The sequence below is a fragment of the Sphaeramia orbicularis genome, chromosome 9 (assembly GCF_902148855.1).
Source record: "Sphaeramia orbicularis chromosome 9, fSphaOr1.1, whole genome shotgun sequence".
NCBI classification, from domain to species: Eukaryota; Metazoa; Chordata; class Actinopteri; order Kurtiformes; family Apogonidae; genus Sphaeramia; species Sphaeramia orbicularis.
Genome location: NC_043965.1, coordinates 45099383 through 45160330, shown reverse-complemented (window position 1 = coordinate 45160330; position 60948 = coordinate 45099383). Strand labels below are relative to the sequence as shown.

Here is a 60948-nt window from a genome sequence, read left to right as displayed (position 1 = left end):
ATGAGAAAATATGAATTAAATCATATTTTAAAGTTTATTGCATTTGAGCATGTGGTACTAATAGTGGGACCTAACTTTAGAATTGTGTGTTTTTTTTGTTTTTTTGTATTATTTTGTTGTATTTTATTATATATGTGTATGTATGTATGTGTATGTGAAGATATATGTGTGTGTGTGTGTGTGTGGGGGGGGGGTTATACTTTTTTTGTTTTGTTTTTTAGTTCATTTATTTATTTTATTTTTCATTTTTTATTCTTTGTTCATTTTTTTTGTGTGTGTATATATGTGTATATGTGTGTGTATGTATATGTATGTCTGTATACATGTTTTTTTTTGTTTTTTTTTCCTTTTCCCTCACACCTCCCTCCTTCAGGTCATTAAAGTGATTGTATGAAGGTGTGCAACTCACTAGTGAAAAAAGCCCTGATGAAGACCAGAGGTTGCAGAGTGAGAATCATGTTTGGGTTTAAAAGGAGCATCAACAAAAGGCTCAGTCATTCACAAGCAAAGATGGAGCAGGATTCAGCACTCTGAACAACTACATAAGCAACTGGTCCAAGTTTAAGAACAAGCTTTCCCAATGTCCAATTGTAAGGATTTTAGAGATTTCATCATCTACTGTTAATATCAAAAGATTCACAGAAAATCAGTGCATGAAAGCAGCAAGACTGAAAACCAACACTGACAGAACATGACTGGACTTGGACCTTCTCATCCCACTGCATTAAAAACAGACATGCTGTAAAGGATTTCAGCTCATGGACTAAAACTACTACGCAAAGCACAAACTAAATATGAACAACACCCAGAAACACCACCACCTGAGCTCATCTGAGATGGACTGATGAAATGGAAGTGTGTGCTGTGGTCTGATGAGTCCACATTTCATATTATTTTTGGAAATAATATTTTCCAGGCTAAAGAGAAAAAGGACCATCCAGATTATCAGAAAAGAAATCTACAAAGGTCAAAAGACAGCATCTGTGATGGTATGGCGGGGGGGGGGGGCATGCCAGTGCTTGTGATGTGTGTAACTTTCACATCTGTGAAGCCACTGTGGACTTGGTCCACCAGAGCCACATGAGTCCACCTCCATGTGGAACTGGAGGAAAATAGCCGCACTGTGTCAATGATCAAAGGTTAAAGGTCAGCAGATGTGCTCCAAATGACCTGGATACTGATGGGTTGAATGGCAGTTGAACATGTGGTAATGAGGAGTTGTATGGAGGATCATCAGAGGATGGAACATCTACTCTTGTGTTTCTCCTTCAGGTCATTCAGCTCTTTTTCTTGCTTTATCTTCAGGTCTGCCATTTCTTGTAGTTTAGCTTTTTCAGTTTTCAGCTCTTTTTCTTTCTCTCTCAGTTCTGTTTTTAATCCTCTTTCAGTGTGGCTTGACAGCACCTTCAACAGATCATAGTCTTTACTGTGCACTCCCTGTTTCTCTTGGATTTCTTTGCTGTGTTTCTCCCTCAGATCTTTGAGTTCTTTGTCATGTTTTTCCATCAGAGCTTCGAGGTCTTTGGTGTATTTCTGTCTGAAATCATTAAACTCCTCAGCTTGTTTTCTTGCCTCGTCTTCATATTTGTTCTTCATGTCTTCCATTTTTTTCTTGTAGTTTTCCTCTAATTCTCTTCTCTCTCGTTCTTCCTGTTCTCGTCTCATTTGATCTTCTCTCTGTCTTTCCGTTTCATATTTTTCCTTCTCTTGCTCATATTTTTCTCTGAGTTTTGTGATTTTCGTTTGCTCTTCCTGTTGCCTTTGTTCGTCTTCTTCTTGCCGTTTTTTCCACCAGTCCTTCCTTTTCTTCTCCCATTCTTCCTGTTGTTGTCCCACCTCCTTTCTGCTCTCATCCAGTTTTATGTTGATGTTCTCTTTCTCCTGTGATTCAGATCTGATCTTTTCCTCCATGGCTCTGATCTTCTGCTCCCATTCTTGCCGTTTCGCTTCATCCTCTTGTTTCTTTCTTTTGTCTTCTTCCTCTCTCATTTCCTGTTCTTTCCTCCTCTTCTCATACTCCTTGTTGATGTTTTCCTCCATTTCTCTGAGTTCTTTGTCTTTCTGTTTTCTCTCCTTTTCTGTTTCTTCATTTTGTTCTTCCATTCGTCTTTTCATTTCTTCCATTTTCTCCTCATAGTTTCTTTTTAGCTCTTCCTCCTTCTTCTTCATCTCTTCTTCTTTCTCCTTCAATAGTTTCTCCATCTCCTTCTTTATCGCTGCTTCGGCCTCTTCCAACATCTCGTTGGTGTAGCAGCTGCCTCCACTTTCTTTCACCATGTTGTCGATCTTGTCGATCAGTTCACTGACCTGAGTGCAATTGTTCTTGTTAAAGTTGTTGAACACATGGTATCTTCCTCCACAGTCATAGATCAGCTTCTTGAATGAATCATCACATTCTGTTTCAATGTAATCCTCGATGGACTGCTCGTCATTTTCCAGTTTATCTCCACCTGTGAAAAGGATGATGGTGAATCTTTCTGCATTCTTTCCAAATCCTTCTTTGATGAGTTTCAGTGTGTCCTTCTCTTCAGGCGTGAATCTGCTGATCTGAAGTGTCAACAGGAAAACATGTGGTCCTGGAGCCAAAAGACTGATGCACTTCACCATCTCCTCCTGAACCTCGTCATTGGTCATGGTGTAATCGTAAAGGCCTGGAGTGTCGACCACAGCGACAGGACGACCGTCCACCTGAGCAGTTGCTTTCTGACAAAGTTTGGTGACTGATTTTTGACTTGATTTAGCTTTAAAGTCTTTTCTTCCGAGGATTGTGTTTCCTGAGGAGCTCTTTCCACTGCCGGTTTTTCCAATCAAAACAATCCTCAGACAATCTGGACTCTGTTTATCTTCATCAGCTGCTACAGATGGTTGTTTCTTTTTCAGATTTTCAATCTCAGACTGTTGCTCATTGATACATGCTTGCAATTGGATGATCTTCTCTATTTGGACTTCTACAAATGCTTCTGACGTGAAGCTGATTGGATTGTTTTTGTGGTGAATCAGTTTTTTCACAGTGTCCAACACCTCAGAGACATGCTGTTTGTCTCTGACATTGAGAATGACATATCTTCCTCCATATCTCTGACACAACTCCTGGATGTCATTACTCTTTTTTACAAAGTTCACCACAGCTGGAGCTGTAGGATCTGACTCCACAGTGAACAGAATCACAGTGAAATTCCTGATTCGAGAGCTGAATGTGTTGTGGATGGTCTCAAACTCTACCTTGTCTTCATTGGTGAGTGGACCCACTGGTAGGACCAGGATGAAGGCGTGGACGCCCTCAGGTTCACAGAGGGAGATGGACTGGAATGACTCTTTCATCACTTCTTCCTGAGGTCTTCCATTCAGGACAGGCAGCTCCACCACAGAAACCTGATGTCCACAGACCTCCACCTGATGTTTAACAAACTCTGAAGAACCTGAATGAAGCTCAGTCAGACCTAGAAGGGCCCTGGCTGCTGAAGTCTTCTCTGATCTTCTGCTTCCACACAGAACCAGGTTTAAAGGTGGTTTGATGACTGTGGACAGAGGAGCGAGGCTGTTGTCTTTAGTTTCTTCAATCATCTTCATTAAAAAATTGCGGTCTTCTTTTAACATGTTGTAGTGTCTTCCTACACAGTCTTTCAGGAGCTCATTGACAGAGAAACTCATTTCACTGATGTGATCATGTGTGAAGACAACCATTGAGTGTTTGAAGGCATCTGGACCAAACAAACTCAGGATGGACCTCAGTGTTTGACTGTCCTCCTCAGTGAAATCTGATGGCTTCACCAACAGCAGAAGAACATTTGGTCCAGGGGTCAAGTAGTTCACTACTTTTCCCAGTGATTCCACCGTCAGACTGCAGATGTCTGGAGTTTTCACCACTGTTAGTGGTTTTCCTCTCCACTCTCCATCGACAGTCACACAGTCTTTGGCTGGGAAGGATTTTAAGGAAGGTGAACTTTGCTTCCCAAGGATTAAATGAAGAAGTTTAGTCTTCTTGTCTCCACTTTTCCCAAACAGAACAATCCTGAGATCAGATTCTGTGGAGACAAAGACAATATAATGGAGAGTTTCATTAAAATATAAAGTATCATTAACTCCATTAATAACAGTTAAACTGTATAAACATGGAGGAAAGAGTTAGTTGATTTAATAAAGTGAAGGTTTTATATTAAGGTTTCTCCTATAAATGTTTTTCTGAAGTAGCTGTGGTAGATGGAGCTGCACAATCACAACTGACTCATCCTCCTCTAAACTTTCCTGTTACAACCTTTAATTAGGATTGAATTATACAAGAAAAACAAACTGAGTTTGAGTTTTCTCGAATGAGATGTTTTCCTATCTCACAGGAAGTCAGCACTATTCTCTGCTGTAGTGTGCTGGTGGGGTGGTGGTAGGACTGATGAGGGCAACAGGCTCAACAAGGTGGTGAGGAAAGCCCGTTCTGTGGTGGGACTGGACCTGGACAGTCTGGACACAGTGGCTGAGAGGAGGGTGAAGGACAAAATCTGTGCAATCCTGGACAATCCTTCTCTCTGCATGAGGAGCTGTGGCTGATGTTCAGCTCATTCAGCTGACGGATTATGCCACCCAGGTGCAGGACTGAACGTTTCAGGCGCTCCTTCGTTCCAACCACCATCAGACTGAACAACAGCAGCTTGGCTTGAACTACATCCTGCTCTAAGCAGTCGTTGCATCTGTCAATGTCACTTGCACACTTTTAAAAAGTCACCCACTGAAGACAGTTTTTTTCCTCAGACTACACAGCTGCTGAACAGCAGCTCAGCCAGAAGGAGGTAGCTGGGAACCTGCAGCCTGACTTTCAGTCTTTATAATTGTATTTATTTATTTAGTGTTTTTACATTACAATAAGAGAGCTAGTGCTATTGTTAAGTATTTTTATTGTTGCTGTGATTGTTATTTGTTTGTTTGTTTTTTCAATATTGGGTGGAGAGAGAGCCAGGGCACACTGTGTTTCATTGCCATGGTACTTGTACCCTGTACACACATGGCAAATAAACTTGAAACTTGAACCTACTGCACACTTGCTCCTTTATTATTATTATTATTGCTATTTTAGTCACTTTAAGCCACTATAAAAAACTGTTACATTGTTTATATTTTATCTCTTTATTTTTCTATTGTATTGACACATACTGTCTTGCGCTGCTGTACACACTTGAATTTCCCCTTGAGGGATCAATAAAGTATGCTTTATCTTAAGTAAAAAAAAATTCAGTTTTTTCCCCTCGTTCTAAAGGCTGCGTTTCCTAATCAGCTGTTCTGTGTTTTTACAACAAAGACCCTGACAGTGAAGAGACAGAATAGTCCATCATGACGTTTAGACTCAGAAGGACAGCAATGGAACAGGAGCAGTTCTAAAACAGATGGGTTAGGGTCTTGGTACAGATGCTTCATTCTCTTCAGTAACAGAATCTCTCCAGCTTGTGGAGCAGGTCCAGGAGATGTCAGGTGTTTCTAACCTACACAAGATGGCATCAGATAGGATTGAAGTCATGTGTCAGTTCCAGCAGAGGACAGAAGGACATTTACCTAGAAAAGGCTGAAATGAATTGGACCATAGGGACATGTTAAACTAAGGTTTGTCCTGTAATTAACATCACATTTGTCTTCAAACTTATATTTAGTCAGTCTGACTATTTAAAGGGTGAAAAGTAGTCACTGTTCTTCAGGAGATTAGGAAGACATTTTGATGGGGGGTGCTAGTGAGCAGGCAATGAAGTAGGTCACAACATTGGTGGGCTCTGCACAAAATTGTATTAAAGTCATTTTAAATGAAATTTTGATGGGAAATGTTATACGCCTAAACCATTTAAGACTACATGGCATCATCAAGACGGTTCTCTTTTTTATTTCTACAAATGTAAATGCACACAGCCAATGCAAATTCAAGTACATGGGTAAACCTGCTTCCACTAGCAAGCTAAAATCTGACACAGTTAGCCACATGCCTGACATGCCTGCTAATAGCACCTCAGCCCTTCACTCAGACCTGGATGTAATTAAACCACAGTGTCGGACATGGTAAAGAGGCTCTCTGGCTTTTCAGACGACATCACCACACTACAAAACACTGTTCAAAAACTGGAGAAGAGTGTGTAAACGCTGCAGGAGAAGTGCTTAGACATGGAGGGACAAATGTGGAGTAATAATATCTAATATCTGTATATTAAATGAAGATCCAGGCACACAACTTTGGTTTCAAACTGCTCAAAGAAGCCCTAAACTTGGACAAAGATGTGCTGATTGACAGATCTCATTGCTCTCTACAAGCACAAAAGCTGACAGTAAACCCAGAGCAGTCATTGCAAAGATGCATTACTATGAAGACTGTATGGACATTCTCCGCCGTGCACAGGAGGCTGGAAGGCTCTGTCACAACGGTTCAACTATCTTCATCTTCCCAGACTACCCACTGAGTGTGGCCCACGCCAGATCAGCTTTTAATGAAGTCAAAAACCTCCTACGGGAATGGGAAGGTGTTTGTTGCAGGATTCTCCATCCAGTTTTAATTACCCACAATGGAACGGAAAAATATTTTCAAGATGCAGCGGTGGCTATGACCGATGAGAAAAACAATATTCTGTAAGGAAGTCCATATGCTACAAGTGCAGCTCCATTGCTACGTTCATTTTTTTTTTCCTGTATTTGACTCTTTCTGCATCTCTTGTCTCGTACCATCTCAGCTGGGTGAGTATATTATGACTGAACTCTGATCTGACTTTGCACCACTGAACCTGTGGGAAGTTGTGTAAGTTTAGCTGTTGGAAGTTAACAATGGAACGGCAGGAGTCGTTTGATTCTGCTCTCATCAGTTTGATGATGTGCTAGCTAAGAATGAGCGCTGATATAACTGTCATTTATGTATCTATTTTGTTGGGTTTGTTTGTCATACATCTCACACACACACACATACATATATATATATACACACACACACACACACACACACACACACACACACACACATATATATATATATATATATATATATATATATATATATATATATATATATATATATACCATAAATTCCGGACTATAGACCGCACCTGAATATAAGACCCTAATTTAGAAAGAAAATCTATTTTGTACACGTATAAGCTGCGCCGGTTTATAAGCCGCGGGTGTCCACCAGTGGCGATTTCTCATAGACTGCAAGAGAAGCCCGGCTTCTCCTATCATTACAAAAATTAAATGGTTAAATATGTTCGGTTGTGTTGACATTTCATTGACTACACGTGTTAGAACACGTTCATCTCACAGACGAGTTCGTTCAGAATCAGCTTTATCACAAATCATCAGACTCAATGTTGTTCACTTCTCATACATTCCCGTTGCGCTGTTTCCTCATACGATCTATGGTCAATGCATTTCCCCGTTGAAGCCTGGCTTCTATGGGAGTCTGTGGGACCGAGTGGAACCTTTTTTTTCATTTAGTCAAAACTGAATGGTAATTGGATAAAGGTTTTCTTTGAGTTCAAATGAAATTATTCCCTGTATGTAAATGGGTCTGATATGTGTGAGCTTGCTGTCATATCTATAGGTTGATTCGTTGTTAATATGATGATTAAAAAACAAAAGACAAAAAACAAGGCAATAAAAGGATAGTAATAAAAGCACATTTTCTCTTTCTTTTTTTTTTGTCGGAGGACTTATTGGGGTTTCCTTTGGATTTGTGCCGATATGGGATTGACTTGCTTTTGCGCCGGCTGTGGATTCACAGACTTAAAATGACTTGAAAGACACTTAAAAGTGAACAAATTTTTGTTTTTCGTTCGAGTAGGACTTTTAATTTATTTTTAAAATATAAAGATTAAAAACAAGTAATTATGTCTGTTGTAATGTTTATGTTTACGCATTTGGCAGACGCTTTTTCCAAAGCGACTTACAGGGGAAAACCAATTAAATCACTCAATCAATCAAATTTTATTTATATAGCGCCAGATCACAAAAAAAGTTATCTCTTGACATTTTATATATAGAGTTGGTCAAAACCAGACTCTAAGTCAATTCTACAGAAACCCAACAGAATCCTCCAGGAGCAAACACTTGTGACTGGTGACAGTGGCGAGGAAAAACTTCCCTTTAACAGCAGAAACCTGGAGCAGACCCAGACTCCTGGAGGATGGTCGTCTGCCTGGACCAGTTGGGGTTAAAGAGAGAGAGTAGAGAAGGGGAAAAAGAGAGAGTGATAGAGATAGAGACTGGGGGAGAGGGGGAGAAGGGGGGAGTAGGGGGAGACACATGGAGGCGGTTGAGGATAAGTGAGTGGTGATGATGAGGGCAGGGAAGAGGCCGGACCACCGCAGCAGGTCCAGAGATAATCGTGAAAGAATCTGTGGTTATCCTGGGAAAAACCTTATTAGAATATTTAAAATGGAATGTTTGAAAGTGCTAGGACAGGAGGTGCTCTCGGAAGAGCTGGGTCTTCAGGAGCTTCTTGAAGATAGGCAGGGATGACTCTGTTCTTGTAGCACTTGGTAGAGCGTTCCACCAACGTGGAACGACCCATGAAAAGAGCCTGGATTGTCTTGTACAAGGTCTGGGGACCACCAGACTACGTTCCCCAGACGACCAGAGTGGTCGTGGGGCGACATAAGCTTTTATTAATGCACCTAAGTAGACAGGAGCAGACCCACGGAGAATTTTGTAGGCTAGGATTAAAGATTTGAATTTGATGCGGGCAGCTATGGGTAGCCAGTGTAACTCAATGAGTAAGGGGGTGACATGTGCCCTTTTAGGCTGATTGAAGACCAGACGCGCTGCTGCATTCTGGACCATCTGTAGTGGTTTGACAACACAAGCTGGGAGGCCCGTTAGAAGAGCATTGCAGTAGTCAAGACGGGAGATAACCATAGTCTGCACCAGGAGCTGGGTGGCCTGTTCGGTTAGGTATGGCCTGATCTTTCTTAGGTTGAACAGAGTGAAACGGCATGATCGGGTGACAGAGGCAACATGATCCGTGAAGGTCAACTGATTATCAATCATGACTCCCAAGTTACGTACGACACTGGTAGGAGCCAGAGGTATGGAGTCAATAGTGATGGAGATGTCCTGCTGTATGGTTGGCTTAGCTGGGAAGACCAGCAGTTCAGTTTTGGACAGGTTCAGCTGAAGGTGATGGGCTTTCATCCATGCAGATATGTCAGAGAGACAATCTGAGATCCGCACTGAGACTGTGGAGTCATCAGGTGGGAATGACAGATAGAGCTGGCTATCATCAGCATAGCAATGATATGAGAAGCCGTGTGAGTGGATGAGTGGATGTGAATATCATTTTCATTTAACATTACGCACGACGTGCGCATTAATTCTGAGATGCTTTAAATTTATGACGGTCTCTGGAGAGCTTTATTGGGTGTTTTCATTCAGAGTTTTGTTTTGTATATTTGTGAAACAATTTTAACATTTGAATGTTTACTATTTTTCCTTAAAAGTTCCCCTTTTGTGTGTGTTAATATTAACTTTATAAAGGTTAAGTTGTTAATGTTATCCATTCCTGCATACCTGGTAACAATAGACAGATTCTTCCCTGGGGTGTGGCAGGCAATAAGGTAAAATCGTCATATAAGCCGCGTCGGAGTATAAGCCGCAGTGTTTAAAGCGTGGGAAAAAAGTAGCGGCTTATAGTCCGGAATTTACGATATATACATATATATATATATATATATATATATATATATATATATATATATATATATATATATATATATATGACAGACTTGGATCTGATCTAAAATACACTACGCAGAGTGACCTGGAAAACTGATAAACATGTCATGTGTGGATATTGTTGTAAAGGGTTAGTTTATCACCATGTTCCTGTTGGGATTGGGTCCCTGTTGTTAGCATTACTGTTTCTTGTTTTACTTATTTTCTTGTTAGTGAAGGGATTATCTTTTGTATGTTTGGATTTAATCACATTACCCACTTTATATTCTTCAGTATTATTTTACTCAAAAGCTAATGGCTCATCCACTGAGTTACATTCCATCTAATATCTGCCAGGGTAACTTTTGATAGCTGGAAAGTCAAATCCCTAAATCATCTGGTCCAACAAAGAAAAGTGCTCACTAGAGCCAGCCCGCCCTATAAGCGAACTAAGCAGCTGCTTAGGGCCCCATGGCCACCAGGGGGATCCAAACTTACTCATGTAATTTGATTTGTTGATGATCTGGCAACGCCAGTTATAATGGTGATTGTAATGAAAACCTGGCAACTCAGGATGAAGTGATTAGTCAGTTTGTTGGAGCAGTTTCACCATGTCCAAATGACTATATCCGTCAGGTGCTGATAAATGAAAGACATAAAAAGGTATAGAAAAGAAATGACTCTCTCAAGGTAATGTGAAATACATTTTTCCATGAACACATAATGACAACAAATGCTTCATGGTAACTCAGCGAAGTGTTTGAGCACCGTCTTTTGCACTGTCACTGATGGATTTTGCTTACACTTTTTTGGGGGGCTATTATCATGTTGGAGATTAACTTGTTTAAATAACACCGTGATCTGAAGAGAAAAGTGATTTTTGAGACGCCCTAGCATTGATTAGAAACGGTTCTGCCCACAGTTGTGTCTGATGATCAGACTGGATTCATCAAAAATCACTACTCATTCTACAATGCTCTAAGACTTTTTTTCCTTTTTTTTTTTAAATAAATATATTTTGATTTTAGAAAAAAGAAATAATCGTCCCTCAGTTTGGAGGGATACAATATATCATGGCATTTTTTATGTACAGTGTACAGTCATCCCCAAAGTACAGAGGTCCATTTTTCCTCAGGTGCACTGACACACTGAGTTTTCCATTCCCATCCCACCCAGTGGCCGAAGCTCACTCCTTACCCAATACCCACCTAACATCTGCCCACCCACCCACAGGGTTACACATCATTGGTTATTGGATATATACAGTCGGTGAAAGAATGGGGAGGGTGAAGGAAAAAAAAAAAATACAGTCTACTCTCGTTAAACCGCCCGCCGTTATACCGCCATTTCCGCTTATTGCCATCCGCCAGCCCAGTTCCATGCACAAACAACACTTATACCATTGATTTCCCGACCGTTATACCGCCAGCGGCGCGGCGCGGCACCTCCGAGGTGCGCCACCGTGGCACCTCCGAGGTGCGGCTCCCAGTGTTGTCTTTTCCGTGGAAACCGGGTCGAAATGGCTCTTTGAGTGTTAAAGGTTGCCGATCCCTGCCGTACAACATAACAGAATCAAGATTTATTTAGAAACGTAATTAGAACGGGTTAACGGAGGCAGCATAGACATCATATAGTAAAGACATGCACATTATGGACGCAACCCGTTGTAACGCCATTTTCGCTATACCGCCAATTTGGCCGTGAACGGAAGTTGGCGGTATAACGAGGGTAGACTGTACAATAAGTTTTTCTTTTTTTTTTTTTTTTTTTTGTAAAGGGAGAGAAAAAGATTGCTCACTGCTGTCATAGGTCATGTAGTTTCCACCTCGGTATCAAGAGGTACCTGTAAAGAGTCATAATATTCAAAAAAGGGCCTTCATATCTTGAAGGCAGAGTGAGAAAATCCTTAAAGTGTGTACTTGATTTTTTCTAGCTTTAAAAAATACATAACATCTATAACGGAATGTGAGAAGAATGGAGGGGTCTGTTGTTTCCATTTGAAGAGGATCGAACGCCTCGCTAAGAGTGTAGTGAAAGCTACAACAACACAGGCTTTAGTTGGTAGGACAGTATGAGATTCCTCTGACATTAGGCCAAAGAGACCACAGATCGGATCTGGATCCAGCTGGGTTCCAAACATCTCACTAAAGGCTTTAAAAATACTCGTCCGGAAGGTAGAGAGGTTTGGACACAGCCAGAACATGTGCATTAAGTCTGCTGGTTTTCCTCTGCATCAGGGCACAAGCCCCAACAGTTGGATATATTTTTGCCGACCTAGTGTCAGTAAAATGAGCTCTGTGCTCCAGTTTCAGTTGTATTAAGCCATATTTAGCAGACGCAGACGACATATGTATCGGAGTCCCATTGACTGTCTCTTAAAAACTACACCAAGGTCAGATTCCCAGGCCTTCTTCAGGTTTTCAGTCAGGGGTGATTTCTCATAGACTGCAAGGGAAGCCCGGCTTGTCCTAAAATTACGAAAATTAAATAGTTAAATATGTACGGTTGTGTTGACATTTTATTGACTACAAATGTGTTAGAACACGTTCATCTCACAGACGAGTTCGTTCAGAATCAGCTTTATCACAGATCAATGGACTCGATGTTGTTCACTTCTCATACATTCCCGTTGCGCTGTTTTCTCATTTGATCTCTGCTCAGTGCATTTGCTCGTAGACTGCGGGCGTCTCTGGGCTTCAATGGGACTGAGTGGAACAGTTTTTTTCATTGCCTCAAAACTGGACAGTAATTGGATAAATGCCACAATGTTGTCCCGTCCCCGGACGCTGGGCGTCTCTGGGGGTGAATGGAGCTGTGGGCGGAGCTCGGCCAGGCTGGACGCCAGAATCCCACGTGCTGATTGGAGGATCAGTCGAAAGGCTGAATCCCGTTTGATTGACAGCTATTTTGAGATCTACTCCTTCACTGACACAGTTCAGTTTAATACCGTCGCACATTCTGCTGTGAAATCCAGAGAGAAACCACTACGAAATTACTCGTTCATTTCTTGCACTGTAAATAAAACACACTCACTGGACTTCCTTGTTTCAATTTAACATAATTTCAGTGTTTTCTTGTTTCAGTTACATAATTTAATCATTTCTTGTTCGAGTTTAATATCGTTTTGTAGATAGTTAAATCAATCATACTGTCGGCTGTCGGAGTGAAAGGAGCATCTTTTGTTTAAAAAGGCTGAAGTCTTACACTCACAACACAATGGGCCAAGGCCGTCTAAGCAGCCCAGCTCTGCTGGACATTGAGAGGACACTGGTCCAGTCCCTGGAAAAGACGCCTACTTGGTACGATAAGGTCACTGACCATTTTATAAAAAGGAACGGAGGGCCGAATTTATGTTTAAATAACTTGACAATTTTTATTTATTTATTTATTTTTTTATGTAAGCCGACAATGAGCTTCCCCTGTCTAAAAGATGAGCAGCCACCACTGTCTTCAGTGGAGGGTGGGTTAATGTTCTGAATGAGATCGTATATCTGAGCAATCAGGCCTCTACACTCGGATCTCAATTCAAGAATATTATCCACCTGTGATCTCATGGGCCTATCTGGAGACGAGTTAAATGCCTTTTGTACAAAGCTCCTGATCTGTAAATAGTGGAATAAATGGTTCTTAGGTAACTCACAAGCTTGGGATAATTGGGAGAAGAATGGAAATACATTTACTATATACAAAACCCAAACTGATTTGACTAGCGGCATTGTACCCGCGGTGCCACTGTACGATAGTGCCCTCCGTGGTGCAACAGCGGCATTGCACCTGTATGCCCTCCCGTGCTGCAACATCGGGACATCGATCGGACACGCGTCGTACACAGAACGTCCATTATAGTAGGATTCCTTTGTTGAACCATAGGGTGAGTGCAGGGTCTGTACAAGACCGGATAAACATGCGGTTCGACCTAACCGGGGCAAGGGTAGAAGGGCCTTGCAGCCCAAAATGTTTCCTAAATTGAGCCTGTATTCTTATAGAGTGGTTAACTATCATGCTGAAGTTCAGATTGTTGCTATTAAGGGGCAAGGCTGCACAAATCACTGAGCCTAAACAATGTTGGCAAGACGAAAACTTCAATTGCACCCAGTATGCCCATTCCACAATTGGTTTATCTTCAGACCAGTGGATTAGTTTCTGGATGTTACATGCCCAATTGGTAGGGCCAGACCTCCTGAATAGTTTGATCTTTGGAGGTGGGTCTTGCTGATACAGCTAGGTTTGTTGGAAAGACAAAAAGAAATAATAGCTTTATCAAAATCAAGATTTTATAATTAAGATTAGGACATTTTAAAAAAGATATAAAACTTTAGAAAACACTATCCTTTTAATGAGGTTCACGTGTCCCGCTACTGACAACAGTAAAAATGACCCACCTATTCATATCTTGCTTGCACTTCTTAAGGAAAACAATGAAATATTTTGTAAAAGTGGCAGGAAAAGAGTGGGTGACCTCAGTTCCTAAATATTTAAAACCATTTTGGACATTTTTAAATGGAAAAAGATTAGAGGATAGTATGTCTGCTTTCACATTTAGTAGAAATAATTCACTCTTCTGCAAGTTCAACTTGTATCCCCAAATTTTTCAAAACTGTTTCAAAATATCCAGAATACAAGGCAGTGATGAGGTTAGGTCAGAGACAAAGAGAAGCCTATCATCTGCATAAAAAAAACTTTAAACTCCAGTCTGTCCCACTGTATACCTTTAAAAGTTTTACAGAGTCGCAGCGCTATTGTTAAAAGTTCAATGGTTAGAGCGAATACGAGAGGGGACGGGGGACATCCCTGTCTAGTCCCCCTCTGAAGGGGGAAGTAGCTGGACTGGGTATTATTAGAGATCACTGAAGCCAAGGGAAAGGTGTAAAGCATCTTGATCAAGGTGACAAATTCTTCTTTAAAGTCAAATTTGTCTAGGGTGAAAAATAAATGTTTCCACTTGACCCGGTCAAAGGCCTTTTCAGCATCAAGTGAGGTTACTATCTCAGGGCTCTCCGACCAAGTCGAGTGGACAACATTGAACAGCTTTCTCAAATAAGAGTAAGAGTGCTGGCCTTGAATAAATCCTGTTTGGTCAGGTGAGACAATATCAGGGATCACACTCTCTAGACACTTGGCTAAGACCCTCAACAATATTTTAAAGTTGATGTTTAGCAAACAAACTGGTCAGTATGAAGCACACAAGCGTGTTAATTCAAAGACTTGTAAACATTCTTCACAGCCCCACTCCACCCAGTACTCCAGATGTGATTTTATCACTAGACGCTGAGATAGCATTTGATCGAGTAGAGTGGGACTATCTTTTCAACACTTTAAAAAATATATAAAATTTGGCTTTGGTGTAAAAGTTATATCATGGATTCATATTTGACATGCTTCACCTGTTGCAGCGGTTTGTACAAATAATAATCTTTCATCCTTTATTCCACTTGTGCATGTAACTAGGTAAGGCTGCCCTCTTTCCCCGTTATTGTTTGCATTAGCAATTGAACCTTTGGCACCTACAGTGCATAATGATGTCACAATTAGGGGTATACTAAGCGAAGACTCAGAACATAAAGTGTCACTCTATGCAGACGACACCCTTTCGTATATGTCTGACCCATTAAAAAGTCTGCCACAATTGCTTACTCTTCTGAGCGTTTGTGTATCAGGCTATAAAGTAAATATGCAGAATAGTGAGCTTGTACCCATTAATTTTGCAGCAAAACAAACTGTGCTAAGTCCTTTGCCATTTAAATTAAGTACAGACAAATTCAGATACTTAGGAGTGTGGATCACTAACAATTACAAGCACCTGTATAACACAAATTTCCCTCCATTAGTAGATTCAATAAAACAAGATTTTCAATGTTGGAGCACACTACTAATGTCCTTAGGGGGCAGAATTAATATAATAAAGATTAATATATTACCCAGATTTCTGTATATTTTTCAATCTGTACCCATTTTTTTTAACAAAACAGGTGTTTTCACTTATCATTTGGAACAGAAAAAGCTGCGTGCATCTGGAAGAATATTCTACAGAGGAACAAAGAACACGGGGGACTATCATTACCTAACTTTCAATATTACGACTGGACAGCCAATGCACATGCATTGCTATATTGTCTTAAGGTTCCTCTTAACAGTTGCCCTAAATGGTTGACCCTTGAGAATGTATCATGCCGATCCGGTTCTTTATGCTCTTTGCTATTCTCAAAATAGATTCCATCTTGACCTATATCTGAACTGTCTTTAAACCCATTGATCAAATATTAATTTAAAATATGGGTGCAGTTTAGAAGAAGTCTAGAGCCCTAGAAAGCACCATCAGTGACCAGCTTCTTCACCCACGCTGCACAAAGGAGAGATACCGCAGGTCCTTCCTTCCCTCTGCTGTCAGACTTCACAATCAGTCCTGCTCCCAGTAGATCACCACATATGTGGAGTAATAACAACCCTCCCTCTATCCCATCTATGCTGTATATACTCTGTGTTTATATATATATATATATATATATATATATATATATATATATATATATAATATTCTAACCATTGCACTACATCATACCAAACCATATTTGCACTATCCTTTTTAAACACTTTTTTTATTCAAATTTATATGACTGCTCTTACGTGTATGTGCATGTTGTGTGTATGTTTCATGCTGCTGATAACACTGTGAATTTCCCCATTGTGGGATCAATAAAGGAATATCTTATCTTAAGTTTATCACTGAATGATTTATCAGTTTATTCTCCTATTGTAAAAAATGTTATGTTTATTCCTTCTGTTATTGATCATTCTTTTTATATTTGGGAACACTAAAGCATATCTATGTTGATGGACTTTTTGCCTCATTCCAGTAAGTAAAAGCCAAGTTTCAAATTCCAGACTCTCACTTCTTCAAGTACCTCCAGCTTCACAGTTTTGTGTCTTCTTCGCTCAGCCACTTCTCTTCCCAGCCACCTGACTCACTTCTTGGAACTGTTTTGGACATAAATCTACATTCCAAAGGGACAATTGGTAAAGTATACACTATAATCAAATCCTCTAATTTGGAACCCTTGGTGTGTGCTCAAAGAGAATGGGAGAAAGAATTGGCCACAGAGTTTCCTTAAGATGTATGGTAATCTATACTTCACAACATGCATTCATCCTCAATCTGTTTAAGACATAAAGTAATTCAATTCAAGGTGGTTCACAAACTGCATTGGTCTAAAGTGAAGTTGACAAAAATTAAATCGGACTTGAATCCTACTTGTGATCGTTGTGAAGCTGAACCGGCCACACTGTCTCATATGTTCTGGTTTTGTTCAAAACTGAAAACTTTGACTTTCGGTGACGCGATGACTAAGGCAGCAGCTTGAATTCGGAGCTCCTGAGGAGAGTGCTTATAAACTAGCCAATGATCAGTCCTACTTTTATTTTCCATTTAAAATTAATTGTATAAAGTGGTCATCATGGCGAGTCTCAGAAAAGAGACGGAAAAGAGGATTAATAAACCACTGAAAGCATCAAAGGACCAACAAAATGATTCCGAACAGAGTGCAGTGTGTGAGGACAGCATGGCAGCTATGCTAGCTGAGTTGCGCACATTAAGAAAGGAACATGCTGAAGCCTCGAAAGATACCAAAGAATCTTTAACAAGAGTAGAAACTGCACTCAGTGAAGTAACTGAGAGAACGACACAACTTGAGTCTAGACTGACAGAATATGAAGAGAGGTTGGCTGCTGCGGAGGAAAAGTCACAACGAAGTGAAAGAGCCCTACGCTATTTACTTCATTGAGATGCTAGCATATCCGCGAAATGTGAGGACCTTGAATCCAGAGCAAGAAGGAACAATTTACGCATTTATGGAGTAAAAGAAGACGAAGAAAACAACAGTAACATGATAGATTTCATTAGTGACCTTATCCGAACATCACTTACATTACCAGGAGACTTGAACCTAAACATAGTGAGAGCACACCGCTCCTTAACTATGAAGCCGAAAAACCCAGAGAGTCCACCCAGGTCCATCATTGTTCGATTTCTGGATTACAGAACCAAAGAAAGGGTGATCCAGGAAGCATGGAAACACCGCGGAGGAACGACATATAAAGAGCAGAAAATTTTTTTCGACCAGGACTATACAGTGGATATCCAGAGGAAACGCAAGCGAGAGACGTAATAAAGCGACTGAAAGAGAAGAACATAAAAGCACAATCGCCATTTCCAGCCAAGCTGAAACTTCACCTGGAATCCGGAGTAAAGACCTTCACATCCCTCGCAGAGGCAGCCGAAACACTGGAGGGTTTGGGTGTCCACGTTGAAGTGGATGAACGGGAGACACTGCTCACCAAACTTTCACGGAATAATTGGACCGAGACTTCAAACAGATGGGGCATGATGACCAACGTGGATCTGAAGGGATTTTTCTACAATGGAAAATGACTGTGGACTCATTTAATACCGTGAGTAAACTGCGGTGAAATGTCAATTAATACATAGACAACTGTAAAGCAATATTGATATGTTGTGGCTAGTTTATCCATAGAAAGCTACAGGGAAATATATTGGAAAAATAGACTCTCCTCAACTGAGTTCTCCTTACTTTTTTCCTTTCGTTTTGATATTTTCTGCTTTAAGTTTATTATTTTGGTAAATTTACTATTTACGGGCTATTGTAAAGACATCCGACTTACGTTTAGCCACTCGCACTGTGTGCACACCCGGAGAGACTGTCACTACTCTCTGTCCTTGGTGAGACTGATGGGTTTTAAATCAGTCGGGTTTTTGGAAGTCAGTTCTTTCTTCCTGTTTGATGAATGTTCTTGTTTTCATCTCTGTTCTCTACAATGTTCGATGCTACATGTAAAGGGTGTTATTTTGTGGTCATATGAAGTGCATTATATGTTCTCAGGAAAACTTGCGTTTATCTTTAAAGGATGTATGAAGGGGTACAGCTGTCCAAATGGATAAATTGACTATAGTCAGTTACAATGTCCATGGTTTAAATCATCCTATAAAACGAAAAAAAATAGCAAACCAGTTGAAAAAAATGCATTGTTCTATTGCTCTGTTACAAGAGACTCACTTAAATCAAAATGAACATCTAAAACTAAGAAGAGAATGGGTCAAACTAGTATATAGTGCTTCCAATGGAAAGAAAAAAGGGGTTGCAATTTTAATAAACAGAACTGTGGCTTTTAGTGCAGAAAAGGTGGTACAGGACAAATTAGGAAGATTTGTTATGGTAATAGGAAGAGTGGGGGAATCTGATATCTCAATTTTGAATGTTTATGCTCCAAACGAACACGATCCAACTTTTTTTAAAGAACTGGGGAATGTAATAGCAGATAATGCAAAAGGTATGTTAGTAGTAGGAGGAGACTTTAATGCAGTACAAGATGGAAAGATGGATAGGACCTCAATGGAAAAGGGACCCCCAAGTCCTAAAACACACATGTTAAATAATTTCATTTCTGAATTGGGACTTGTAGATCCATGGAGAGCTAAAAACCCTAAAGGGAAAGATTTCAGTTTCTTCTCTAATGTTCATAATAGCTACTCTAGAATCGATTTTTCTGTCTACCTCTACAATATATTTATAAAGTAATCGATTGCCATATTGAACCTATAACCTTAAGTGACCATGCTCCAGTCATATTACAAATAGATTTAGGAACGCATTCATTCTTTAAGTATTGGAGACTGAATGTCTCGCTACTGAATAATACAGAAATTGTAGATGACTTGAGACAAGTCTTAAAAGAATATTTTGAGATAAATGATAATGGAGAAGTTAATCCTGCAGTCTTATGGGAGGGAGCAAAAGCAGTCATAAGAGGAAAAATCATACAGATATCATCACAACAGAAGAGAAAGCAACTGGAGGACCAGCTGAATCTAGAAAACAAAATAAAACTTTTGGAGACACAACACAAAGATACAAGATCAAATGATATGATTATTACTGAACTCAAGGAAGCAAGAAAAGCTTTAGATAAACTTTTATCACTCAAAGCAGAAGGAGCTTTAAGATTCATTAAACAAAGATATTATGAGAGGGGAAACAGGGCTAGTCGTCTCCTAGCTTTTCAACTCTGCAAAGCTCAAGCTGACCAAACTGTCGCCAAAATAGTCCATCCAACAAGTACTAAAATAGTATCACACCCCAAAGAAATAGCAGAGGCATTTGCGACATTTTACAAAAATTTATACAGAGAACCCAGATTACAATCAACAACTGATAACACCAACATTTTCCTTAAAAAATTAAAGTTACCCACATTAACGAAAGAGGCATCATCACAAATGGTTTCACCCATCACAGAAGCTGAAGTAAGAGATGCAATAAAAAGACTGAAAAATAATAAATCCCCAGGAGTAGATGGACTTCCCGGAGAATTTTACAAATGCTTTATTAATGATCTAGCACCAGTATTAACAAGGGTATTTAGATACGCCCTTTCTAGGGACAACCCTCCTGAAACTTGGTCACAGGCTATCATATCTGTAATTCATAAGGAAGGGAAGGAATTAACATTCTGTGAAGGATATAGACCCATTAGTTTGCTATGTAATGACCAAAAACTGTTGACAAGTATTTTAGCACGAAGAGTTCAAGTATATATTGGATTATTAATTAAGACAGACCAAACAGGGTTCATCCCATGCAGACAGAGTGCTAATAATATAAGGAGAACCTTGAATATTATTAACTATGCGAAGAAAAATAAACAGACATCAATGCTCATAAGTTTTGATGCACAGAAGGCATTCGATACTGTGAATTGGGAGTTTCTGTATAAGACGCTGTCTGCAATGGGATTTCATCAAAAATTTATAAATTGGGTTAAAACTATTTATAAAAAACCAAAAGCAAGGGTCAGAGTAAATGGATGCTGTTCTGATTTCTTTGAATTGAAGCGAGGGGTGAGGCAAGGAGATTGTCTTAGCCCTCTGCTTTTCGCCATTAATATTGAACCCTTAGCAACATATATAAGACAAAATAACAAAATAAAAGGCATAAGGGATATGGGGAATACAGAACATAAAATATCCCTATACGCAGATGACATCTTGACCTACATAAGTGAACCAATTACATCTGTTCCTGCCTTAATGGATACTCTGAAAGAGTATGGTGAACTTTCTGGTTATCAGATCAATCAAACAAAATTGGAAGCTATGATGCTTAAAGGACAATGGCCTATTCAATTAACAGGAAGTTTTAATTTTCGCTGGTCACAAAAATTCAGATACCTAGGGATAATTTTAACGGCAGACATATCAAAATTGTTTAAAAACAATTATGGAAAGTTGATGAATAGTATAAAAGCAGATCTTATAAGATGGGAAATGTTACCACTTTCTTTAATCGGAAGAATAGAAACCATAAGAATGAATATTCTGCCCAGACTGCTCTTTCTTTTCCAGTCTTTACCTATCTATGTCTCCTCCGCTACTTTCACCACCATAGATAAATGGTTGTCAAAATTCATATGGCAAAGTAAACCCCCAAGACTTAAATTTAGAAGATTATTGTGCACAAAAATCAATGGAGGCCTGAGTTTACCTAACATGAAAATATATTATTGGGCTGCCCAATTAAGACCCATGGTCTCCTGGATACTTCAAGAAAAGGATACTATTTGGGTAGGAATGGAACAGTCTGAATGCTCAGATGTTCCATTGAACTCCATCCCATTTCTTAACTTACATACTGGTAGGATAAAGAAGTTTTCAAATATATGGGTTAAAAACACTTTGAAGGTATGGTTTACTGTTAGGAAAAAATTACAACTACCTAAGACTATATCCAGGGCCATGAAAATAGCCAACAATCCAGAATTTCTCCCATCAAAACTTGATAAGGGCTTTGAAAGATGGAAAGAAAAGGGTTTAGAAGTTTTAGACCAGTTATTTGAAGGAACTATATTAAAATCATTTGAACAACTTAAAGAAAAATATGATTTATCAAACCAGGACTTTTTCAGGTTCTTACAAATACGAAACTACTTAAACAGACATCCAGAACGGGAAAAGCTCTGCTCTCTACCATCTAAAATAGAACACTTTTTAATTTCAACAATAGATGGAACAGTGAAGAAAAAATTTATATCATATTTATATAAGATAATAAATGAGGATATGGGAGAGAATAATTTAGATATTAAAGAGAAATGGGAACTAGAGATGAACATAATAATTTCTGATGAACAATGGGAAACTTCATTTGAACAGGGACATAAAACAACAAATAGTCCTAATTGGAGGGAATACGGATGGAAGCTAAAAATGAGATACTTCAGAACGCCTCGTAGAACATCGAGATGGAGCAATACCTCATCTTTGTGTTGGAGGGGTTGTGGCTTGGTAGGAGACCATACACATATATTTTGGGATTGTCCAAAATTATCAGAATATTGGAAAAATATTCAAAGAGAAATAAAAGCATGTTTGTCCATAGACTTACCAATGAAACCATCACATTTTATACTGGGCATAATACCTGAGGATCTTCAGGAAAACAGTCAAACAAAACTGCTTAGAATACTTTTATTGATTGCAAACAAAGTAATAACAACCTCTTGGTTAAAGCCACAACCCCCCACAATAGTCCAATGGAGGGATAGAATTCAGGATGTGTATAACATGGAATATACCACTGCAGTGTTACAAATTAAAAGAGAAATATTTATGAACTGGACCCACATTAAGTCACATTTTAATTTGATGTAAGTGTTGTTGCTTTTCACTGTTGTTGCTGTTGTGGATTTCTATTTTGTTCTATCTCAGATTCTGAAAGAATGTCAAGGTTCTACCATGTTGTATTTTAATGGCTGATGTTGACCTCTCCTGAATATTCTGGTCCCTGTGGCCTTGGACTTGAAACAACCATGGACTACTACCCCCATTAAGATTAAGACTGAGATGTATATATATATATATACATATATACACATATATTTCTGTTATATAATGATTTGTTACAATGCACTGTATGGCTACACACATGAAATCTAAATAAAAAGAAGTTAAAAAAAAAAAACCCTGAAAACTACGGAAGCGTATTGCATTCACAAAAAAAAAAAAAAAATTTCGGCTCTGTTTTTCTGAATTAATGAGATAATTATCTCATAATTACGAGAAAAAATAAGTTAAAAAAAAAATCGGCGCTGTTTTTCTGAGTTTATAAGATACTGTTTCCTGAAAAAAAAAAAAAAAAGCTCTGTTTTTCTGAGTTTATGAGATACTGTTTCCTGAAAAAAAAAAAAAAGCTCTGTTTTTCTGAGTTTACGAGATACTGTTTTCCGAAAAAAAAAAAAAAAAAAAGCTCTGTTTTTCTGAGTTTATGAGATACTGTTTTCCGAAAAAAAAAAAAAAAAAGCTCTGTTTTTCTGAGTTTATGAGATACTGTTTTCCGAAAAAAAAAAAAAAAAAAAGCTCTGTTTTTCTGAGTTTATGAGATACTGTTTTCCGAAAAAAAAAAAAAAAAAAAAAAAAGCTCTGTTTTTCTGAGTTTACGAGATACTGTTTTCCGGAAAAAAAAAAAAAAAAGCTCTGTTTTTCTGAGTTTACGAGATACTGTTTTCTGAAAAAAAATAAAATGTGGCTGTGTTTCTCTGTCAGTGGGACAGTGGTCCCTGGTCCAGACAGGAGCTCCTTCTATCTGTGCTGCTGAAAGCCTCTCGGGGGAGCGTGAAGTTGTTTCCGTTCTCGTAACCGGTTCCGATTACGGATCATGGAACTAGTTTCATTCACAGAAATCAGAACCAAGCCCCGCTTCGTGCACGGATCAAGCCCTTCAACCACACCGGCGCTCGGAGCCTGTAGCCCTGCTTCCTGACAGGGCACGACCGCAGTGATGGGAGTTGGCATTAATGAAGTCAAATAAAATGACATTCACCAGCATTAAAGAAAATATACACAGCAGAAGAGTGCAAATGTGGATTCATTTATTTGTCAGACCTGATGGAAAGCATTAGTCAGAACTAGATCCATGGAGGAGCGGCTTGGTGAACCGGTTCGTCCCCCCCAATAACTTTCCATCAGGTCCAGGTGGACAGCTATCCGCTCCCTGGTGTGTAAGCCGGACTGGAGCGGGTGGACGGAGCAGCTCAACTCGACAGAACAGCGGCGCTCGGAGCCTGTAGCCCGGCACCACGACGCGGTGATGGGAGTTGGCATTAATGAAGTCAAATAAAATGACATTCACCATGATTAAAGAAAATATGCGTCTTGGTGTCCCGGTTCACCCCCCACCCTCGGACAGCTTTCCATCAGGTCCAGGTGGAAAGCTATGGGGGTGGGGGGTGAACCGGGACACCAAGGCGCTCCTCCACAGATCTAGTTCTGACTAATGCGTTCCATCAGGTCCGACAAATAAATGAATACACATTTGCACTCTTCTGTTGTTTCTATTTTCTTTAATGCTGGTGAATGTCATTTTATTTGACTTCATTAATGCCAGGACCTGGAGTACGCTGCTGACACCATCCTGCTCAGCACATCCTACAGTCAGCTGACAGATGCTCTGGGCAGATACAGTGAAGAGGCACAGAAGCTCGGCCTCCAAGTGAACTGGACAAAAACCAAGCTCACGCATGTCGGTGATGGGCCAGATCCACCTCCCCTGCAGCTTGGTAATGACATTGTAGAACCTGTCAAGAGCTTTGTGTATCTGGGGTGATGACAGACAACGGGGACCTAAAACCAGAGATTACCCGCAGAAGGGCCCTGGCAGCATCAGCTCTGATGTCTCTCTGGAAACCACTGTGGCGGAACCAGACCATCTCACGCAGGACGAAGCTCCGGATCTACAACTCTGCCGTCCTCTCCATCCTGCTCTATGGCTCGGAAACATGGCCCTTAAACCAGACTCTGGCTGCCAGAATAGATGGCTTTGATAGCAGGGCTCTCAGAACCATCGAAAACATCAGGTGGACCCGGCGGGTTTCCAATCAGGTGCTTGGAGCCCGCACACGCCAGCCCAAAGCATCCAGCCTGGCCGCGCAACGTCGCCCCCGCTGGTTCGGTCATGTCCTCCGCCTCCCTCCTGACCATCCAACAAGAGCCATCCTTCAGTTTGACCCGAAGGCCGCAGACTGGAAACGACCACAAGGCAAGTCCCGCACCCGATGGCTCGACGTCATTGCAGGCGACCTCCAACAACATGGAGTTACCATGGAGGACGCAGAGCAGCTGGAGCAAGACCACCAGCGATGGACAACACTGGTTCACCTGGTCGGCCCAATGCACCGGGACAGGACACCCGCCCCATGGCAGGAGTCCTAGTAGTAGTGGTAGTCATTAATGCCAACTCCCATCACCGCGGTCGTGCCCTGTCAGGAAGCCGGGCTACAGGCTCCGAGCGCCGGTGTGCTTGAAGGGCTTGATCCGTGCACAAAGCGGGGCTTGGTTCTGATTTCTGTGAATGAAACTAGTTCCATGATCCGTAATCGGAACCGGTTACGAGAACGGAAACAACTTCACGCTCCCCCGAGAGGCTTTCAGCAGCACAGATAGAAGGAGCTCCTGCCTGGACCAGGGACCACTGTCCCACTGACAGAGAAACACAGCTACATTTTATTTTTTTTCAGAAAACAGTATCTCGTAAACTCAGAAAAACAGAGCTTTTTTTTTTTTTTTTCCGGAAAACAGTATCTCGTAAACTCAGAAAAACAGAGCTTTTTTTTTTTTATTCCGGAAAACAGTATCTCGTAAACTCAGAAAAACAGAGCTTTTTTTTTTTTTTTCCTGGAAAACAGTATCTCGTAAACTCAGAAAAACAGAGCTTTTTTTTTTTTTTTTCCGGAAAACAGTATCTCGTAAACTCAGAAAAACAGAGCTTTTTTTTTTTTTTTTTTTTCCGGAAAACAGTATCTCGTAAACTCAGAAAAACAGAGCTTTTTTTTTTTTTTTTTTCCGGAAAACAGTATCTCGTAAACTCAGAAAAACAGAGCTTTTTTTTTTTATTCCGGAAAACAGTATCTCGTAAACTCAGAAAAACAGAGCTTTTTTTTTTATTCCGGAAAACAGTATCTCATAAACTCAGAAAAACAGAGCTTTTTTTTTTATTCCGGAAAACAGTATCTCATAAACTCAGAAAAACAGAGCTTTTTTTTTTTTTTCCTGGAAAACAGTATCTCGTAAACTCAGAAAAACAGAGCTTTTTTTTTTTTTTTTTCGGAAAACAGTATCTCGTAAACTCAGAAAAACAGAGCTTTTTTTTTTTTTTTTTTTTTTCCGGAAAACAGTATCTCGTAAACTCAGAAAAACAGAGCTTTTTTTTTTTGGAAAACAGTATCTCATAAACTCAGAAAAACAGAGCTTTTTTTCTTTTTTTCAGGAAACAGTATCTCATAAACTCAGAAAAACAGTGCCGATTTTTTTTTTTAACTTATTTTTTCTCGTAATTATGAGATAATTATCTCATTAATTCAGAAAAACAGAGCCGAAATTATTTTTTTTGTGAATGCAATACGCTTCCGTAGAAAACCTTTTGTCAGTCTATATTTAAATTTCTTTCTGATGTAACAGGGTCTCATATTGAACCTGAGGCAACAATTGCAATGTTTACATTATATATCATTCTTTTCATTTTAATCAAAACTATAAAACAATGATTGCCTTCACCACTCTTCTAGCTCACAGACTAATTCTACTTAAATGGAAAGATAAACCTCCAACATTTAAATATTGGTTTCTGGATCTTTTAGATCATTTAACATTGCACAGCAAAAATTGGAGAGTTGAATCAACTCCCACAGAGTTGATTTTAACTCTTTTTCAGAGTTTATATAGGTCCACACTTTACAGAGTTAAATTAACATTTTCATTGGAGTTAATTATTTAACACTATGCCAGAGTTGCCTTTTTAACTCAGAAACCAGAGTTAACTTTACACTGACTGATTTAACTACCAACACTCACAAGAGTTAAAAAATCGTAAATGGACTGAGCTTATATAGCACATTTTCTACACCTTCATGGTGCCCAAAGCACTTAACAATTCTTCGCATTCACACACACACACACACACACACACACACACACACACCAACAGGCGACCTCAACATGTGGATAGTCAGAGCCAGGATTTGAACCGCCGACCCTTTGGTCATTGGACGACCAACTGAGCCACAGCTGCCCTTCATAATCTCACCGACCTGGGTTATTAACCCATATGGATTTATTTTTTACACTGTCAGAGTTTCTCCTTTAACTCAAACAGAATTAAATTAACACCATGAAAGTAACAAAAATAACACTCATTTTACTTAATTTTCACTCTGAAAGTAGTGTTAATTTTAATCATAAAAAAGTGAATCCATTAAAAATGACTTAAAATTCAATGTGAACAGGATGATTCAAAGAAAGCTGATGCATTTTTTTTTAGAAAATTTATTTTTCCTCTTTTTTCTCTCTGACAGTGTCAGTCTGATAGAAACTGCACAGGTTCACCTGGTTTGAAATGCAGGGGCCAGGCAAATTAACTATGGAGAGACGCAAAACAACACTTCTCCTGAGTTAATTTCCACAGGCTTGTCTAACTCTTACCATTAACCCCAACTCTGAATGACATTTAACTCACAGTGAGTTTAAACTACACTTTGAGAGTGAAAATTGACTCTCAAATGTTTAACCCTGAAATTTCAACTCTCCAATTTTTGCTGTGTGGAAAAAATCAAGTATTCTATAAGAGGATGTGCCAATAAGTTATTCAGTACCTGTAACCTGTTCTGAATCACATAAAAGAGGTAGATCCATCACTTATTACAGAGGGGTCTTATTATTACTAGTCTAATATCTGAGTCTCTTTTTTTTTCATTTATGTATTTATTATTATTACTACTATTATTAATAATAATAATAATAATAACAATAATAATAATAATAATAATAATAATAATAATAATAATAATAATAATAATAATAATTTTATTTAATTATCTTCTTTTTTACGGTGCAACAGTGTGGGTGTCACAAGGGGTGGAAATGAGTGGACTCAAGTGCACGGTACTGAAGGGAAAGATCGGTTTATTTAACACAAATTAAAACAAAAACAAGGGATAACATAAAAACCTGGATTATTGTCAGAGTCCGTAGATGAAAGAATGTTTGGGTATGGAGCGGGTAGTGATGACCAATGGACCAGCACTGCACGGCTGCAATGCCAAGCCTTAAATAGGCAAACGGGTGACGTGCCGCAGCTGTGCAGAGCTCAGCAGGTGGGTCAGATCATGGGTAATGAGGATGATAGTATGGAGAGGGAGGAGCCAGTGGCCACACAGGCACAGACCGTGACAGTTGGAGGGTTCATGGGTTTGTGTATAAAAAAGTGATGACTGTATTATGCTTTTGTGGATGACTCAATGTGCAATAAAAACACTGAACAAAAAAAGAAGAAAGACCTGTTGAAGGTAAAGGCTGTGAGGCCATCTGCAAGAAGCTCCATGTTCCTGTGACTTCAGCTGCACATATTCAGCAGGTTCAGGTCCATGGGACCGTAGTTAACCTCCCTGGATGTGACCACAAGAAGAAAACTGATGACAAACTGAACAGACTGATTATATGAACGGTAACTAAAGAACCCAGAACAACTTCAACAGAGATTAGAGTTGAATTCCAAAGTCCAGGTCCATCAGTTTCAGATGAAAGCATCTGTTACTGTTTGAGCCAAAGTGGATTTAATGGAAGACGACCAAGGAGGACTCCACTGTTGAAAGGAAATCATAAGAAAGGAGACTGGAATTTACCAAAATGATTATTCAAAAGCCACAAAGATTCTGGGAAAACGTCCTTTGGAGAAATGAGACAAAGCTGTAGTTTTTTGGTGAGTCACATCATCTCTATGTCCACAGATACAAACATGAAACAAAGAAAAGAAGGTTGTACCTACTGTGAACCATGGAGGAGGTTCTGGTATGTTCTAGGGCTGTAGCTGTAGCTGTGATAGAAACGTCTTCTCTCTGATATTAGAACACTGAGCTAGTATCTGTTGGTTGGTAAGTGTAGATGTGTCATAGTTCATTGTCTGCATCTATCCCCTCTCACTGGGGTTACTACTGTAGTAGGACTCCATCAGTATGATGTTCTCCACCCTGCTCCATGACTGTCTGGTTCCATTTGTCCATTTCACATCAGGACGTCCTGGTTCCACAACACCTGACACTGACCTTGTTGACCCCAGTGATGTCCGAGTCCATATGACTGTATTTCTAATATATACTGTATCTATACATAAATACACCTGTAGAACTGAGTATATGGCAGAGTTAACAGTGCTCAGTCTGGACAAGACAAACAGTACAAGGAGGATTTTACTCACTGTCAGATGAAGGGTTTGTCCCAGAGACACGGAGGTATGATTGGACATGTTTTCCCACAGTCAGCCCTGTAACAAAATAATATTAACATCAGCAAAATTATACAATAAAATCATAAATGATCCTCCTCTTACCAGTACCTTTAACAGCAGCCATGACATCATAAAATGTTTGCTTCAGTTTGAAGCCCTCATGATCATCTGATGAAGAAGATGGTGTTTCCTCAAATTCTTCGTAGCTCAGATGTTTTCCGTTGTTTTCTTTCACTATTTGACCCAGTCGTGTTAACAGTTCATCATGACGAAGGTTCTCCAGTTGTAGATATCCACATCTGCATCTACTGATCATGTCTTTTACAGCTGGACGTTGTCTGTATGTTTCTGTGTGTCCTGGACTCTGTTTTCTTGGTGAAATCAGAACCAGTGTTTGATTAAATGACTGATCGTTGAAGTTTTCAAGGATTGATTCTATTCTCTGTTTGTGTTCTTCAGTGAAGTCTTCAGGCTGTAGAACCAGCAGGAACACATGAGGCCCAGGATGTGAAACATCTGAACAGTTTTTTATGAACTTCATCAGCTCATGGTGTGAGATGTCAGACAGTAGATGATTTGGGGTGTTGATGATGACGACTTTTGTCTCTTCTATTGTTCTACTGATTCTCAGACAGGAGGTGGGTTTGTAAATGAACACATCCTGATCCAGGATCAGGTTTCCTACTGAATTCTTCTCAAACCAGTTGTTCCCCAGAAGAACAACCCTCAGCTCAGACACTGAAATGACAAATAATGTAAATGCTGAATGATTAGATGTTAAAGGACTGTGTTTGAGTTGATTCAAAGCCTTGTCTGATGACTTGAACTGTTTGATGACTCATGCTGAATCCCATTTAACCCCTGCCCCCCCACCCCACCCCCCGCCCCCCTTACCCCTACCCCTCTGTTTTGCACGTACACATGAAGTTGTGGTGTTGTCCCCATTCTTGATTAGTCAGAGGGGAGGGGCTAAGGTGAGGGGCTAAGGTGAGGGGCTGTGTAGCCCTTGAAATGGAGATTTTTCAGGATCACACTACAAACAGAGGGGTAGGAGAAATCTCCCATAATTCTGTTCAAATCATCGGTCAGATGGAGGTAAACAGCAAAAAAGTGCAGCACCAGGGGTGCTAGTGAGCAGGCAGTGGAGAAGGTTGCAAGATTGGTGAGCTCTGCATAAAACTATATAAAAGTCATATTAAATGACATTTTGATTGGAAATGTCATACGCCTAAACCGTCTTAGACTATGTGGCATCATCAAGATGATTCTCTTTTTTTTTTCTACATACACTGAACAACAAAAGAAACGCAAGTATGTTTCAGTATTGGTTTATACGGAAGTTTTATTATGAATATTGGTTTCATATGAGATATTTATATCCAGCTGTGAAATTTACAGTGGGTCTCTCTTGCTGTCCTTGTAGCACTGAGATGACGGTCACGGAGATGGGCCAAGCGAATATGGCGATCCTGATTACGAGTGGTCACACGTGGTCTTCCGGATTTTGGTCTGTCCCGAGTGGTCCCTGTGTCACAGAATCGTGTCCTCAGCCTACTGATGGTGGACTCGTGCACTTGCAGATGTCTGGCAATGTTGCGAGCCGTTAAACCAGCATCAAGCGTACCAATGGCGCGTTCTCTCAGATTATCGTTAAGGCGAGGCATCGTGGTAATGCAGTAACTTTTGAATCTTACCATTTCTTTTTATAGCCCCTGGATAAACAAAGGGAATTGCCACTCCCATTTGTTGCTCCCACTACCATATCACTTAAAACGTACCACACCTCCGATACTTTGTACACGTGCTCAACCACTCGTGGTCGTATTTGCCTGCAAACATACGCTCCAATAGTTACAACTCACTTATTGTAATGTGTATCTCAGTTGACAACTCAACAGGACAGCTGAACTCTTGCCTAAATTAACGACCAAAACTTGCGTTTCTTTTGTTGTTCAGTATATGTAAACGGCGCACAACCTACGCAAATTCAAGTACATGGGTAAACCTGCTTCCACCAGCAAGCTAAAATCTGACACAGTTAGCCACATGCCTGACACGTCCAAGATGACAGAGCAATCCAAAATAATGGAACTCAAAGCTGATCTACAATCATTTATTAAAACTGAAATGACTGTCCTTTTCCAAGGTGAGCTGAAGAAGGTAATAGCAAGTGAGTCTGACACAGTTAAACTGGAGCTACAAGCATGCAAGCTAGAAATGGCTAATAGCACCTCAGCCCTTCACTCAGACTTGGATACAATTAAACCACAGTGTCAGACATGGAAAAGGGGCTCTCTGGCTTTTCAGACGACATCACCACACTACAAAATACCATTCAAAAACTGGAGAAGAGTGTGTAAAAGCTGCAGGAGAAGAGCTTTGAGATGGAGGGACAAATGTGGAGATCTAACATCTGTATATTAAATGTATCTGATGAAGTTCCAAGCACACCACTTTGGGTTTCAAACTGTTTAAAGAAGCCCTAAACTTGGACAAAGATGTGCTGATTGACAGATCTCATCGCTCTTTACAAGCACAAAAAGCTGACAGTAAACCCAGAGCAATCATTGCAAAGATGCATTACTATGAAGACTGTATGGACATTCTCCGCCGTGCACAGGAGGCTGGAAGGCTCTGTCACAACGGTTCAACTATCTTCATCTTCCCAGACTACCCACTGAGTGTGGCCCACGCCAGATCAGCTTTCAGTGAAGTCAAAAAGCTCCTACAGGGACGGGAAGGTGTTGAGTGGATCCTGACAGATGGATTCTACCAACGTACATACTATTAAACACATTAACCTGTGTTCACATCATGTATTTCTGTCCTAATCTTGTCATCGTATATTCGGTCTAAACCCTGTTGGACTCACCAGATGCTGTGGCCATGATCCAACTCTTCCAGACATGGACAGATTCAGCCTCTGCAGCATCTGATAGAACCGAAACAAAACAACAGGACAAATACTAAGTGAGTAATGACAGATGAATGCAGGGCGTGTCAGTATGAAATATTTCTCTGAAACAGTGAAGACATGAGGCTGTCCCTTCTCCGTCAACAGTAGATCTTATTAATTCAACACATTACTGTCTGAATCTGTCCATTCCAAAGTCCATGAATGTCCAGGAGTCCACAAGTACAACCCAATAAAAGTCACACTCACATCCTGTTACTGAAGACTGAACATATTTACTGCTTCAAACCACAGGAAAAGTACATCTAAGTACCTTTAAAGAGGGACTGAAGGCTTCTATAGCTGATAGTGTGATATAAAGGAATACCAGAGTGTATTTGAACTGAACTACTGTTCATTCAGTCCCATTCTGGACTAAAGTACATGTAAGAACACACACAGAAAGGGATTTCCTGTCACAGTAGAAACTAGAAAAGCACTCGGAGAGCGCAGACCTCCGCCAAGGCAGATCAATGCCGCCCCCCCCCCCCCCCCACCACCACCACCAAAATTTAATCATTTGTTCCTTGTGCCAGTATCAACATTTCCTGAAATTTTCACCCAAATCCGTCCATAAGGTTTTGAGTTATCTTGCACACGGACAGACAGACAGACAAACCAACGCCGGCAAAAACATAACCTCCTTGGCGGAGGTACTAAAACATTTGCATTTATATCATAAAATACAAACACCATGTAAAGTCATAAAATACTCTGTAGTCATATGTACAGTGTGTGGGTCCTGGAAGACACTGTTCAGGTAAAATAATCCAAACACTTTAGCGTTAAATAAAGCCGTTTTTCCTCATTGTTAAACCTGTATTTACAGTAAATTTATGACCTTTTACACTTCAGCATCAAACTATGAATTTACATCATAATAGTCTGGCAGAAAACATGGATTATCTAACTGTAGAAGCACTTATTAACAGGATTTACCGTGAACTCACCTGTAAACAGTGACTACCTAAGAGACGGAGAAGCGAAAGTAAACGCTGCCTTCAAGTCCAATGGGAAATACTATTTACGCCCCCTCACGTCTTATTTCCATTGGAGAACGGGGGGGGGGGGGGGGGGATCAGGGATTAAAGCAAAAATTTTTCATCTGACTGAAAATTTTCTTCTGGTCAAAATCATTGGCCACTATTAAAAATGATGCAATACAATACTACTATAGCGTACAAGTTTATATAGTCAAATTTGGCAATACTGTAAAACACACTGAATGGGAGAGTGTACAGGTGTAGAAGATTAGTAACATGGATAGAAAAAATGTCATGAGTGGTATTGGTGGGGGGTCTGGGGGTCCTCCCCCAGTAAATTTTTAAAGCTTCAGGTCAATTTTGGTGCTCTCTGGTTAATTTTAAAGGGTATGAAAACCTTTGAAGTGAAAATAATAACTGGAAGAAAACCTTACTGCAAAAAATGAGTGAAAAACTTTTTATTTAACAATTTAGGAACTCCTAAAACATCACTCCAACTCCAATAGCACATGAATTTTGGGGAAAATGTCTGTGTAAATGTAACCCTAACCAACTAATCTTTTATTTTTTCTGCTTTTTGGCACTGAAACCAAAAGTTTCAAGCTTGGTCATTCCAGATGCACGCTTGTTTTATTCTTATGCAGTCGGGCGTGTAACCGCATACGGCGGCGGCGCGCACAACCGCACGCACGGGAAAGACACATACACACAAACACACACACACACTAGTCATATACCGGCAACAGGAGATAAGCTATGAACCCAAACATGAAGGTCCATGTAGATCAGTTCTGTCTTCTTCCCTTTTCGCTGTGCTTCTTTCATAATGAAAGCTACTTGTTAGCACTAAACTAAAGTTAGGCTGGAGGCTGAACTTCGCCAAAGCTGAACTTGTCCATGTGTTTCTGAGGCACAGAATGAGCAGTGTTTCCTTCCAAAGATAAATAGTCATCAATCTCTCCTCACGACATAAAAATAAAGAAGTCATCTTATTATCATCACTGTTAAACCTGTCAGCCCCCTGTGCGTGGTGTGCCTGTGTTAAACACCTGCACATTCAGGACAGCAGACCCAGGACAGGATCGCGGTGCCGACTGGACTCTGCGAAACACGTGGGGAAGTTACTTCAATATGACTTTTTTCCCCCCTCAGTTTTTCCATTTGACGGAAATCTGTCGTGGTGACGGAGAACTTTAATCCCTGGGATAGATCCACGAACTACAGAGATGAAAATAACCTTTGACCTTTACAACATGGCGGAGAGCAACGAGGGATTCATCACAAATGATAAACAATACTTTTATTACCGTTCTGCTGCTGTTAGCTGATGGTTTTGCATATTTAAAGTAGTTTACACAACGTATCAAAGAAAACCTAAAAGAACATGTAGCAGCTGACGTACAGCAGGTCCCCGTTAATTATGTCAGACATTTGTATTTCACTGAAACAAAAGCACCTGAACACAACACACTCATAATTTAGAATTCACAGGCGGAAAGAATAATTTTCCCGATGGCACTTGAAGGCACCATTTTTCTTTTCTTGGCTCAGTTCCTGTGTTTTGATTGGACACCATAGTGCAAGTGGGCGTGGCCAAAACATGTCAGCATGAGACTGTAAAGTTGTTGGATGGTTGTTTGTGTTCAGGTGGAACTGCAGTTTATTTTAGGGCTCAATTTAGTGTCGGCAGGATTTTCACATGAAATGAATTTACTCCAAAAACTGAAGATGATGATGATGTTCCCTGGTCTGTGGGTTCAGTCACAGACCTTCTCCACTGATTCTAACATATGTTCCCTGGTCTACAGGTTCAGTCACAGACCTTCCATGCACAGAAACATTCTCCTACTGGGTTCTGCAAATCACTGTATGGTGGAGGGCAAATATTAATGAAACTCTGGTAGTCGGGCCTTGCAAACCCACGAGTTCCGAGGAGGTGAGTCCACATCTGGTGGAGTTCTGGAGCCTGGGACCAGGACCAGCCATGTTCTGGATCACAGACCACAGATGGGACCCATGGACCAGGTCTACATGGTCTTCATCTGGTTGTTGTTTTATTGGATGTTTAGCGTCATTTTCATCCTGTTCATCTGTTCCAGTTCTGTGGAAAAGTATGAACATGAAGGTAGAAGATGAAGGAGTTTAGTTATAGAAATGAAAAAGGATTCATAAACACTTTCATCATTATACAAATAATGATATTATATTGTTTTTTTTATAATGTTCTCATTTTTAGATTAACCCTTAAAGACCCAAACAGCCACCAGTGACCAAACCCATCTACTGATCTACACTGTTTAATAACCTGTGAACCATTAAACCTGTTAATACGTGGAAATAATTCATGTAAAATACAGTTCCTCATCTTTTTATAGTCATCAGATATGACCATATTTGGATGTTCAGAGGCCCCGTAGTTGCCGTGGAAACACCGTCATCTTCTCCAACATTGATTCCCCAGTAAAACCCATGGAGCTGTGGATGGAAACACTGGGTTTATGTTCAGTTAATGACAGATTGGACTGAAAAAGACACTGTTTATTCAGTTTGATCTGATTCTGATATTATGACACTTAACTTTAATCTGAGCTTTTATGAACATCTACATGATCAGTGAATTAAATATAGAAAATACATGATTTATATCGAACAGTACAAAGGATAATATAATGAAAGAAAATACATCACTTCAGAACGGTTAAATGTATAATAAAATATAATATTAATAAAAATAATACAACATTCAGTTACTTTTGTGAAACATTTTTAACAAATATTTAAGAAGTCTGAACTGACTTTGAAATGCATTTGGTTTATCTGAAATAAAAACCTTATTTGTTAATATCTGAAAATCTAACTCTCCACACTAACATTATGTGTCGGTGTGGTGTCAGTATCTTTTTTTGCACTAAATGCGTTTTACAGTTTTATTTGAACCCTCACCTGAACAAACTCAAAGTCAGAACCGACCTCAGTCCCCTTTATTATATTAATATGAAGAGAGAGGGAGGGGGTAAGAGAGAGAGAGAGAGAAAGAGAGAGAGAGAGAAAGGGAGAGAGGGGGAGTCAGAGAGACAGAGAGAGAGAGAGAGAGAGAGAAAGGGTTAGACAGAGGGGATGAGAGAGAGAGAGGGAGAGAGGGAGAGAGGGAGGGTTAGCCACACACAAACCCAGACAGACAGACCCGCCTACTGCTGTCCATCAAACTGAACTATACTAGTCAACATTTGCTAGGGTTCAGTTTTATATTTGCACAATAATTGATGTTGTATAATATTTTGGGTGACTTCATATATTATGTGTGTACTTTGGCTAGTCATGTAAAGAAAAATGGACCAAAAATATTACTCTACTAATTCATCTATAATAATGAAGGATAAGATCAAATGTTCAGTGTCAAAGAAATCCCTTTATTTGGAGCTCCATAGAAAGAGATACCCCTCAGACAAAGACTGAGATGGTCTGACTCCAAAAATACAAATCACCCTGTAGTCTTCTGTCTCCCATGAGAAAATTATGATGTGTGGAAAGTGTTTTGGTTAGTGTCAGGAACTTAGAGATAAGACCCCTGTGAGAAATGTGGGTTTGGCCTTCTACTGTGGACACAACACAAAAGAGGTCCAAACTGCTCTATAATACACAGTGACATGAATATATCCGAAATAGAGTTAGAAGCCTATATGATATATGAAATATATATGAATATATATGGATATAAGTAATATTTCCATTACATACCAATTAGTAGAGTAATATTTTTTCCATAACAATTGGTGTCAGAAGTGGGATAGCTGAAGTTCCGCCATGTGACACTCGAAGGCGTCAGACAGGTTAGCCACCAAGAATCCACCATCTAGGGGTTCTCCTCTACCTCACTGAAAATCTTAAGAGACGAGAGGGTCTGATGCCTGGAGTGAAACTGGTCGACTTCACGTCTATTCAACGAACTCAATACTCTACTTCCTCGTCTGAAGGGTGAGATATATTTTGAAGCATTTGCTTATTAATCAAATTGGGGGAAAAAAAAAAAAAGGAAAAAAAAAGAAAAAGGAAAAAAGAAAAAAAAAACAAATAAAAATAAAACAAAAATAAATTTAAAAAAATATATAAAAAATTTAATTAAATTAAATGTCATGTCTATCTACTTGGGCTGACTGTCATTAGGGGCCTGTAGTAAAGAAGTCTGGTATTAAAGTCAGACTTAACGTGGTTAGGTCCACAGGGTTTTTAATCCACTTGTACCTGAGAAACGAAGTGTGATAGGCACAGGGACGCCTGTGTTCAATATCGTTCCTAGTATTCCTCTATGATGGTTTAGGAAATCTCTACTTAAGACGGGGGTGTAGGGATGGATGTGTGTGATTGGTCTTTTGTTATGGCTTATTCTTAGTGATCAATGAATGATCAAAAGGGGGGAGTATGTAATGGAAATATTACTTATATCCATATATATTCATATATATTTCATATATCATATAGGCTTCTAACTCTATTTCGGATATATTCATGTCACTGTGTATTATAGAGCAGTTTGGACCTCTTTTGTGTTGTGTCCACAGTAGAAGGCCAAACCCACATTTCTCACAGGGGTCTTATCTCTAAGTTCCTGACACTAACCAAAACACTTTCCACACATCATTATTTTCTCATGGGAGACAGAAGACTACAGGGTGATTTGTATTTTTGGAGTCAGACCATCTCAGTCTTTGTCTGAGGGGTATCTCTTTCTATGGAGCTCCAAATAAAGGGATTTCTTTGACACTGAACGTTTGAACTTATCCTTCTTTATTTTTGACGAATTAGTAGAGTAATATTTTTTCCATAACAAGGTAAAAAAAACATACATTTTTATTGCACTTTCAGGCAAAAGGGTGATACAACCCTAGAAATTAGAGTTCACAACAATTACTCTTCCAATTTTGTTTTCACTGAAACCACTCAGAATGTTCTGAAACACATACGGTGTGATGTCAATAATGTGTGTGGCCACCATCCGCATCCGCAGGCTGTACTCCACTGGGAAAATAAACTGTCAAGTTTCCAGAATTACACCCTCGAATATAGCAAAGTTATAGTCCTGATCCCTAGCAAATGTTGACTAGTGTATATTTGTCCAATAGTAGAAGTGCTGTTACTAGTGGAACTACCACTAACCAGGGTAATGTCTAATGCTGAACTGGTCCAAATCTGACCTGGTCACACATGGTCATCTACTATATGAACATTAAAAACCTCAAAGACTGAATGATTTTAATAAATTGTGTTAAATCTGAACCTTCAGTCCATTTTAGAACCTGAACCAAACATAAAATCATTCAATGTCAGACTTTCAAACCCTGTTATTTCAGTTGGTTTTCCAGCTGTAAAATGTCCCAGTGAAGGTTCAAATGGAAGCACTGTTCATTTCTATGATTAGACAAAGACATTCAATCTACCTTGAACAATGCTTTAGTGTCTGACACAAACACAGCTGGTGAAAAAAGAAAAATGTCTTTGGACTTCTTTAGTAGAAATGATAGTTCATATATTTTAGTTTATATTTTAATTATTTACAGCGCACACACAAACAGTTTTCAGAAAAGTAGAAAGAATTTAAAATGACACTGATTAATAATCTGTGCAAATGTGGACGAATGAACAAATGGACATTTTTGTTTCATTTTAGTAAAATAGGTTTTAAAATAGTTTTTTTATAAGTACAAAAATGGAATTCATATATAGTTCCAAATACTTGTTTTACTGGATGATAAAACATGAATTATCTTGATATATTTAATTGTACTTCACATTTAATATATTTTTATTTTGTTTTTAGAATTTGAACAAATATGTTATTCACATTATAATCAAATGAAATGTTTGGACCATAAATGGAGTTGAACCCTTACGTTCTCCTGTGGCATTTTTACACATTTTTCTCAAGTTTTTCATTTTGGGGGTGTTTCTGTTAGTTCTATTTTTGAAACTCAGTGTCTTTAACTCATATATGTCAGTTTTACTCAGTGTGAATTATCCCTCCATAACTGGTGGTACTCCCTTCACTTCTTTGACCATCGTGCTCCACCACCACATCAATATGAAAAGTCGCACTCACCATCACAGTTAGCGTTCAGGTAAAGGATACGTGTGTTCTCTGCCCTCATCATGTCCTATGGACCTGCTGAATGTCCTCCTGCTGAATGTAGAATCCATTTTACCTCTAAAAACTGTAATAGACTTGGTTTAAATGCAGACTTAGCTTATCCTGCTAAGAAGTTAGTTAACGTTAGCATGGACTGGACCAGCCTCAGTGGAACTATGTAAAGTAATTAAACTGATAAAGACATCAGCTTGTATCTATAAACCAACAAAACACTTCAATAAGGTGGTAAAATAATACATGTTCAACAGGATAGACGTTTATTAACTACTTACATTTACCAATCCACGTCAGTATCATGACAGTGGAACTGAATTTTCCAGACAGTCTCTGTCTCTGACGTCAGTTGGTTCAGCTGCTTTTGGCGCCGTCGTGGTTCAAATGGTACGGTCCACAACAGGGGTGTCTGAAATGGTTTTACATTCAACTGTTCCTACTCTAAGAACAGGACTGGGCTAGGATTGTGTTATTATTTTCACAAAATCAGAAGAATTACGCGACCCTCCCTAAAACTGATGTTTGTGTCTCTTTAGGGGGTCTGGGTCTTCATCGGGGGGTACAGACCCCCCCCAGTACCCCCGTAATTCAAACTATGGTGGAAGGAGGACATTATTGAACCTCTGTTACCGGCATCAGGTCGCGTGCTTACAGCCATTAGCTGCAGGAAAAAAAAAACAAAACAAAAAAAACAACAACAACAACAGAATAAAGTGGATTTGACTTCAGTGTAAAGAGGACAGACTTGGACAGAGTTGGTTTATTGTTTCGTTATGAGCCTCGTGTTTGTGTCGATAACGGGCTTTTGACTCTATGACGGACTGACGGTAGCACATTAGCGAAATAATGCTCATGAGCTAAGACGCCAATGCTAATGCTAAGTTTAGTCTACAGTGTTTGATCCTGTTATAAATGAAGCTCAGGTCTATGTTGGTTTGTTTTAGAATGAGTTTATGGATCATATCCAAACTATTCTGTCATATTGGAGCTGGTGAGTTCATATTTCTGTCTTCAAGACGTCTATTATCATCTTCTAACTGAAAAACATTTATTTATTTATTTTTTATCCTGGGTTTCATCTGTTATCTGACTTATGTTTGTCTCAGCTGTTTTCTAAACTGTCTTTAACTTTTTGATTTATCCTTTAGACTGTATCTGTAATAAACTGATTAAAACATTAAAAAAAACAATAGACAGCAATGTGGATTTCTGCATATAAATCTTTAAGCAAAAATCCTTTATTCTCAGCGTAGATAAAACACTCCTCAGTATCTGCCTTCATTCATAAATCTTTCTGAAATGTATTTAATTTCATTTGGTTACGAATATTCTGAAACTTTTAACTCAAGTGTTGATTGGAGCAAATCTAAATCCCTGTTGTCTCAGTGAGTTTTGATCAATAGGTTTCAATACAGAAAGAAATTCAAATGAACATGGAAACTATGGGAGTTAATGCTGTTCATTTTGAAAAATGTTAAATATTAACTACACAAAGAGTCTCTACTTCCTGTCAGTTAGTGTTAAATGAACAGACACTTTGTGGAGACACTGACACCGTACATCCTGTTAGACTTTACTCTGTAGACTGTTTATTTACTCTGTTTTTAAATCTCTTTTTAAATACATGACATTAAACAAGGTGAGACAGAAACAGTATCTCTACTCTCTGTTTGGTATGCATCTACGTCTGCTGACGTTCCAGAACGTCTACTCAGACTGAGATTAACATCAGGACAAACCTAAAAGACAGTCCAACTAAGCTCCTCCCACTGGCGCTGGTGGAACCTGTGGGACCAGGTGAGGTTCTGTTCCATTTCAAGACACCGTCCACCTGAGACACACCAACACTTAGACCCTTCCGTCAGCGTTCCACAGGTCAATTTTCTCTTCTTTCTCTGGGTTCAGTCTCATTTTTGTGGTTTCATTTGTTCTCCATAAACTTTCATCAGTTTAGTGTCGTTTATTACTGGTTACCCCGCCCCCTGAAGGGGATTAATCTGTACAGGGTTGGGCCAAATTCCCCAGATATATATTTACTGAAACCACCCCAGTGTTCGATAATTGTGTCACTTTTTCTGCTCAGTTTCCCCAGCATCTTCTCATATGTAGCTGTTTCTGTCATTTGAATATGATTTTTATATTTAACAAATATTGAATATGAATGAGAGTGGATTGATGCCAAAATAAGATACAATAGGTGCGAGGGGCGGGGTTTGTTGAAGCTGGCACCACTTGTTACCCCGCCCCCTGAAGGAGAGGCAAGGGATATTAATTTTGGTTTGGTTTGCTTGTTTCTTTCTTTGTTTCTTAACAGTTTAGCAGCAAAACTATTAGTTGAATTCAGACCAAATTGGGTTTATAGATTGCCAGTGACCCAGAATGTATCTGATTACATTTTGGGAAAATTAGGTCAAAGTTCAAATTCTTAATGAATTTTTTAAATCTTTTTTTCTTACCATTTACTTATAATGGGCAAAATTTCACATGTCAATAAAAACATCAATTTTGTTTCAATTTCCTTCAAACTTGGCACATACATAGAGGCAATTGATATACTCATATCAGTACATGCATAGATATGATGACATCAGCTGGATCGATGCCAAAATAAGCTACACTTTGTGTGAGGGGCAGGGTTTGTTGTGCCTGGAACCACTGGTTTGAAATGGTTTTGGTTGGAGTTCAACCATTGGATGATGTTCCATGGGCTCCATTTGTCTTTGCAGATTCAGGAAATACCCTCCGATGTCTGACTGGGACAATCATGTGAACTGAAGTCGTCCATAACAGGAGTGAGTTTCACTGGACCATTGGGGACATTTCCATCACAGCGTCATTAACACAGTGAGTCTGTCACAAACTCAAATGTTTGTTGTTGAAATGACGCTTAGAGACCAGAACCTTTGTGCAGTAGAACCTGAACAGAACACATCCAACACATGTTCAACACACAACATGGATTTTCTACCACACGTTGTTGATGTGGACTCACAAAGCACAGTCGACTGATACTAAACAACACACTTTGGGTGGATGGACTCGGGGTTAAAGGTCGTCCTGAACCCTGTCCAACAGTCATGGCCTTCACAGAGAGTTCAGGTCTGGGATTCAGGTCCTCCTCTCAGACAGGTTTAACCCTTTATGGACCCTTTTCAGAGGTCCATTCCTCCTGCACACTGTGGGAACTCTGGTATTTTACAGATAGTGTCCTGGTGTTGGGTTCCTGTTCCTCTGTTCCTTCAGTCAATGGCAAATTTCTGTGACCCCCTGTTCCTCATACGTTGCGGTACATATTGATGGAAGTAAAAGGGTGTTCATTCAAAAAAGGTTGAGAACCACTGCTTTAAACAGTCGACTTACTTCCAGTCTTGTGTAAGTTCCTTCCAAACTGTAATCCATTACTGATTACCTGTTACTGATTGAAAGTAATTCCTTAGCTTACAATATTACTGTCTCAGAACTGTAATATGTTACGACTCCTGTATTACTTTTGACTTAAGTACAGACTCTCATCATAAATGGCCCATGTACAGTAGAACCAAACCCCCTCAAAGTAAAATAAGTACATGCGCCCCAAAGTTCATGTGGATGGATAGCTCAGTAAGTAATACTACAGTCTACAATGTTCAAAACCCAGGCAGGAACGCTTGCATTTTTTCCACATTTTACATGTTTAAACAGGGGGCATGTCTGAGGATGCCAGTGGATGAATCCACAATTGATATAGAATTCTAACTAGTCCTAGGAACGTTAGCTTACCTTGTCATTGCTGATCACAGGGATCATGCTAACTAGCTCCTGTAAAGCAGGGTTAGGGTTAGTAATAGTGTAGCCACCTGTCCCAGTTTATCAGGATTGTCCTTCTTTGTAGCCTGTCCTGGAACATTTGTAAATTCTCCTGGGACACGGAATTTCTCGGTTTTTAATGGACTATGTCAATGCCGTTATGAAAAAATTGAGGGTTAGCAATACATAGCACGCTGGTTTAAAGGGGTCATATTTATCTGAACCCACTTTTATTAGTTTTTGGTTCATTTATTTGTGTATTTGGACCCTAACAGTTCAAAAAGTTTGAATTTAAACCCTCCAGCTGCTGCAAAGCTATCTTTATATTCATTTTGGCAAAAATCAAGTGGATTTCTACAACCTGTTTTAATTCCTTCTTAATTTGTTACGTCTATAACTAGTTACATCACGACATTTGCATGTGTAAGGTCAAAACTTCTGATGACCACTTCTCTGAGTACGACATAATTGTTTCTCAGCAGCAGCGGTTGTAGTAAAAACTGAAAATATGTCCAAACTTGGAGCCAATTACCTAAAATGTTCAGTTGTTGGTTGAACGGGACAGAGCGGCACAGTAAACAACCTGGAGGGGGCGGGGCCTGAAGTGGCTCATGTGCATTTAAAGGGCCAAAACCACATTTCTGGTGTCATTACTCAGAAATAGGGTTGAAGATGGACCTGTGGAGTTGAATTAATGAAGAACTCAGACCCAAGATGAGTATTTATAGTTTATGTAGACCACAGGGAAATGTTGGAAAATGAAGAATTCCATTGAATAGAAGCAAAATATCACTCCTTTAAGTCCATGCCTGTACTGGAGCCACGCCGTTGTGTGTGTGTGTGTGTGTGTGTGTGTATGTGTGTTTGTGTGTGCATGTGTGTGTGTGTGTGTGTGCACATGTGCGTGCCTGTGTGCTGTCTGCTATCTATCGCGTGGATGAGATGCACTTCACCTGTATCTCTAAAAGGGGCAGCGACACACCCTGAATAGTGGAACTGAATATGAAGTCCATAACATAGCCTATCTCGCTTGTGCATCAGTTCAACTGATGCTTGATAAGAGAAACAGACTGTCAGTTGCAATGGTGAAGGCTGAACTTCAGGTCAAATTGAATTTTATAATATCATGCCCTGAATTCAAGACGCTCATTGAAGAACAGACGGCAGGTAGAGAAGGCAAGCACAAGCAATGCACACAGTAGTACCTGAGGAATCAGGTAAGCTGTTTCCATTCATGAGAATACTTGATGTTTAAAATAATCAGTGCATACTATCTGCAAAACACAGTTCTGTTGCGTCAGTTGGCGGATGTCTAAGGGACATTTTTGCTCATGCAGGTGGGCCGTGGTATGTTGTGTCATCAATATGTCCAGGTTTTTTGGTGTGTTTTTTGTCAGACACATGTGGCAACCCTAGTTAGTAATGAGCATACGTCCATGTGGACAATGGACTGTCTTCTGACGTCTTCACCCGTTGGTTGAACACCAACAGGAAGTAGAACTTTTTTGATGCATGTTTAATTTCTTAGGGTCTCACAGTCTTGCTGTTTTTGTTTTCATTTGAGCAATTACATTATTAGCAAAAAGTGTGTTGTAGTGCAAGTGCTATTGAACATGTACAGAGTCAAATATGTCTGAAAAGGGATTAGTAATGCCTTATACTACTGTGTTACAGCAAAAAGTACTGTTACTGTAATGCATTACTTTTGTAATGCGTTACTCCCAACACTGGTTATTTCAGAGATATGAGAACTCCTACTTGGATGATCAAACACACTGACCTTTGACCTCTGATGTCACCCTCAGTTATCAATTCTAAACCATCAGCTGTTAGGTCCAAATAAACCACATGTTCAGGTTTGAGTCCAAACACTTAAACCGACAGAACATTAGTGTCATTAAAGGTTCTGTCCAGGTTTCCATTGGAGAACATGAGCAGTGAACACAGGTCAGAATCACAACCTGCTGTTTCTGATTTATAGGTGATTCAACCACTTCCTCTGGCCATGTGACCTCTGGCCATGTGACCTCTGCTCTGGACTGGTTTAGTCCTTCAGGTTTTAATGGAAATCTGAGAAACCATCATCACATGGTGTTGGTCAGAGACTGTAAACCAGTAGACTAAACCAGTTCACCTTCAACATTTCCCATGTATTTTCTTCCTAGACTGTGAGAATCAGCTGTGCTGCTCCTTCCCTTCAGGTCCCATCATCAGCTCCAGGAGGACACCTAGTGGTCTGACAGTAAAACTACAGCAGTTTTCAGTGTTGGTTTTGTGGCTGATGTGGATTCAGCAGAATGGATCAGTGTGAGGACAGAGAGGAGGGAGCCCCTCCCCCAAAGACCACCGACAGGACCCGTTCAGGACCTGGACCTGGACCTGGACCTGACAGACTGCCCAAAGCTCAGAGGTGAGACCACCATCTAGATCTGTCCACGACTGTTCTCCATGTCCGAGCTCAGCACTAAAACCACTGACATCACTATTCACAGATCGGGACCAGGACCGGGACCCAGTTGTGTGTCACTGAAGAGTGATGACTCCAAGCATTTTCTTATTGACTTCAAACAGGATTGTTCATCAGAGTCAGCGTAGGTGGTCCTTATTCAGACCTTTAGACCCCAGTGTGACACTAAACCACTTGTATGTAAATGTTGATCCAACCACAGACTCTATGGATGAACGGATCCTCCAGGACTCAGCAGGAAACTGGGTTTGGATTCCCTCATGTGATGTAGAGTTGTGTGTGTTCCGGTTCAGTTTTCAGTGCCATGTTTCCATACAGTAGTAGGTCTGTCCATCAGCTGGGTGGAAATCTGATGGTTGGCTGTGGACACACGGGTCCAAATAGTCTGTCATTAGATTCACCTGGTTGGACTCAAGAACATCTGACTAACAAATGCAGGAACTACATTATTGATTTATACTCTAGAATTATTCATCACCTGATGAACTTGGAATGAACTCAATGATCCTGATCTAATGGTTCAGTGACTTTCATTGATCTGTGAGTTTTTGGATCAGATTCACACTTTATTGATCTTCAGTGTATTGATCATTTTCTTGTTGTTTCTACAGTTTGTTTAAAGACTAAACACTTTGTTTTCCTGATGACCAGGATCCACCACAGACCAGAGTCCTCTGGACCTGATCCTGGACCTGGATCCAGTTGTGTGTCCTTCAGGATTGACCGATCCAGGATGGAACCACCAGGTTTTTCCACAGAGACGTAAGTTTGATGTAAATGTCTAATGTGTCGACTGATAGAAAAATTCTGTGATACACTCTGAGACAAAAGAGGGAGTCACTGGATTCTGGAATCAGAAGATTTTACTTGCAAGGTGTCAAGTACATACAGTGAGATGCAGCAGTTGACTGACTAACAACAGGAAGTTTACAGTCTTATAAAAGAACATGAATGTTACATTCAAGTGTACAAATATTATGACGTTGATCAAGTTCACCATTGGCTTAGGTATTCAAAACACGGTGATGCATGGGTTCAGTGACCGTGTTTGTACTCTTCCCCCATCTGCCCCATGGCCTGATCTCCTCTAGGGCAGCAGCCCGATCTGGTCCCAAACTGGATGGACAACAAGTACGCTTTGGTCCCAAACTGGAACAAAACAAGCAGATAGCAAAGAAATGGTAGACATATCCTGAGTGAATATGTTCGGGCATTCCTACAAAATATGTCATCATAACCAATCCATGACTCGTGCTCTGGACACCTGGTGTTTACAGAATATAGTCTAATAGTCTAATATTATATTTTTCTAACATCGACTGTTTATTAAATCGATATTAAACATTGACTTTAGTTGAAAGTTTAGAACGTGTTCATTTTCAGCTGATTCTTCACATCATTGAGTCTGTTTCCATGACCATAAAAATCCAATAACTATTAGTAATCAGATCACTGGAAGAACCAGACCTGAGGCCTTTACATGCACTTAAATGTGAAAATCCTAAACCCTGGTTTAGATGCTCCAGTCCATTATGGGATGTCTTTGGGATCTTGTCCATACATAGTGATGATAGAATTCAACTTCCTGTTATTGTCTTCAGCTCCCGTTTGATGAGGTAACTTCTGTTTTGTATGATTGTAATAGTTTGTGAACATGTGCAGATGGAACAGAACTAAATCCATCCCATGAACCTGTAAACATGTATGAAGACATGGGAGGACTGGACACACATCCAGCCGTGTTCATCTGATTGAATGTAATCAGATTACTGCTGTGATCTGATCAAACACATCAGATTAGACTGCTTACATGGTCACTGGAAGAATCTGACAACTCCACAAATCAACTCACCATTGGGCGTCCCCATGGTTACTGCCAATTCTGCATTCTGATTGGCTGACAGGTGTCCTTTTGTTTAGTCTTCTAGTGACTGTTCAGTAAGTCTTCTTCAGTGTCTGAAATGACATTTCTATGGGACTAAACTCAGTTCAGTCCTGCTGCCATGATGTGGCTGATGGGGACCCTGAGAAACTGAACTCAACTAAACCTGTTGATCAACTCAAACAGTGAGTGTGAAGCTCCAAACACAGTCACATGTTGATTGTCAGTGGGATCAGCAGGACCAGGACACCTTTCCCACTATAGAGGGTCATGTGACTCATGTTGACGTCCAGGTGTGTCCACCTGTTGGTGTGCGTATGGACAGACATAATGTGAACTCATTGTTGATGATTAGTCCACAGAGTAGAGCAGCAGAGCTCAGAGGTTCCCACTGGTCTACAGGATCAGACTCAGCTGGACTCCATATTTAAGGTGTGTACATGTCCAACATCTACTGGTCCATCTGTTCCGTCCAATCATCTCCTGCTGCTGGTTTCAGACCAGTGGACATCACTTTATACAACCTGGACCTGATCTTTGGTCCATGGGTGGACTTTGTGTCTTTCATCGTGTTTTGTGTTCCAGCTGCACTTTTGTCAAGAACGAACTGAAGAAGTTCCACAAGGTTCTGAGTCCAGATCACCCAGAATGCTAAGAGAGTCTGAGTGATGAGGATGAAGAGCAGAGGAGGAGCTCAGAGGCTTTTCTGAAGATCACACTGAACTTCCTGAGGAGGCTGAAGCAGGAGGAGCTGGCTGAGCGTCTGCACCGCAGTAAGACCATTCTGTACAGATTGAACACATGAAAATACTTGGATTTACTGTGAGACTGATGCTTTTATCTGGGTCTGCATTCAGGAAGTCAGTTTGCAGTTCAGCAGCGGAAACTGAAACATAACCTGCAGCAGAAGTTCGAGTGTGTGTTTGAGGGCATCGCTAAAGCAGGAAACCCCAAAACCCTCCATGTAGCTGGGACAGGCTCCAAGCGACCCCTGTGACCCTAGTGAGGATAAAGTGGGTTTAGAAAATGAATGAATGACTGAATGAAAATCTCATCCTTTGGTAGTTATCCTGTAATTCTTACTATGCTTTAGGAAATAAATAAGCAAATCTTGCATGTAAGACTTCTGTTGTTCAAAAAGTAAATTTAAGGCGTTTGCATGTTTATATGCTCTTTAAGTTCAGTCATCCTAGTACAGATTTCTACAGAAGTGATTTAATGACTTCATTTGCTTAACTGGGAGATGATGCTGTGATGTTTCATCATCATATATTGAAATAATGTGTGTTTTCTGTTTTACCTCAAACTAAGGACCATCTGAGGTTCAAACATCATATCAGTTATGAGCACTAAAGAAGTAGTTTGTCTTATTTCAAGTGAATAGTTTGGTCTGTGCTTTTCTCCCTCTCCTCCTCAGGCTGATGACTCACTTTCAGCCTGAATGTTTACATGAGCAGACAGCAGCAGCTCTGAAGCCTGACACACACCAACAGACACACCTGCACTTTTCTGAGGTTATAGATTCATACAGCTGCAGCGTGCACTGTTAATTGTTTGTTCTTCTGTATATATTAGCTCTTATAGCAGTTTGAAAGTGATACTGCTGCTGCTCTGTGCAGAGTTATTGAATGGTGTGGCTGCACCAGCAGACCTGGGACCAGCTGATATCCTACGTCCTACCCATGTACATGATTGCATTAAATAACTAGAAAAGCACTTTGAGAGTGCAGACCTCCACTAAGGCAGATCAGTGGCCCCCCCTCGATCACCACCAAAATTTAATCAGTTATTCCTTGTGCCAGTATCAACATTTCCTGAAATTTTCATCCAAATCAGTCCATAACTTTTTGAGTTATCTTGCACACAAACAGACAACCAAACCAATGCCGGCAAAAACATAACCTCCTTGGCGGAGGTAATAACAGACCTGGGAACAGCTGACAACCTGCCTCTTAATAGAATGCAAAGACATTTATAAAGCAATAAATAAAAGTAGCAGCATTAGTAACACCATTTATTATTGATGTAACAAAGTAAAGATTTTTCTTGCAAAATCTGCCCAAGTGACATTGAAAGTATACTGAAGCTACTTCAAACAGTAAAATTGACCCCAAAAGGTTACTCAAGTAGATGTAGCTCATTATTAACCATCTCTGCTGCTAAAATTGTAACACAATAAATGTATTGGTTTTGCAATTATATGTGTATGTCAATTAAATGTGCATATTTTTAAAACATTCTTTTCTACAGGTGACTTGAAAATGACTCTGGATGTGAATGCGGCAGAGAGAAGTGAAGGTGATGAAGACTCTGATCCTGACCTTAGAGAAAAGTGGATGTATTACATATTATTCTCTTACACCTTCATTTACACTTTATTTGATTGGAATGTAGATCACATAGAATAAACCAGTGTGTATTGTATCTTTTGGTCAGTTGGCATGAAAATTTAGTCAAATCTTTGCTGGCTCAAGACAGTTGTTTCTACACATTTTCATGTACAGGTAATCTCAAAAAGTTAGAAGGAAAATAAGGGAAAAGTTCAATATTCTTTGACTGTTATTTCAGGCATTGAAAACAGGATATTTCAGACTCATTACATATAAACTAAAAGGTTTCAGGCATTTAAAAAAAAAAATTAATTTAGATAATTACAGCCTACAGCTAAAAGAAAAAGAAATGCACCTCAAAATGTTTGAATATTTAATTTCTAGTTTAAGTAAATGAAGATTTCTGCTGTGTAATTCCCATGCATCTGTCAGTCAGGTTCAGTACACATCACCACTATCATGGGGAAGACTGCTGACCTGACAGTTGTCCAGAAGACACTCAGTGACAGCCTCCACAAAGGTAGTCAGCCACAGAAGATCATTGGTCAAAGGGCTGGCTGTTCAGAGTGCTGGATCAAAGCAGATTCTTTTTTTTTTGTAATTATCTTTTTATTATTATTTTTCAGTCAGCATCATCTTAGCATTTTACATCATTTACATGACTTCTATGTATGTAAAGAGAAAAAAAGCAAAAAAAAAAAAAAAAAAAACGCAAAACATTCTCAAACAGGGGAGCATTGACAGAAATAGTAAAAAATATCCAAAGCAACCAAAAATATAGTTAAAGGGAAACAACACATATTTCACATTCCATTTTTTTTCCCTGTATAAGATGAACATTGAACATTTAAAGTGTAGCACGAACCCAGGGTTTACATGGATCTATATGCACAATACTCTTATTCAGTGAAATCAGCTCTTAATAGTGGATCAGAGCAGATTCATGGAAGGTTGACTGGAGGACAAAGTGTGGTGGGAAAAGGTGCACAAACAACAGGGATGACTGCAGCCTGGAGAAGATGGTTAAGCAAAATGGATTCAAGAACTTGGTGGAGCTTTGCAGAGAGTGGACTGAGGCTGGAGTCACAGCATCAAGAGTCCGAAGATGTGACTACAAGTGTCACATTCCTCATGTCAAGTCATTCCTGAACCGGAGACGTCTGAAGAGTCTCACCTGGAGAAGGAAAACTGGATCATTGCTCATAATCCAAGCTGCTTGTAGTCCAGTGTGAAGTGTCCACAGTCAGTGATGGTTTGGGTGCCATGTCATCTGCTGCTGTTGGTCCACTGGGTTTGATCAAGTCAAAAGTCGACACAGCGTCTACCAGGAGATTTTAGAGCACTTCATGCTTGTGTTTGCTGACCAGCTTTATGAAGATGCTTCTGTGTGTGGTGGCTCTTGATGCTCTGACTCCAGCCTCAGTCCACTCCCTGTGAAGTTCCACCAAGTTCTTGAACCGGTTTTGCATGACAGTCTTCTCAAGGCTGTGGTCATTTCTGTGGCTTGTGCACCTTTTGCTGCCACACTTTGTCCTTCAGTCAACTTTCCATGAATCTGCTTGATCTAGCACACTGTGAACAGCCAGCCCTTTCAGCAATGATCCTCTGTGGCTTACCCTCCTTGTGGAGGGATTCACTGAGTGTCTTCTGGACAACTGTCAACTCAGCAGTCTTCATCATGATTGTGGTAGTGTGTACTGAACCTGACTGACAGATTTATGGGAATTACTCACATTTGAAATGAAATATTCTAATATTTACCTCCGCCAAGGAGGTTATGTTTTTGCCAGGGTTTGTTTGTTTGTTGGTTAGTTAGCAAGATAACTCGAAAAGTTCAAGATATGGTTTTTTCATTTTTTTGAGCTATAGCTGTATCTAAATTAAAATTTGAAAAAAAAAAATGCTTTAAACATTTTAGTTTACATGTAATGGGTCTAGAAAATACACAGATTTGACTTCTGAAAGACTTACTTGACTTAATCCTCTTTGCCCGCTCTGGAGCACAGGGCCTCGGTGAAGGATCTCCACCTCCTGCAGTAACAAGCAGTCTGCTTTGCCTCTTGCCATGAGGTGTTGGCGTGGGTTAGATCTTTTGTGACACCTCTTCTCCATGACAATCTTGGCCTTCCTCTTTTTCTTTTCCCCTGGAGGTTCCAGTCCAGTGCTTTTCTGGTGATGGATGTATGTGGCTTTCGGAAAGTGTGACCTATCCATCGCCACTTCCTTCTTCTTATTGTAGTCTCAACTGGCTCTTGACTTGTTCTCTCCAGCAAGGCCTGATTGCTGATCTTGTTTGGCCACCAAATCCCTAAAATGTATCATAATCTTGTGTTGGCAAATGTCTGAAGGTTTTTGATGTTCATCTTTGAGAGACCCCAAGTTTCGCATCCGTACAGGAGAATAGACTTGACGTTTGTTTCGAAGATCCGAAGTTTGGTTCTTATACTGATGTTTTTGGCCCTCCAGTCTGGCTTTAGCTGTGAGAATGCAACTTTGGCTTTCCCTATGTGCCCCTCTATATCCTTAGATGTCCCTCCGTTGCTGACGACACTCCCAAGGTAAGTGAAATCCTTCACTGTCTCCAGCTCTGTTCCTCCGCAGCACAAGGGTCTGGCCTTCCCTGACTTCCTGAAAGAGCTGAGAAAAAAATATAGTTTTTCCACCACATTCTAATGTTTTTAGATGCCCCTGTTTATACTCATGGTCTATTGGCACACTAATCTTCTTTTGTCCACCATTTATTAAATATTTTTTGATTGTCAAAAACAAGTTAGTACGGTTTGGTGAAGATTCTACTTAACTGTTGAGATTTAGGTGAGATATTGTGTATAATGTATTTCAACTGTTGCATTATTCCACAGGAGAAGTGACTCTAGCAGAGGCATAGAGCTCCAAGGGTACAAGCAGAAAGGTTTCTGGTGAGTTTTTAATTCAAGCACCTTGAGTGTGGTCCTGTTCATGTTACTGTAAAGAGATAAAGCACCCTGGAACTCTAGATTAAACTGACGTTTATTTGCATACGCACTGGCTTTCTTTTCCCTTTTATTACGAGACAACATTTTTTTTCAATATTGAGGTGCATTAAAGACAATACAAAATTAAAAGCTTGCCACGTTGATTATTTTAAATACATATTATGCCAAGCTTAGCAACACATTTCAATACTAAAGCCAGTTATCAGGTTGTCAGTCAGCAGCAACCATAGGCATTCTTCAGGAACAGCTCAATTTTCTAGTTTAACATGATTTAATTTTAAATCTAATGTAAACTTTAGTAAATATTTTATTAACCTGGAAACAAACTAAAACATTTATGCTATACTTAGGTGTATTACTTGTTTTCTCGAAAAGAAAATGATATTTTGTTGTGATTTTTGCAGTGCCCAGACGAAGGACAACTGTACAAAGGCCATGGAGCACAAAAGAAGTCGGTGCTGTTATGAAGCATTTCAAAAGCAACATTTCCAAGGGAAGTCTCACAACAAAGACAAAACGTGAGCAGTGTAAAGTTGCAGAGGATCCTGCTATAAGAGAAAGAACGATTCAAAATATTAGAGATTTTGTGAGGAACAGAGGTTTGATGTTGAAAAAAAAAGCTGAAGGGGAGATTAGTATGCATTGTGCAGTAGAGTTTGTTCTGTTCAAGATTGACTAGGGTTGACCCCTGATATTCCATATAATTTTAATGTTCATTCACTTTGGAGGGATGCATTAGACATCTAGTTGTTTTTCTTTTTTGTTGCCTTAATTTAGAGCTAATAGCTGTAGCTGCCCAAAATGGTATTCATGGAGCCTAAGTTTGACCCAGTGAATTAAAGGAACAGCTGAGTGGACAACAGTTTATGGAAGCAATAAAATATTGTAATAAATTATTTTCCCTCTGTGTTTTGTCTCTCAGCGTTAAGACATTATGTATATTTACTGATGGAAAGTTTTGTATTTTGAGGATAAATGTGTACCTTGTGTTTATTGGAAAAACTGGTAGATCTACAGGTATAGCTCAAAAAATTTGAAAAAAATCATGAAAAAGTTCAGTGTTTTTTCTCATTCATTTCAGAAAGTGAAACTCATATATTACATAGACTCATTCAAAATACAGTGAAATATTTCAAGCCTTATTTCTTAAAATTTTGATGATTATGTCTTACAGACAACGAAAACCCAAAATTCAATGTCTCAAAAAATTTGAATATTGCAAAAAATCAATAAAAAAAAAAAAAGAAATTTTAAACAAATGTCTGACTTCTGAAAAGTATGTTCATTTCTATGAACTCAAGACTTGGTTGGTTCTTCTTTTACATGACTTACTGTATCATTGGGTCACGTCATGGAGGTGATCAGCCTGTGGCACTGCTCAGGTGGAATGGAAGCCCTAGGTTGGTTTGATGGTGTCTTTCAGGTCATCTGCATTTGTTGGATCTGGTGTCTCTGATCTTCCTCTGGACAATACTCCATAGATTCTCTATGGGGTTCAGATCAGGTGAGTTTGCTGGTCCATCGAGCACAGTAACACCATGGTCATTGAACCAGCTTTTGGTACCGTGGGCAGTGTTATGGAAATGTTCAACTGATAACCCACACACAGAGGAGGAGAGAAAGTTAGAGTTAAAATAAGTGCATTTATTGAGAAGTCAATCACAGAGAAACTCTGTAAGTGAAGTCTGATTAAACATGAGAATACTAAAGATTATATAGACCTAAAATCCAACCCCCTCGTACCATGGTCACACCCAGATGACATCCCCATACGTATATCGTACCACTCCATACCATCCCTTCCCGTTCCACGTGGAAGAGGTCATATTGACCTCTTAACCCTAACCTTGTTTAAATCATATCTAGCGTGCAGGCGCCATCACCTATCTGCACATCCAGACATTTAGGTGTTTGGGTTTAACTCAAGGCAAGAACTCCGTTCCTGGGTCGGGGTGTTACAGAGTGGTAAACATCACACATAAGCATATGACATGAATAATGACTCAGCATTAAAGGTCCCGTATTATGCAAATCTCACTTTGTGACAGTTTTCTTACAGTAGTGTGTGTTGCAGTAGCCTCATTATGAGGTTGGAATTTGAAAACTGTCTGTTTCCTCCCTGCATTGCTACACCACATTTAGTGAAAATGCCTGCTCAAACGGGCGAGTTTGAGTTGGCTCCGTTTATGACGACATAAGCGGATTTAACTCCTCCCCCTGACTGTGCCCCTACCCTGGCAAAGCGAGCCCCACCCTGGCAAAGTACCTCTTGGACAACAAACATGGCGAAGGCGAGACACGCAAGTTGTGGTGTTGTTGGCTGCACACACCAACACCATAGTTTATTTTTGCTCCCCACTTCCGAGCCTCTCCGAAAAAAGTGGCTGGATTCTGTCTGTGATGGTCATGTACCAAACAACATTCCCAAACGCTTGTATGTGTGTGCCCGGCATTTCACGGTCGAGTGTTTTTCGAACATGGGCCCATACAGCTCCGGGTTAGCACAAAGACTCCGAAACAAGAAGGACGCAGTACCAACGCTTCGTGACCCAAGTACAAGTGTGGAAGATGTAAGTTCTGATCATTTGTTTGTATCTTTACTGCATAACCCTACATTACGGATAAGCTGGTGGGTGTTGATGTGTACGTCTAACGTTAGCATGGCAGCTAACATAGCTCGGTTACTGCTGCTAACGTTTGCGTCCCCGTTAACATGCAAGAGCTGATAATATCCAGAGACATTCAACAGAACTACTTTGAACACGGGCCTTTTGTGGTTGGCATCAGTATAGTTAGCATCAAGCTTGTTAGTAGCTGCCTGCATTAGTGGCGGCAGGCGTCTTTCCGTGTCAGGTCCACGAACCCGACACAACACCGCCGTTTTCCGTCGGGGCTCAGTCACGCCTCAAGGCAAAGAAAGCCAGTGTTTGGAAAGACGTTCTGTCTGAGACATGTGTATTGTAGACGAGAGAGCCATGGCTTCACAGTCAACATTAGCGCGTAGTACCGCTAGCGGAAGCCGCGTCCTCTCCCAGAGAGGGGAGGGGGAGTGGGCGTGGACAGATGCGTTCATTTGCATACCCGGAAGCAGGCCCAGAAACAGCCTGTTCTGTGGAGGGCTGGTGAGAGGGACTTTTTCGACCGCTGAAACTCCGAAAAAAGGATGATTTTGGGGCAAACAAACTTAAATACTATGTTTTTGGGCTTCTGAGACCTATATGACATGACTAAAAAATAGCATAATACGGGACCTTTAAAAGAAGATGTACCAACAATATAGAAGTAAATAAAGGTAAATTTTCCACCATATTTCCTCCCTTTTGATTATTCAAACGAATCAATCATGCAAAAACACAAAATTTACGTACGAGTATTAATAAATGATTATAAATGATCATCAAACCATAAGGATTACAGGATTACACGTTGCTTTCTTCGTACAACATGAAATCATCATCATCAAGATCATCTAAGTCATCAAAATCACAATCATCATCAATCACTTCATGCTGTACCATACTAAAAGTACCAATCACATTGCTAATCATTGAACGTATTATTGGAATAATGCAACAGGATAATACAAGGAATAATACAAACACACCAAAAATCACAGCTGCAATTTTCATCAACATTGCCTTCCATCCCCCTGACAACAGCCAGCCCCAAAAATCCCAGCCTGTTGTAGTGTATGCAGTGTTCTCCTCATGTAGGACTCGTCTAAGGTGATCAAGCTGATTGTGGACGTCTGACATGTTAGCAGTAACATCAGGTACATAGGTACAGCACTGGTCGCCAATAAGATGACAGACACCTCCCTTTTCGGCCAACAGGAGATCTAAGGCTGCCCTATTCTGTAATGCGACAGTGCGGAGAGCTTTCATCTCACTGGTAAGAGCATCAAACCACTGTTCAACAGACGCAGTGAGATTCTCTAGCTCCACAGAAAGTTCTTCTATGTACCAAGCTAAACGAGCAGGGCCGTACATGGGAATAATACTGATTGCAAACTTATGGCCACCTGAAATCCGATCCCGTTTTACACGGGTGTGAGGCGGTGACATAACTGGGCTGATGGTCAATTTGGAGATAGCTGGAACCAAATAAGAGAGGTGACATGTACCTGCCCAATTTGCTGGGAGATACAGATAAGAGTGTTGACCACACGTCCACACCATATCTGTAGGACAGCCATACCCATAATCAGAAGGGGTTAGAGCTACTGTGGCATTATATGTGGTAGTAACATTAGTCTTAGCATCATAATGTGTCAGTAGAGATGTACCTAGTAATGCAGTGAGATTGTAGAGGACTATAAATGGAGAAGGGGAGAGTGTCCCTGCCGTTGGAAAAGTAAATTTATCAGTCCTGTTTTCACAGTTTGCTAACCCGCATGCTACCTTGAGAGTAATGTTACACCCAGATGTGTGTCCCAGATTATAACGCGTGTGTTCTGTGACTGGGGAATGGAAGCACAACTGTGGAATGAAAAAAGGATTAGACAGATCTCTGAGCCGAAAAACCACATTCATCTGTACCATAGTAGTATTAGTGTCTCTAGAGAACTTTCTTGGATTTCTGAAGGTCATGTTGGGTCTCCACCCCAGCCAGGGGTACGCCGTGACAGACGGCCGATCCCCCACTGTCCACTTTATCATTGTCAACAGCATGTGATTGATTGGGAGAGGATAAGGAGCGAACAGAGTATCTTCGTGTGAGCTGTGTGGCATCAAACTGCACACATAGCATGATTGATTAGTGACACATCGTGTCAGGTCATGTGTCACTCGCCACCACATGTCATCACTATACTCGTGGTGATCAATGATGTGGAGGTAACATCCGTGACGTCTCCAAGGCTCTTCTGACCCTAGCTGTCCTCCGACAGACCAGGGTGCAACAGGAATGTGATGTGTTGGTGAAGGATCAGATACCTGACAGAATGTGCCCATGTACCACATGTACAGGCACAGGAGGGTGATGCAGATGACAGCTGACCCTTTGATCACCTCCATTGTCGTCGAATCAGTGTATGTGTGGGGCAGGGGGTCTTCAGTCACTCGCCAGCGACCAGGCAAAGGATAAGTGTATATGAGACGTCACTGGGGTCGTTACCACCGCTAGGTTTCAACCAGTGAGTCTTGTGAATGTGGGTGCGTGATGCAGCTGTGTCCAGCTCCGGTGTCCAGTCTACGCTGTCGATCGATGCTCCGGCCCGTCCTCGGCTGCAGCAGTCAGCAGTTCTCCCAGAAACCGCTTGCAGTGGGTCGCGTGGATCCACGTGGCACGTTCAGCAACCTTGACCGCTGTGTGCGTTGTCAGGAGCACCTGGAAAGGTCCTCGTCACCTGCGCTGTTTCCAGTGCTTTCGTCTGAAGTCCCGAACCAGGATCCAATCTCCAGGCTGCAGCGGATGGAGCGGCCCCTCTGCAGGAACCAGTAATGCTGATTTCACCAGTACCTGTACTTGAGATAGTTCAGAGGAGAGTTTCCTACAATAAGACAACATGTCATGCTCCAACAATGATGTCAACCCGATGCTTGGTTGGGGGGCCTGGAGACCTGTATATGGGGGTCTCCCAAACATAATCTACAAAGGACTCAGCCCACTTCAACTCCTACATCTCATTCTCATTTGCAAGAGGACCAGAGGTAGGGCCTTGACCCAGTTAAGCCCTGTTTCCTCACAGCATTTAGCCCGTTTTGATTTTAGGGTGCTATTTTCCCTTTCAACAGCTCTCCCCCGATTGTGGATGGTATGCACAGTGTGTTTTGAGATCAAAACCTAGCATGTTCCCTAACTCAGTTAGTGCTGTGTTCACAAAGTGGGACCCATTGTCTGATGAGATCCTCTTTGGGATCCCCCAACGAGGCAAAATTTCAGTTACTAAAGCCTTAGCCACTGCAGAGCTGTCTGCATGTTTTGCAGTACCATGTCCAGCTGGAAAATGAAATTAGCATCAAGTGTTCTAAAATGTCCAGAAAACACAGTGGACCAACACCAGCAGATGCCATGGCAGACCAAATCAGTACTGACTGTAGAAAGTCCAAAGTCCTCTTTACAGATGAAAGTCAATTTTGCGTGTCGTTTGGAAATCAAGGTCCCAGAACAGAATCCACGTTGCTTGAGGTCCAGTGTGAAGTTTCCAGTCTGTGATGATTTGGACTTCCATGGAATCTGCTGGTGTTGGTCCACTGTGTTTTCTGAAGTCCATATATATACATATATATATATATATATATATATATACACACACACACACACACACACTACTGGTCAAAAGTTTTAGAACACCCCGATTTTTCCAGTTTTGTATTGAAATTCCAGCAGTTCAACTCCAATGAACAGCTTGAAATGGTACAAAGGTAAGCGGTGAACTGCCAGAGGTAAAAAAAAAAAAAAACAAGAAAAAAAACGTAAGGTTAAACAAAACTGAAAAACAGTGTACATTTCAGAATTATATAAAAGGTGAGCAAGAAATGGGTTAACAACTTAAAGCAGTTCTGCAGCAATGGAGGTTGATCAAGCCTCGAAAGTTGGTGCTACCAATTCCTACAGGTGTCCCAACGTTTCTTAATTCCTTCCAACCCCCTGTGTCTGCATAAAAGTAGTGTTGGAACACACTTTGGTACCATATCGTTGTGAGCATTATTTGAACAGTATTGTACTGCAGAAAGTAGTGTGCTACTATAAAAATAGAAAAGAGGAAAAGGCAATTAACAATAGAAGAGAGACAGACTATCAGAACACTTAAAAATGTCGGTCTTTCCTACGGAGAAATTGTCAAGAAAGTCAAGGTGTCAGTAAGTCCAGTTTCCTTCACCATCAAAAGGCACTCAGAAACTGGGGGAAATGCTGACAGGAAGAGGTCTGGCAGAGCCAAAGACACAACAGAATCAGAAGACAAGTTACTGAGCGTCAACAGCTGGAGTGATAGGAGACTCACAGGACAACAGCTTCAAGCACAGTGAAGATAGTGGTTGTAGTAAGCAAGTCTCAGTTTCAACTGTGAAGAGAAGACTTTGAGTTGCAGGTTTGATCAGTCCATAACACCTTCTTCCAGTCTTCAGTAGTCCACTGGCGGTGTTTCATGGCCCAGGCAAGCCTCTTTTTCTTACTCCGAAGTCTCAGCAATGGCTTTCTTGCTGCAACTCGACCCATCAAACCTGCAACCGGAAGTCTCAATCCAGAAGCTTATACTGGTGGCTTCCTGCTCATCGGCCCCTATGGTTCCCTTGGCGGGTGGTGAGTCCACCGGAGGACAGGCCCACATCACTCCTTTGGGCTGGGCCTGGCCACCGGGCGCTTGCTTTCGAGCCCCAACCCCGGGCCTGGCTCCAGGGTGGGGCCCCGGCTGCGCCATTGTCGCGGGGTTCTTTCCCAAAGTGCTCAAAATAACACCACAGGCATAGTTGAAGGTGCAAAAAAATGGTGGTAATTTATTTGCCGTCAGCCCCCAAAAAAGTGCAGTGACCTGATGTCCATTGATGGGAACAGTTTTGTGCCTGGCCTTCACCCCCAGTTCAACCTTTAGCCCTACTTCAAAACGAGGTGGGTAGCATGCACCTGAAACCTTAGCTTTGTGTACAGGACACACAGAAGCTTTATGGCCTGGCTGCTGACAATAAAAACAAAGTGCTTACCAGAAGCTCCTTGGTTTGGGGCAGTACTGGTGTCACCTGATGGCCCTGGGTTGGTCTCTCCCCTCCCCAGCCCCGCCTGGGGTCACTGGAACACAGGTCAGTGTGATGTGTTGATGCTGCGTGGAGCTGGTCCTTCTCTGCGTGCATTCAGGTATTGTAGGGCCAGCTTGGCAGCTGCATGATCCTCTTCTGGCTCATGTTCTTTTACCCAGGTCCTCACATCCGCCGGAAGCACTCGGAGCAGCTGCTCCAGGATGATGGCCTCCCCAATCTCCTCCTTGGTGTGCTGCTTGGGTCGGATCCAGTGTCGGTGGAGTCCTTTCAGATGATGGTAGGTCTCAGTGGGATTCTCACCAGGTGGGACAGTGGTGGCTCGGAACTGCTGTCAGTATATCTCAGGTGCGACGTCAAACTTTATTAGTAGAGCAGCCCTCAGATCTGCATAAAAGTGGGCTCTTACACCTTATCAGTCAATAATGGAACCACCCGACATGCCCACTCACTTTCAGGCCATTTCCAGGTTTTAGCAATACGCTCAAACCTGAGCAAATAATTTTCAATGTCCTTACCCATCTGGTAATGGAGAATCTTTGGGTCTTGGTAGGGCCTCCATTCAGACCCGAGCTGGTCAGGTCTGCTGTTGCCACCATGGTGCTGGAAGGACGGGACCTCTGGTGTGCACTCCTGATGTCCTCGCCAGGGTGCTGGTGTAGGCAAATCACACCTCAGACTGCTTGCAGTAATGGTGATTGGGGTTGCAGGGGTATGGCGGGGTGAGGGCACAGGTGGCAGG

The 60948-nt window shown here is 40.6% G+C and overlaps 2 protein-coding genes and 1 long non-coding RNA gene across 4 annotated transcripts in view; 1 reads left to right on the top strand and 2 right to left on the bottom strand.

Moving 5' to 3' along the window:
* Positions 1–340: 340 nt before the first annotated feature.
* Positions 341–32909, bottom strand: LOC115426471 (golgin subfamily A member 4-like). Of its 2 annotated transcripts, none has more exons than XM_030144608.1 (5): positions 32904–32909; positions 31873–31932; positions 29103–29738; positions 28971–29036; positions 341–4025 (listed from the first exon to the last, which is right to left on the bottom strand). In XM_030144608.1, the coding sequence occupies exons 2-5, from the start codon at positions 31886–31888 to the stop codon at positions 1234–1236; spliced, it is 3510 nt and encodes a 1169-aa protein (XP_030000468.1). In that variant the 5' UTR covers positions 31889–31932; positions 32904–32909; the 3' UTR covers positions 341–1233. The 2 variants fall into 2 exon arrangements, with proteins under 2 accessions (XP_030000468.1, XP_030000469.1); XM_030144609.1 differs by having other exon boundaries at positions 29109–29738.
* Positions 32910–40874: 7965 nt separating this feature from the next.
* On the top strand, positions 40875–45243 carry LOC115426476 (uncharacterized). Its single transcript, XR_003936347.1, has 3 exons — positions 40875–40947; positions 41799–41916; positions 45155–45243. It is a non-coding gene; the product is annotated as an uncharacterized LOC115426476 (long non-coding RNA).
* Positions 45244–60252: 15009 nt separating this feature from the next.
* Positions 60253–60948, bottom strand: part of LOC115426231 (SCAN domain-containing protein 1-like) — a 995-nt gene continuing 299 nt past the window's right edge. Inside the window, exons 2-3 of the mRNA XM_030144235.1 lie at positions 60725–60948; positions 60253–60473 (exon numbers count right to left, since the gene is read on the bottom strand). The exon at positions 60725–60948 is cut by the window's right edge and continues 11 nt beyond it. Of these exons, the coding sequence (XP_030000095.1) occupies positions 60253–60473; positions 60725–60948 (445 nt within the window). The remainder of the gene's footprint in view (positions 60474–60724) is intronic.

Excerpts from the sequence above, each read along its gene's own strand:
- LOC115426471 (XM_030144608.1), bottom strand. Across the intron at positions 29,037-29,102 it reads GGCTGCTGTTAAAGGTACTG|GGCTGACTGTGGGAAAACAT; the intron begins GTAAGAGGAGGA and ends ATTTTGTTACAG. Across the intron at positions 4,026-28,970 it reads GACAAACCCTTCATCTGACA|AATCTGATCTCAGGATTGTT; the intron begins GTGAGTAAAATC and ends TTGTCTCCACAG.